Source organism: Pongo pygmaeus, chromosome 1, assembly GCF_028885625.2.
Source record: "Pongo pygmaeus isolate AG05252 chromosome 1, NHGRI_mPonPyg2-v2.0_pri, whole genome shotgun sequence".
Classification (NCBI taxonomy): domain Eukaryota; kingdom Metazoa; phylum Chordata; class Mammalia; order Primates; family Hominidae; genus Pongo; species Pongo pygmaeus.
In genome coordinates, this window is record NC_072373.2 from 218,283,889 (window position 1) to 218,355,228 (window position 71,340).

At 46.7% G+C, this 71,340-nt stretch overlaps 2 protein-coding genes, 1 non-coding gene and 2 pseudogenes across 3 annotated transcripts; 2 read left to right on the top strand and 3 right to left on the bottom strand.

Annotated features, from left to right (window-relative positions):
- Nucleotides 1–5,386: 5,386 nt before the first annotated feature.
- Nucleotides 5,387–8,231, top strand: LOC129015649 (PRAME family member 17-like; annotated as a pseudogene).
- An 18,004-nt stretch (nt 8,232–26,235) lies between these two features.
- Nucleotides 26,236–33,046, top strand: LOC129007475 (PRAME family member 5-like). The gene is made up of 4 exons (XM_054438438.1): nt 26,236–26,282; nt 29,176–29,484; nt 30,144–30,722; nt 32,482–33,046. Exons 2-4 carry the CDS (start codon nt 29,198–29,200, stop codon nt 33,044–33,046), a joined length of 1,431 nt encoding a protein of 476 aa, XP_054294413.1. The 5' UTR covers nt 26,236–26,282; nt 29,176–29,197.
- Nucleotides 33,047–43,870: 10,824 nt separating this feature from the next.
- LOC129009152 (PRAME family member 1-like) lies at nt 43,871–46,605 on the bottom strand (annotated as a pseudogene).
- Nucleotides 46,606–57,937: 11,332 nt separating this feature from the next.
- LOC129022974 (U6 spliceosomal RNA) lies at nt 57,938–58,044 on the bottom strand. Its single transcript, XR_008496618.1, has one exon. It is a non-coding gene; the product is annotated as a U6 spliceosomal RNA (small nuclear RNA).
- A 2,108-nt stretch (nt 58,045–60,152) lies between these two features.
- On the bottom strand, nt 60,153–63,945 carry LOC129016123 (PRAME family member 8-like). The gene is given in 4 exon segments (XM_054455091.1): nt 60,153–60,714; nt 61,632–62,207; nt 62,590–62,901; nt 63,883–63,945. Coding segments are annotated over 3 exon segments (1,425 nt in total). The 5' UTR covers nt 62,877–62,901; nt 63,883–63,945.
- Nucleotides 63,946–71,340: the final 7,395 nt, after the last annotated feature.

Genomic DNA, 71,340 nt, shown 5'->3' on the forward strand with positions numbered 1-71,340 from the left:
CTGAGGCAGGAGAATCACTTGAACTCGGGAGATGGAGGTTGCAGTGAGCCGAGATCACACCACTGCACTCCAGCCAGGACCACAGAGAGAGACTCTGTCTCCCAACAAAAAAAAAAAAAAAAAAAAAAATGCATAATTAGTTGAACATTTGAATTCAACCAATGTATTTAAAGAAATAAATAGAATAAAAGAACCAGAAAATGATCATCTTAATTGATGTAGGAAAAACATTTGAAAAAATTCAATGACTCATTCAGGATTTTAAAAATATTCTCAGCAAAATAAGAAAATAATTCCTTAATATGAATTGCTCAATGGGATTACAGGCACACACCACCCACCTTATCAGTCAGTCCCTTAGTAAATTCCATCAGTGTTTGTTAGGATTAGGGTGGAAGTCAAGAATTCATTCATTAATGCCCTCCACAGAGAATGAGTTGTACTAATATGTGACCTTCCTTCTTATTTTTGTTTTTGTTTTGTTTTGTTTTTGTTTGTTTGTTTGTTTTTATGAAGTATTTATTGATCATTCTTGGGTGTTTCTCGGAGAGGGGGATATGGGTGGGTCATAGGATGATAGTGCAGAGAAGGTCAGGAGATAAACACATGAACAAAGTTCTCTGGTTTTCTTAGGCAGAGGTCCCTGCGGCCTTCTGCAGTGTTTGTGTCCCTGGGTACTTGAGATTAGGGAGTGGTGACGACTCTTAAATAGCATGCTGCCTTCAAGCATCTGTTTAACAAAGCACATCTTGCACCGCCCTTAATCCATTTAACCCTGAGTTGACACAGCACATGTTTCAGAGAGCACGGGGCTGGGGGAAAGGCCATAGATCAACAGCATCCCAAGGCAGAAGAATTTCTCCTAGTCAGAACAAAATGGAGTCTCCTATGCCCACCTCTTTCTACACAGACACAGCAACAATCTGATCTCTCCTTCCTTTCCCCACACTTCCCCCCCCTTCTTTTCAACAAAACCACCATCATCCTCATGACCCGCTCCTGATGGTCGCTGTCTCTTCGGAGCTGTTGGGTACACCTCCCAGACAGGGCGGCCAGGCAGAGGCGCTCCTCACTTCCCAGATGGGGCCGCCGGGCAGAGGCGCTCCTCACTTCCCAGATGGGGCGACCGGGCAGAGGCACTCCTCACCTCCCAGACGGGGCGACTGGGCAGAGGCGCTCCTCACTTCCTCCCCGACGGGGTGGCAGCCAGGCAGAGGCCCTCCTCACCTCCCAGACGGGGCGGCCGGGCAGAGGCGCTCCTCACTTCCTCCCAGAGGGGGTGGCGGTCCTTCTTATTTTTGAGTTTGAGACAGGGAAGGGTTCAATCTGTTCCTGAGATTAGACAGAAAAAAAAAAACCTGAAAGATTTTTGGTTCAGAGATCTTTGGCTGGATCAACGTTATCAAAATGAATTCTTGACTTGCGTTCTAATCCCAACACTTTCAGTTTCATGATTAGGATATCCAAGGGATTGAATGGACACCTGAATTCACAGGCTTAACTGGGTGGAGCTTCAGAAATACAATCAGGCATCACTCTCTGACGGGAAGCTGTCGGTTGAAAACGGGAGGTGTGATGAGAAAGGTTCAAGAAAGCTTGTGAGCACCCCCAGAAGAGACCCAGAGCTGTGGTGCCTGGAGTTACTGCTTGGTTCTCCACGAGATCCGAGCACATTGCAAAGTGAGTCCAGATCTGGTAAGTCAGGGACCTCCACAAAGGGCACTCCTATGACCCACAGTCAGACAGTCCGGATGATGACATGGAGGTCAAGACAACACAGAGAATTCTCCTGCTTGTTTTTCAGATGAACAGATGTAGGCTTTGATTTTTCCTCTAATACAGTTTTATCTACACTCCAAATATATAGCTACATATATATTTTTGTTTGTTTGTTATGAGACAGAGTCTCACTCTATTGCCTGGGCTGGAGTGCAGTGGCACAATCTCGGCTCATTGCAACTTCCACCTCCTGAGTTCAAGCAATTCTCCTGCCTCAGCCTCCCGAGTAGCTGGGACTACAGGTGCCCACCATCACGCCTGGCTAATTTGTTTTGTATTTTTAGAGAGACAGGGTTTCACCATGTTGGCCAGGCTGGTCTTGAACTCCTGACCTCATGGTGCACCCGCCTCAGCCTCCCAAAGTGCTGAGATTACAGGCATGAACCACCACACCCAGCCACTCTCCAAATATTTTATTTCTGCTTTAGTTTATGCCATCTCAAAGTTCTCTTTTATTTTACTTTTTTGAGACAGACTCTTGCTCTGTCACCCAGGCTGGAGTGCAGTGGCGTGATCCTGGCTCACTGCAAACTCTGCCTCCTGGATCGAGTGATTCTCCTGCCTCAGCCCCCCTGCTATCTGGAATTACAGGCGCCCACCACTATGCCTGACTAAATTTTGTATTTTTTTTTCCCATGTTGCTTCAGGGCTTGATAAGCTTTTTTTTTTTTTTTTTGAGACGGAGCGTCACTCTGCTGCCCTGGCTGCAGAGCAATGGCACAATCTTGGCTTACTGCAACCTCCACCTCCCAGGTTCAAGTGATTCTCCTGCCTCAGCCTCCCGAGTACTGGGATTACAGGCACCCACCACCACACCTGGCTAATTTTTGTCTTTTTAGTAGAGATGGGGTTTCACCATGTTGGCCAGGCTTGTCTCGAACTCCTGACTAGGTGATCTGCCTGCCTCGGCCTCCCCAAGTGCTGGGATTACAGGTGTGAGCTACTGCACCCAGCCCTAATTTTGTATTTTTAGTAGAGGTAAGTTTTCACCATGTTGGCCAGGCTGGCCTTGAACTCCTGACCTCTCAAGGGATCAACCTGCCTTGGCCTCCCAAAGTGCTGGGATAACAGGCATGAGCTACTGGGCCCTCCCACATTTCCAAGTTCTTTTTTTTTTTTTTCTCCAAGAAGGAGTCTCACTCTGTCACCCACACTGGAGTGCAGTGACGTGATCTCAGCTCACTGCAACCTCCGCCTCCCGGCTTCAAGCAATTCTCCTGCCTCAGCCTCCCAAGCAGCTGGGATTATAAGGCGCATGCCACCATGCACAGCTAATTTTTGTATTTTTAGTAGAGATGAGATTTTGCCATGTTGGCAACACTGCTCTCAAACTCCTCACCTCACTGCAACCTCTGTCTCCCAGGCTCAACTGATCCTCCCTCCTCAGCCTTCCAAGTAGCTGAGACGCCCATGATGCCTCACACCTGTAATTCCAGCAACCTTGAAAGGCCAAGGCAGCCAGATCACATGAGGCCAACTCCATCTCTACTTAAAATGCAAACATTAGCCGGGCATGTTGGTGCACACCTGGGTGACCCAGCAAGACTTTGCCTTAAAAAGGAAAAAAAATTTATTTGTGCTTTGTTTTACGTCATTTCAAAATTCTTAACCAAAGAATTAAAAAAGAATCCAATTGCGCCAGGGACAGTGGCTCATGCCTGTAATCCCAGCACCTTGGGAGACCAAGGTGGGTGCATCACCTGAGGTCAAGAATTTGAGACCAGCCTGACCAACACAGTGAAATGCCTTCTCTACTAAAAATACAAAAATTATCTGGGCATGGTGGCACATTCCTGTAATCCAAGCTACTCAGGAGGCTGAGGCAGGTGAATTGCTTCAGCCCGGGAGGTGGAGGTTGCAGTGAGCCGAGATCACGCCATTGCACTCCAGCCTGGGCAATAGACTCCGTCTCAATAAAAAAAAAAAAAAAAGAATCCAATTAATTAATGTCTCATTCCTTGACATTTAAAGTTTGTAGATTGTGTGCCCTTAATTTACAGTTTATTTTAATTTCTTGAGACACAGTCTCACTCTGTCACCCAGCTGTACTGCAGTGGAGTGATCATTGCCTCAGTGCAACCTCTGTCTCCTGTATTCAAGGGATCATCTCACCTCAGCCTTCCCAGTAGCTGGGACTACAGACCCACACCATGAGGACTGGCTAATTGTATTTTTAGTAGAGATGGGGTTGTACTATATTGTCCAGGCTGGTCTGGAACCCCTGGACTCCATGTGATCTGCCAGCCCTTAGCCTCCCAAAGTGCTGGGATTCCAGGCAAGAGTCACCCCACCCAGGAATGCTATTGTGATTTTGAAACATAGGCTTTGTTTTTTACTAAAATTATCAAGATATTCCTTCCACCATGCTCTATTAGATTTTTTTATAATGATTGGGTCTCACTTTGTTAGCCAGGCTGGTCTGGAACACCTGGACTCAAGAAAATCCCCGGACTCAAGCAAACTCCCAACCTTGTCTCCTAAAATCTTGGGATTATAGGCATGAGCCACCACGTCTGGCCCCATACACTATTTTCAAGAGTAGAGTCTTTGTTTTGAATGTAGGATCCATTTCTTCCCCTAGACACAATCCCAAACTGTGTTGTTGTTATTATTATTATTATTATTATTATTATTATTATTATTATTATTTGAGATAGGGTCTTTCTCTGTTGCCCAGGCTGGAGTGTGGTGGCAAAATATCAGATAACTGAAACCACTGCTTCCCAGGCTCAAGCCATCCTCCCACCTCCATCTGCAGAGTAGCTGAGACTATAGGCATGTGCCACAATGCTCAGATAATTATTTAATATTCTAGTAGAGTCTAGTAGACATGGGATATCACTATGTTGCCCTGGCTGGTCTAGAACTCCTGGGCTCAAGTGATTGTTCTGCCTTGGCTTCCCAAAGTGTTGGGATTACAGCTGTAAGCCGCCATGCTTGGCTTCTCTTCACTTTTTTTTTTTTTTTTTTTTTGAGACAGAGTCTCACTCTGCCACCCAAGCTGAAGTGCAATGGCTAGATTTTGGCTCACTGCAAACTCTGTCCCTCGGGTTAAGAGACTCTCCTGCCTCAGCTTCCCAAGTAGCTGGAATTACAGGCATGGACCACCACACCTGGCTAATATTTTGTATTAGTAGAGATGGTATTTCGCCATGTTGTCTGGGCTGGTCTCGAACACCCGACCTCATGATCCGCCCACCTCGGGCTCCCAAAGTGCTGGGATTACAGACATGAGCCACCGCGCCCAGCCAAGAAGACATTTTTGTTTTCTCAAAAAAGTGCAGATCTGAGCTTCAAAGATCCTTGGTAACACTTCCCAGTGTTATCAGTTTAGTGGAGCAGTGGCTAATAATTCATGGACCCTATAGGAGCAATCTTGCATGCTCTTTAGAGGTTGGGACACACTCTTCTTGGTAGCAGAAGGGCAGAACTATGCCTCTGCAGCCACTTATTGCAGGATGGAATTGGAGTAAACTGAGGGCTCTTTCACACATGCTAGAGAAATGACTTTGGCCCTAGGAGAAGAGGGGGTTGCAGGGGATGGGCCTGAGAAACTTGCCTTTTCACTGGATTGTCCTCTAGAGTTTTTCCTTGCAGGTTTGTCAGAATGAGCCTCCAGTCCCCATCCAGGCTCCTGGAGCTGGCAGGGCAGAGCCTGCTGAGGAAGCAGTTCTTGACCATCTTCACCTTGCATGACCTGCCCAGGGAGGTCTTCCCTCTGATGTTCATGGAGGCCTTCAGCATGAGACACTGTGAGGCCCTAAAGCTGATGGTGCAGGCCTGGCCCTTCATCCACCTCCCTCTGGGATCCCTGATGAAGACACCTCATCTGGAGACCTTGCAAGCTGTGCTGAAGGGACTTGATACACTGCTGGCCCAGAAGGTTTGCCCCGGGTGAGGTGACTCAGGTGGCCTGGTGGGAAGGGTCCAGGCATCCAGGGAAGGGACAGCGGGCTCAGGAGGAGTGGTGGGGTTGGGGAGCTAGCGTGGCTCAGAGGCTTCTGCTGGTGCCCATGAGAGGCCTTGACCATTGCCCAGATCCTCTGGGAAAGGACTGCTCACCATACACGGTCCACTGAGGAAACAAGAACCTGCTTTCTCCCAGTGGATGGTAAAGGTTCTCGAAGTGAGAACCAGGCAGAACCCAAGGGGGAGCAGGATGGAGAAGAGACAGAAGGAGGAGCACTGAGGACAGGAGCAGCTGATTCATGTCCTGGATGTGGAGTGAAAGCTCAGGTCAGGGGTGGGTCCTTGCCTACATTCTGAGCTTTTCCCCTATGTTACTCACAGGAGGTGGAAACTTCAAGTGCTGGATTTGCGGGATGTTGATGAGAATTTCTGGACCATATGGTCTGGAGCCAGGGCCCTCTCCTTCTCCCCAGAGGACATGAGTAAAAGGTAGACAGTGGAGGACTGTCCAAGGATGGGAGAGCACCAGTCCTTGAAGGTGTTCATAAACCTCTGTCTAAAGAAAAGTATGCTGGATTAATGCCTGAGCTACCTCTGTGGGTGGATCCACTACAGAAGAGGTCTAGTGCACCTGTGTTGTAAAAAGGTGCAGAATTACTCAATGCCAACTTCAACTTTCAGAAATTTATTGAAAAGGGTATACCCAGACAGTATCCAGGAGTTGGAAGTTAAGAGAAAGTGCTCTATGAATAAAACAGGAAAGTTTGCCCCTTACTTGAGCCAGATGAGCAATCTTCGCAAACTCTTTTTGGCCTTCAGTTATGACGATGAGTTATACGTAAGCGGCCAACAGCAGTTCATTCCTGACTTGGACTGTACATTCCTCTGCCTGTACTACCCTCAGATGCTTTATATAAGAAAGGTCAATAATATCAATGAGCACCTGGAGCACCTGCTCAGGTAAGAAAGGATGGTGAGCTTTCTCTGCAGACCTTACCATAGACTTTTGTTCTTTTTCACAGTAAACGCTAGTGGGCATCTACTGTGTGCCAGCCACTGGTGATGTCACAGGGAATGGGATGCTAGAATGTCAATGCCTTATGCTGTTCAGTGCTCTATATCCTGAAGTGGGTATCACAAGACCTCTCAAATAAGGGCAGAGGGATGGCCTGGGGAAGATGCTACACAGAGAGACAAGTAGAGAGCTAGTTAGTCAGGGGTTCAGATCTAGGGAGGGTGCATTTGTGAATTCCTTTTTAGGAAGTGTGTTTGAAGTTAATATGATGAAACTTCCTCTTCATATAGAGGAGAATATGAAAGAAGGGAAAGTGCATCAAACCTGTGCGTTTCACAGTAGAAGCTCCATCCTCACAGCTTAGTAAACACCAATGATCCTGTCTCTAATTCCCTGTCTGTAAAAGGTTTTTTTGAACCCCAGGAAAAGTAGTTGACATGGGAAAAGCGTGCTTCTTGGACAGAGGTGAGGGAGTAGGCATGATAGTGGTTTGAAGTGATAGGTGGTTTGCAGACGCGGGCATGTCAGGAAACCTTTGTAGGCAGGTGACCCTAGCAGATGTCCCTAGACCTCGCTCAGTTGAGTTCTTTGTGCACATCTCCCAGTGGGCTTCTCTGGCCCAGAGCTGAGGTTGTCTGCTGAAAGATGAAGTAAAGCGGCTTTAAAGATTTTGTGGCCTTGAACCAATCACACAAGCAAGGGTGGAAGGACTGAGCCTAAAATGGAGCTGCCCCTGAATGATCTGAATCTTCATCAGGCAGCACCTTGCATGAGGGCCATCATCCGATGATGGGAACAAATTTGTGTTTGGGTGAAACAGGTTTCCCCATTGCAGGTTACTATAACACCTGTGTTGTAGTAAGGTGCAGAATTACTCAATGCCCACTTCAAGTTTACCATTGAGATTATTTCCCACCCCCCTCCTCTAACTGGCACCATTGACCATAACTAATTTCTTGCTCTCCCCAGGTGCCTCAAGAACCCCTTGGGGACCTTTATATTCTGTCATGCTTACCTAGCTGATCGGGACACGGAGTGTCTGTCTCAGTACCCAAGCCTCAGTCAGCTAAAGGAGCTGCATCTGATTCATATCCTAATGTGGACCACCAACCTTGAGCTCCTTGGAGCTCTGCTACAGAAAGTTGCTGCTACTCTCAAGATCCTCACGTTAAAGGACTGTCAGATCCAGGACTCCCAACTCAGGGTCCTCCTGCCTGCCCTGAGCCACTGCTCCCAGCTCACCACCTTCTAGTTTCATGGAAATGAGACCTCCAGGAATGCTCTGAAAGACCTGCTGTGTCACACAGTTGGGCTGAGCAAGTTAGGCCTGGAGTTGTATCCTGCCCCTCTGGAGAGTCTTGACAACATGGGTCATGCCAATTGGGAGATCCTCGCCCCAATTCAGACTGAGCTGATGCGTACACTCAGGGAAGTCAGGCAGCCCAAGAGGATCTTTTCTGGTCCCGTCCCCTGCCCTTCCTGTGGCTCATGGCTATCTGAGAAAGTGGACTTCCATCTTTGCTCTTAGGGAAGGCCTGGTTAGTGAGTTGGATATGCTTTCTTCTGGACCCTTGGGCACTAAAATCTAGGACACAGGTGCTTTTTTTTGTTTTTTTGATGGAGTCTCACTCTGTCCCTCAGGCTGAAGTGCAGTGCACAATCTCAGTGCACTGCAACCTCCACATCCCAGGTTCAAGTGATTCTCCTGCTTCAGCCTCACTAGTAGCTGGTGTTACTGGCGTGTGCCACCACACCCAGCTAATTTTTGTATTTTTTTCTTTTTTTTTTTTTTGAGACAGAGTCTCGCTCTGTCACCCAGGCTGGAGTGCAGTGGCATGATTTCGGCTCCCTGCAACCTCCGCCTCCCGGGTTCATGCCATTCTCCTGCCTCAGCCTCCCAAGTAGCTGGGACTACAGGTGCCCGCCACCACACTCAGCTAATTTTTGGTATTTTTAGTAGAGTCAGGGTTTCACCGAGTTAGCCAGGATGGTCTTGATCTCCTGACCCCATGATCTGCCTGCCTAGGCCTCCGAAAGTGTAATTTTTATATTTTTAGTAGAGACAGGGTTTCACGATGTTGGAGGAGGCTGGCCTTGAACTCCTGACCTCAAGTGATCTGACCACCTTGGCCTTCCACAGAGCTGGGTTTACAGGCATGAACGGCCAGGCCCGGTCAGGTGCATCTTAAAGGAAGCACACAGCCATGTATTTCAGGCACGTGCTGACTGTGAGTGGAAAAACAAAGGTGAATCAGCTGGGGATAGGACTGGGTGAAAATGCTGACTTGGCATCGATAAAGTCTTCAGGGACATGTGTCCTAGACTCAGAAATGGAACCTGAAGTTCTAGAGTGATGCAGGAGTTACGCCTGCAAGGATGGTTATTTAAAAATGTCAAAAATAAATGGAACCTGAATGGAAACTTTCTGGTGTCTTCCATGATTGGTCAATCCCTTTTAGCTATTTATACATCAGAAATCTCTAGTTACTGATGAGAGGTACTACGTTATCTGTGATTAAGGTTCAGCTGCAGCAAATGAAGGCATCAAAACTGAAATGTGATCATTTTGATTAATATTCACCCATTTTTTACTTCCCTTCAGTCATCTGTTTCTTCCTTACTTTCTTCCATGCCTGTTCACTGGGTTCATTCACAAAGGATGCACACTTGGGGCCTGGAACATTCTGTGTGGGCAGTGATGATGAGCCACTGAAATCTACCCTCTTCTCAGGGGCCCTCACTGCTCCCCAGATACTGAGACCCTGCTCACTCCTAATGGACATATCCAGAGGAATCCACTCCTGATCTTTGGCCATGCCAGGAAATGGCTTCACTGCACCAGGGGCTGCCCCCTGACCTTGAAGGGAATGGCCATAGTGTGTATTGCAGGAGCCTCATGACATCACCAACTCTTGCCTGTCCTCAAGGTGGCTGATGGGTTTCACTGAATTAAAGTGGTTGTGTCCAATTTCCCTTTTAGAAAAATGCATATTACATATTCTAAATATTTCTAGTCCACATTAATAGAAAAATATATCTTTTGGAAAGCTAATTCATAACAATGAGATATCTTCCTATAACATCTCCCTTCTCTCCTTATCAAGAAACACAAGAGACCAGGGCACTGACCTGTAAGCAGCATTCCCGCACTGCCTTGAGAATCTCTTTGGAACTTGCCCCCTGTGGGCCAGGAAGCCCTCTGATGGTTCACTGAGGTGAACCTGGGCTCACTGTGTTGACCCGGTTGATCTCAAACTCCTAGACTCAAGTGTTTCTCCTGTCTTGGCCTCCCAAAGTGCTGGAATTACATGCATGAGCCACCATGCCTAGTCTTACTATTTTTCTAATTTTAAAATTATTGTGGATATATAAATCTCGTGTATATTTACAGGGTACATCTGATGTTCTTTTTTTTTTTTTTTTTTTGTGAGATGGAGTCTCCCTCTGTCACCCAGGCTGAAGTGCAATGGCACAATCTCGGCTCACTGCAACCTCTGCCTTTTGGGTTCAAGAAATTCTCCTGCCTCGGCTTCCTCAGTAGCTGGGACTACAGGAGCCTGTCACCACACCTGGATAATTTTTGTATTTTAAGTGGAGACGGGGTTTCACCAGGTTGTTCAAGCTTGTCTTGAACACCTGACCTCAGGTAATCCACCCGCCTCAGCCTCCCAAAGTGCTGGGTTTATAGACATGAGCCACTGCACCTGGCCTGATATTCTGATACAAGCGTAAAATGTGTAATGTGCAAATCAGGGTAACGCAGGTTTTCACCATCTCAAGAATTCATCATTTCTTTGTGTTAGCAACATTCCAATTCCATTGTTTTAATTATGTAGAAATTTACTATGAACTGTTGTCAACATGAGTTGCCCTATGGTGCTACTGAACTCTAGATCTTATTCCTACCTAACTGCATTTTTGTACCCATTAACCATCCCCTTCTTTTTTTTTTTTTCTTTTTTTTTTTTGAGATGGAGTCTTGCTCTGTCACCCAGGCTGGAGTGTAGTAGTGCGATCTCAGCTCACTGCAAACTCCGCCTCCTGGGTTCACGCCATTCTCCTGCCTCAGCCTCCAAGTAGCTGAGACTACAGGTGCTTGCCACCACATCCAGCTAATTTTTTTGTCTTTTTAGTAGAGATGGGGTTTCACCGTATTAGCCAGGATGGTCTCAATCTTCTGACCTCGTGATCCACCCATCTTGGCCTCCCAAAGTGCTGGGATTACAGGTGTGAGCCACCACGCGCTTCTTATTCTTGTTTCCCATTATCCTTCCTAGCTTCTAATAACCATCATTCTACTTTCTATTTTTAAGTTTCATGTTTTTAATTCGTAAATATGTGTGGGAACATGCCATGTTTTTATTTCTGTATCTGGCTTACTTCACTTAAAATGACGCCCTCCAGTTCCATCCATGTTGTTGCAGATGACAGGATTTCATTCATGTTTATGGCTGAATGATATTCTATTGTGTATATTTACCACATTTTCTTGATCCATTTATCTGTTGATGGACACTTAGGTTGATTCCATATTTTGGCTATTGTGGATAGTGCTGTAATAAATATGAGAGTGCAGGCCGGGTGCAGTGGCTCACACCCGTAACCCCAGAACTTTGGGAGGCCAAGGCAGGTGGATCACTTGAGGTCAGGATTTAGAGACCAGCCTGACCAACATAGTGAAACTCCGTTTCTACTAAAAATACAAAATTAGCCGGACATGGTGACACACACCTGTAATCCCAGCTACTTGGGAGGCTGAGGGAGGAGAATCACTTGAACCCAGAAGGCAGAGGTTGCAGTGAGATAAGATCACACCACTGCACTCCAGCCTGTGCAACAAGAGTAAAAACTCAGTCTCACAAAAATAAAAAGAAATAAAGAAAAAGAAAAATAATATGGAAGTGCAGATATCTCTTGGATATATTTCTTTTTTCTTTTGGATATATATCCAGCAGGGGGATTTATGGTTCATATAGTAATTCTATGTTTATTTTTTGGAGGAAACTCCATACTGTTTTTCATAGTAGCTGTACTAATTTACATAACTACCAATGGTGTACCAGGGTTCTCATTTCACCATATTCTCCTTGGCATTATTTTCTGTTGGTTTTTCTATCTTTTCAGAGACAGAGTCTTGCAATGTTGCCCAGGTTGGTTTTGAACTTCTGGCCTCAAGTGATCCTCCCACCTCAGCCTCTCAAAGTGCTGGGATTACAGATGTGAGTTACTGCACCTGATCTACAGAGTAAATTAGAATCCTCGCAGGAGGCTGTGACTCTGGGTTACCTGATTTGTATCAGTTGACACACATGTATTAGGACCTGGAAGCCTAAAAATGAATGACTACAGCAGGGTGGAAAAAGCCTGAGGAAAGTATTATCATCCCCTCAAAAGCTACTTCCAGGGATGACCCAAAAGATACAGCAATCCCCACTGCCTTCCCACGAGAGATTGACTGGTCCGTTGTTCTTTATTTATTTATTTATTTACTTATTTATTTATTTATTTATTTTCTGAGACAGGATCTCCCTCTGTCACCAGCTTGACTAACATGGTGAAATCCCATCTCAACTAAAAATACAAAAGGCCAGGCACAGTGGATCACGCCTGTAATCCCAGCACTTTGGGAGGCTGAGGCAGGCAGATCTTGAGGTCAAGAGTTTGAGAGCAGCCAGGTCAACATAGTGAAACCCTATTTCTACTAAAAATGCAAAAATATGCTGGGCATGGTGGCACATGCCTGTGGTCCCAGCTACTCAGGAGGCTGAGGCAGGAGATTTGGAGAATCTCTTGAACTCAGGCGGCAGTGTTTGCAGTGAGCCAAGATTGCGCTACTGCGCTCCAGCCTGGGCGACAGAGGGAGACACTGTTTCCCCCCACAAAAAAAAGAAGTTACTGATATGGCTGAATTGGTCACCACAGGTGAACATTTTAAGAGAGTTCTAGAACATAAAATATCCAGTGCTCAAAGAAAAGAATGCAAAGGATAATAAAGTGTTTGCAGCTAAAACAGCTGAAAGGATAAGAGCAAGGGGAGCTCCCCTTACTATTAAAACTCAAATTCAGTTTGTTGTAAACAAGGAAACTCTGCTCGAGTTGCCTGCCACCTTTGAAACTGTCAGGCCATTGGAATGAAGATTGTCCACTCTTGCACCAGGTCTCTGTTGGACCAAACCCTTTTGGCTCATACACTGTTCGCATTAGAGGATATTTCTTTTTTCTTTTTTTTTTTTTTTTTTTTTTGAGACAGGGTCTTGCTCTGTCACCCAGGCAAGGAGACTTTCCATGAACTATCCACGGATGATGATCAGACCTTCCACAACCCAGAACCTGGAGCTAATGGCTTTTAGAAACAAAAACAGAGGAAAACTGTCGTTGAGCCTCATTTGAAGGGATTCTATCAGGTGAGTTACATTTAAGGATTTCCATGGGAAATCCTGTTCTAGAGGTAGATGGTGTTAGGAAATCGCTTTCCCAAGATGACAGAATAAGACACCCTGTGACATCCTTTCACTGATGAAGACTTGCTTTTGTTTTGCGTTAACACAAAAGATTCCAATTTATACTTCTATTTTCATAGGAATTTTTCCTTCTTAAATCAAACGTCCTCTAAGATCCTCTATTCAAAATGTAGCCATGTAGCCACTCTTTTTTTTTTTTTTTTTTTTTTTTTGAGATGGAGTTTCCCTCTGTGGCCTAGGCTGGAGTGCAGTGGCACCATCTTGGCTCACTGCAACCTCCATCTCCTGGGATAAAGCAGTTCTCTCACCTCAACCAGTAGCTCGGATTACAGGCATATGTCACCACACCCAGCCTCGATTTTTCTTCACTTTAAACCTGAGTGATCCACAGTTGATTTTATGGAGAGAAAAAGGCACTGAAAAAGGCACTGTGTTGTCTGATCAATGAGGTTTGGCCCCAGGAACTCATGGCATGAAAATGAAATCATGATGATCAGCTCCTCCTATTCTTTACTTCCCTCTGGGTGTGTGTTACCACCTTGCTTCTTTATGTGAGTGTTCAGAAGGTTAACACACAATACTAGGTGGACACACAGGGCCTGGATCATTCTAAGTGACCAGTGGGTGTGAGACCCTGAAGTTAAGCCCCTTCTTCTCAGGGGCCCTCACTTCAATCCAGATGCTGAGACCCTGCTCACTCTTAATGGGTGGATCCAGAACCCTCAATTTCTGACCATTACCTGTGCCAGGAAAGGACTTCACTGCAAAAGGTGTGGCCCCTGCCCTGGAAGGGAAGGCCCACACTGTGCATGAGCAGGAGCCTCAGGGCATCACCAATCCATGCCTGTCCTCATGGTGGGTAGTGGCCCTTGCTGAATTAAGCTATCTGTCACCAGTAAAGACATCATATTCCCTTTTATCTAAATATGAAACTCATAGAGGCATATAACACTTGTAAAAAATATATATATATATATATACACATATATATATTGTTTTTTTTTTTTTAGTGGAGTTTCACTCTTTTTGCCCAGGCTATAGAGTGCAATGGTGTGATCTTGGCTCACTGCAACCTCCACCTCTTGTGTTCACGTGATTCTCCTGCCTCAGCCTCCTGAGTAGCTGGGATTATAGACACGTACCACCATGCCCGGCTAATGCTATATTTTTAGTAGAGATGTGGTTTCACCATGTTGGCCAGGCTGGTCTTGAACTCCTGACCTCAGCTGATCCTCCTGCCTTGGCCTCCAAAGTGTTGAGATTATAGGCATGAGCCACCACGCTGGGACCATTCTATGGGTTTTGATAAATTGATAATGACACTTTTCCACCATTGTAGCATCATGCAGAGTAGTTTCACTTCCCTAAAAAGCCTCTCAGCTCTGCCTATTCATCCCACTGTACCCCAAACCCCTGCCAACCACTGGGCTTTCTGCTGTGCCCATGGTCTTGCCTTTTCCAGAATGTCTTACAGGATGTCATCTTTTCACATTGGCTTCCTTTAGCTTGTACCATAACATGCATTTAGGGATTCTCCATGTCACTTCAGGGCTTGATAATCTTCTATTGATTGGACGAATCACTGTTTTTATCCATTCACTATTGGAGGGCATCTTGGTTGCTTCCAAGTTTTGGCAATTATGAATAAAGCTGGCAAAAACATCTGTGGGCAGGTTTATTCATTTAGGTAAATATCAGCTAGGATGATTACTGGATAAAGCACTGTGGGTATTTCAGATTTTTTTTTCCTGGACAATCTCATCTGCTAGACAGACATTGCCTCTTAAAGGTTAGGGACTAGGCTGGGAGCAGTGGTTCATGCCTGTAATCCCAGCACATTGGGAGACCGAGGTGGGAGGATGACCTGAGGTCAGGAGAGACCAGCCTGGCCAACATGGTGAAACCCCGTTTTTTTTTTTTTCTTTTTCTTTTCTTTTTTTGTTTTTCTGAGATGGAGTCTTGCTCTGTCACCCAGGCTGGAGTGCAGTGGTGTGATGTCGGCTCACTGCAACCTCCACCTCCTGGGTTCAAGTGATTTTTCTGCCTCAGCCTCCCAAGTAGCTGAGATTACAGGCATATACCACCACGCCTGGCTAATTTTTGTATTTCTTTTTTTTTTTTTTTGAGTTTATTATTTTTAATCAATGTATTAAAATATATTTAATTTATCCACTTTAATTTCTAATATGACAAATACTAACAGATATAAGGCACATAAAGAAAAACTCTTTGGGTCCTTAATAATTGTTAAGAGTAAAAAAGGGTCCTGAAACCCAAAAGTTTAAGGACCACAGGATTAGCAGATTCCTAGTAAAGGGACAAGAGGAACCGAGGCTGCGGTTCCCAAATACATCCCCTAACAGCTACATCAGATTCCCGGGCTTGCTCCATACCCATTGAATTAGAATTGCCAGAGTTTTGTTCCAGGAAATTATATTTCTAAAAAGCTCTCCAGCTAATTCCTATATGCAACCTAATGCTTGGAGGCAGAAGCACCCACAATGAGTTGACAAGTATTTCAGTCAACTCCTTTGGTTTGCCGGAATAGCGATGTACTCAAGTAAGCTCCAGTAATAGGGGAGTCGATTGCAAAGATATACTTGGCACCACTGGCATGTCTTGTGGGATCAGTTATCCCACAAAACAGGTGTTGTAATAGATCCCCACCCAGGAAAGAAGTGGGAGATCGCAGCAGGAGTTTGTGGTTCTTCACTCTGTGTTCTGCCATCAGTATGACTGGACTTTATGACTACAGGACTCTATGCACTCCCTAGTCAGCTTCCCTCTGTCCCTCCTCCAAATAGCTGCTTCTCCATGCTTGTAGCTGCACATGGCTTTGGCTTACGATGCTTCTTCAAATTCACCTCCAAGCAATTTTCCGTTTCTGCTTTATTGCCAACTGTCAGGTTCCTCTTTCTTTTTTTTTCTTTTTATTATTATTATCATTATTATTATTATTATTATTATTTTACTTTAGGCTCTATGGTACATGTGCGCAACGTGCAGGTAAGTTACATATGTATACATGTGCCATGCTGGTTTTGTATTTCTAATAGAGATGGGGTGAGGCAGGAGAATCACTTGAACCTGGGAGGTGGAGGTTGCAGTGAGCCAAGATCGTGCCATTGCACTCCAGCCTGGGCGACAAGAGTAAAACTCCATCTCAAAAAAAAAAAAAGGGTATGGACTCTGTCTCTGTCACCATGTGGTCCTGCAGGTGAGCATGGAGCCTGATATGCGCTACCAAATGCTGTTGACCACATGGCACATAGAACAATATCAGTTCACAGCCACTAATTTATCAATTTGGGGATGTCAACATTAGCGGGCTACCAGTTATGTAAATAAGTTGGATATGAAAGACAGAGCTGTGGTGATGCTGTGGTCACTCCCTGTGTATCGTGAAGTCCAGCAATCAGAAGAAGCACATGCGGGCAACTTCATTTGTTTCTCATACATCCCCCCTTCCCTGCAATTAATACAGACAGGGCTCTCAATGTAAGACAATCCAATAATACAGACAACAAATGTCTCCTCTGAACCCTCCCTCCATCCCTACGCCCTCTCCAGATAGTTCAGTTTAGTGTGTCTCCTTCCAGACTTTTCCATGACTTCCTAACCATCCTTATGTGCACATAGAGATGTCTGGGTTTTTTTGTTTCTTGTTTTTTTTTTGTTTGTTTGTTTTTCATTTTTTTTATTGAGACAGAGTTTTGCTCTTGCTGCCCTGGCTGGAGTGCAATGGTGAGATCTCGGCTCACTGCAACCTCCACCTCCTGGGTTCAAGCTATTCTCATGCCTCAGCCTCCGGAGTAGCTGGAATTACAGACGTGCACCACCACTCGCGGCTCATTTCGTATTTGTAGTAGAGCCACTGCGCCCGGACGGACGATGTCTGGTTTTACCTTTCCTTATAGAAATAGTGTTTTACTGTGGTATTGATCATCTCACTTTTTCCCACTTAAGTGTAAATCTTGAAGATTTGTCCTCATTCTAATTAGCTGACATAGAGTAGTTTATAAAATGAATAGTGCACGGTTTAATCTTTGCCTGTTTATGTACTTTTATTTTACTATTACAGACCATGTGGTACTAAAATTCCTTGTACACACTAACGTTTCTCTTTGGCTTCTCAAAGCTTTCCCTCTATTTATCCCATCTCTTCTGGATCATCAATTTTCTTGTCTCTGACAAATCATTTTCATCAACTTATGACCAGGCCCTTCACAATCTTTCATTTTGAAAATGAAGCAAAATGAAAAGAAAGAAAAACTGTGCTTGCTGCCATAGGAGTCTCTAGCTAGCATTCATTTCTTCCCATTCCAGTAGAATTTCTCCCAAGTGTTCTGGGCTGGGCACAGTGACTCACCCCTGTAATATTAGTACTTTGTGAGGCCAATGCAGGCAGATTGCTTGAGCTCAGGAGTTGAAGACCAGTCTGGGAAACATGGTGAAATCCGGTCTTTACAAAAAATTAGCCAGGTGTGGTGGTGCACACCTGTAGTCCCAGGTACTTAGGGAGCTGAGGCTGGAAGATGGCTTCAACCCAGGAGGTCAAGGGTGCAGTGAGGCAAGATAGTGCCATGGCACTCCAGTCTGCGTGACAAAGTGAGACCCTGTCTCACAAAAAAAAAAAAAAATTCTGCACATTCCAATCATGATGTCTTAGTCTCTCATATATTCTCAGTATAATTTTCACTATATTCCAAATACACAGAAAAGTATACTGAATAATACATAAAACAGTTACTCACACCCAGCTTTATTGTTAACATTTTGCCATATTTGTTCAGATTTCCCCAGATGAATCACCTTCCAGATGAGTCTTCCTGGGTGATCCTCCCTTATTGCTGGAGTCTTGTCTCTTACTTTCTGCCCAGACGAAACCTCTTTCTTGAATTTGTTATATATTGGCTGATGCTCAGCACTTTGGGAGGCCGAGGTGGGAGGATCACTTGAAGTCAGGAGTTTGAGACACACCCGGCCAACATGGTGAAACCACATCTCTACTAAAAATACAAAAATCAAATTACATACCTGTAATCCCAGCTACTCGGGAGACTGAGACAGGAGAATCGCTTGAATCCAGGAGACGGAGGTTGCAGTGAGCCGAGATCCCGCCACTGCTTACCAACCTGGGCAATCGAGTGAGACTCTGTCTCAAAAAAATCAATAAATAAGTTCTAATCAGAGACCTCACTCCCTCAAATCTCTAGGCTCAGATAATTTCCATGTGATTTTTTTCCACACTCTCAGTTATTTTTGTTTGTTTGCTTTTGTTTTTCTTTTGAGACGGAGTCTTGCTCTGTCGCCCACGTTAGAATGCAACGGCACAATCTCTGCTCACTGCAACCTCCGCCTCCCAGACCCAAGTGATTCTCCTGCCTCAGCCTCCTGAGTAGCTGAGATTACAGGCATCCACCACCACTCCCAGTTAATTTTTGCATTTTTAGTACAGACGGGGTTTCACCATGTTGACTAGGCTTGTCTCAAATTCCTGATCTGAAGTGATCAGCCCGCCTCAGCCTCTCAAAATGTCGGTATTACAGGCGTGAGCCACTTCACCCAGCCGGTATTTTCTGTCTTATATAAGATGTTCCAGAAGGAAAGGCAAATATGGAAAGCTGTATAATTCATTTCATGAGAGAGCTGTAACCTATATTTTAAAAATGAATAAGGATATTAGAAGGAAAGTAAATTTAAAACTTATTTGGTGAAAGTTTTATTTTTTTTTTTTTGGAGACAGAGTCTCACTCTGTCACCCAGGCTGGAGTGCAGTGGCACAGTCTCGGCTCACTGCAACCTCCACCTCCCGGATTCAAGCGATTCTGATTCTCCTGCTTCATTCAGCCTCCCGAGTAGCTGGGATTACAGGCACACGCCACCACACCCAGCTAATTTTTGTATTTTTAGTAGAGGCGGAGTTTCCTCCTGTTGGCCAGGCTAGTCTCCAACTCCTGACCTCAGGTGATCCACCCGCCTCGGCCTGCCTAAGTGCTGGGATTATAGGCATGAACCACTGCGCCTGGCCAGCAAAAGTTCTTAAGAAAATATCAGCTACCTAAATGCAACGGTGCATTAGAAAGTCATATAATGGCCATTCTGGAAATGCCAGACAATCACAGAAAAATCTAACTGTAATTTACCACACTGACAAACTAAAGGAGGAAAAGCAAGGTTCCTACAAAATGCAGAAAAGAATTGCAGAAAAATTGGCTAGGCGCGGTGGCTCACACCTGTAATCCCAGCACTTTGGGAGGCCGAGGTGGGAGGATCACTTGAGGTCAGGAGTTTGAGACCAGCGTGACCAACATGGTGAAACCCCATCTCTACTAAAAATACAAAAAAAATTAGCCAGGCATTGTGGTGCCTGCCTGTAATCCCAGCTACTCGGGAGGCTGTGGCAGGCGAATTGCTTGAATCTGAGAGACTGAGGTTGCAATGAGCCAAGATCATGCCACTGCACTCCAGCCTGGGCAACAAGAGTGAGACTCTGTCTCAAAAAACAAAACAAAAAAAAAAAAACAAACAATTGCAGAAAAATCAAATTAAATTTATAATAACATATTTTGGAAAATGAAATGTTATATGTTTAAAACCTTGCATTAAACATCAGATGTAATGGATAAACATTAACTCCCTTCCTACTGAGATATGAAACAAGGTAAGACCCTCAGCAACTTAGGATTTAGAGGCACATAGGTATTTTGGTCAGTAGTAAAGACTCCAGATCCATATTGATTAATTTAAGTTCAAAACTGGCTCAGTGGCCAATGGCTGTGTGATCTTATATAACTTTCTTAACCTGTCTGTGTTTTAGCTCAATCACCCATTAAATGGAATAATCAAAATATTGACTTCACAGAGTGCTATGAGTTAATTTATTTCAGTACTTCAAGCTGTATTTGACATAGGGCAAGCAATAATATTTTTATTGTTATTATATTTGAAAAATATATTAGTTAAAAACTTAGGTAAGAAACCAAGGTCTATAGTTAAGGTGATTATAAGACTTCATACACCCTTGTTGTTCTGAAAATCTCAATTATAACAAGGCTGGGCAAGGTGGCTCATGCCCATAATCCTAGCACTTTGGAAGGCCAAGGTGGGTGGATCACCTGAGGTCAGGTGTTCGAGACCAGCCTGGCCAAGATGGCAAAACCCTATCTCTACTAAAAATACAAAAAGTAGCTGGGCATGGTGGCAGGCACCTGTAATCCCAGGTACTTGGGAGGCTAAGACAGGAGAATCACTTGAAACTGGGAGGTGAAGGTTGCAGTGAGTAGAGATAGCACCATTGTACTCCAGCAGCCTGGTGACAGAGCAAGACTCCATCTCCACAAAATTATTAATAATAATAATTATAATGGACTGTCCATTCACTCTCCAAAGTGTCCGGGACTGGAAAATTAATTGTGAGGCCCTCTTGTGTAGCATCATACACTATAGCACATATATGGATTAAAACAAATACACATACAAAATGCAAGTATATATTCTATATACTTTCCATATACTTATATTTTATGAGGTCACATGTAAATTCAAGGCTAGGTCAAAGAGTAGAATGGCTGTCTATGGAAAGGAGGGTAGAAGTGAATCATGGTAATAAAAGGAAATAGATATAGATATAGATATGAATAGATAGACATACACACATATAATTGCAAGAAAGGGGAATGTCATGGACCAATGATGCCAGTGAGCCCTGTAAATAGGCTACAGTTCTTGTGATTGTGTGTCCGTTTGCAGGATGGGTTATAGCTTCCTTTTTTAGAAAGGCTGATGCCACAGTCATAGCGAATAAATAATTATAAAATGTGTTTCCTTTCTGGGGCATCTCTGGAGAAGTCTCCAATGGTAGGAGAACTCAGTTTACTGGGCAGGTTATCACACAGATAAGATTTTACAGATCCAATGACACTACCATTAACTTCATTATCCTTGGTATTCTACAAAGGTTGAGTGAACAAATGGTATCTTGAAACTAAAATTAACTAAACTAACAAAGAATACTGGATTACTTTTTTTTTTTTTTTTTTTGAGACGGAGTCTCTGTTGCCCAGACAGGATTACAGTGGTGCTATCTCGGCTCACTGAAACCTCCACCTCCTGGGTTCAAATGATTCTCCTGCCTCAGCCTCCCAAGTATCTGGGCTTACAGGTGCCCACCACCATGCCCAGCTAATTTTTGTATTTTTAGTAGAAATGGGGTTTCACCTTGTTTGCCAGCCTGGTCAATTCCTGGCCTCAAGTGATCCACCAGCCTTGGCCTCCCAAAGTGCTGGGATTACAGGCATGAGCCACCACGCCCAGCAAGACTGGATTACTTTAATGAAAAGTTTTACCACCCCTGTGGGAAAACACAGATCCCTCAGAAGGTATTTTTTTTCACCAACTGCAATCAGAAGCACTGATGATAAAGTATTTACTGGAGAACCTATGCCTTTGATAATAGAACTTCCTGTATCCCCTGCACTTTTTAGCTCTGATCGTGTTACCAGAGGATCAGCTTGAATGGATTAACCATTGCTTAACTTGTTACAGATGATGATGCAAAGCCCAAATTGCTCAGGCATGTTTGATGGGAAAAAGGTTTAACCTCTGAACTGGCACACCTCTGAACTAACCACAGCCTGGCAGACAGTATGAATTGGCATCACCTGAAACCAGCTAGAAAGGTCATTTGAGATTGCTCCACCATCCCCAGATTGGGGAGACAGGTTTGGACCTTGTCTCCTATCTCCTTGTCAGTTAACTCTTTTTCTTTTTTTCTTTTTTTTTTTTTTTTTTTTTTGAGGCAGAGTTTCGCTCTTATTGCCCAGGCTGGAGTGCAAAGGCGCAATCTCACCTCCCTGCCCCCTCTGCCTCCCGGGTACAACTGATTCTCCTGCCCCAGCCCTCCCAGTAGCTGGGGTTATAGGCATGCGCCACCACACCCAGCTAATTTTTTATTTTTAGTAGAGATGGGGTTGCTCCATGTTGGTCAGGCTGGTCTCGAACTCCTGACCTCATGATCTGCCCACCTAGGCCTCCCAAAGTGCTGGGATTATAGACATGAGCCACCATGCCTGGCCCAGTTAACTCTTAATAAATCTTTTTTTTTTCCCCACATGGAGTCTTGGTCTGTCCCCCAGGCTGTAGTGCAGTGACACAATCTCAGTCCACTGCAACCTCCACCCCCCAGGTTCAAGCAATTCTCCTACCTTGGCCTCCCAAATAGCTGTGACTACAGGTGCCCAACACCACGCCCAGCTAATTTTTGTATTTTTAGTAGAGACGGGGTTTCACCATATTGCCCAGTCTGGTCTCGGACTCCTGACCATATGATCTACCTGCCTCAGCCTCCCAAAGTGCTGCAACTACAGGTGTGAGCCACCACACCTGGCCCAATTTTTGTATTATTAGTAGAGATGAGGTTTCACCATATTGGCCAGGCTGATCTCAAACTCCTGACCTCGCGATCCACACGACTTGGCCTCCCAATGTGCTGGGATTAGAGGCGTAAGACACCACGCCCGGCCTAAACTTTTTTCTTCTTCTCAAAATATGGTGTCACAGTATTGGCTTCTACGCATTTAGGAGAGCGAGCCCATCACTCAGTAACAGTATGACTCAATATTGCAATACCTTGATGCCGTATTTCAAAGACTATTTCCAGTAGGTGAAGGAGGCTTCCAGTGATGCTTAATTAAATGTCTTGGCACTGAGAAGAAGTTATAGGTGCAAATGGGTGGCCTACGACTACTATTGACTTCATTACTGGCACTTGATCTCTACACATAGAAAACATTAGTGGAACTGGGTCTAATCTAGGTAGTGTCCCAGACTCCCCCTAGAATCAAACTCTTGGGTTTGACACACATTGTGAAGATTGGAATGCTATAGGTATCAACATAGACATAGAATCTGAACATGAACATGTTATACCCTCTGCCACATAATCAGAGACATTACTGAAACTAAACATTGGTTTATTGGAAACTAGAGGCAAACAGAATGCCTCTATAGCGCTACAACATGAAATAAATAAGAGTTTCATTTATTGGATGCATCAATACTCAGGGCATGTTTGGAAAGGAACCTATTCATTCTTTTGTTGTTGTTGTTGTTTTGAGATGGAGTCTCACTGTGTTGCCCAGGCTAAAGTGCAGTGGCCAATCTCAGCTCACTGCAACCTCAGCCTCCTGGGTTCAAGCAATTCTCCTGCCTTAGCCTCCTGAGTAGCTGGAATTACAGGAGCACACCACCACACCCAGCTAATTTTTGTATTTTTAGTAGAGATGGGGTTTCAGCATGTTGGCCAGTATGGTCTCCATCTCCTGACCTCATGATCCACCCGCCTTGGCCTCCTAAAGTGCTGGGATTACAGGCATGAGTCACTGCGCCCGGCCTCTATTCATTCTTCAATGGAGATGGCATGTGATGATTACTTTAAAAAATTCATAGAAATACTTTTTCATCCCACCCCAATCCAAACCATTACCATGCAACCTGGTGTCAATGGAAGTTAAAGCTGTTGAGGCAGAAATAATTAATAAAGCTTTATTGGAAGCTAAATGTGAGGATCGACCTGAGACACACACCGAAAAAGTGGGTGTGTCCCAAAGTCTGTTACAAGTTGGAATGCTTTTGTGAGAAAGGTTAATAGAAGGGAATGGGACTCCTCCTATCAGTTTTTGTTTGTTTGTTTGTTTTGTTTTTGTTTTATCTACCTGGCATGGCTCAAATAGAGTTGTTTTTTAATTTGTTTTGTCCATTGGAAGGTATAATACAGAGGCTACAATCATTGGCTTTAGATGACAACATAACAGGCTAAAACATTTTCCTTGAGAGACAACCAGCAAAACTTCATGATCAGAATCAAATCAGTGTCCTTCTCACCATCTGTAGGTGAAGCCTTCAACACTACTTGAAGAGTTTGAGGCACTCATGAACTCACCATCAGATTATTTACTCAGGGACAGGATTTAAGCCAATCCTAAGACCTTCCACAGGTGATTAATTTGGAAGCCTGCCCAATGTGACCAGCAGGTTTTCACTGGCAGTATACAGTTGCAGATATGACAAAGAATAACCATAACCTTCATCTCACCCCCAGCTGGTGAGGAATGAGATCCTTTTGACCTTTTCTCTCCAGAAAACCAAGTTATTCATCTTGTGTGGCAACAAAATATATGGTCTGCTTAACAGAGAAAGAGACTCTGTAAAAAAAAAAAAAAAATAGATTTTTATTATGAAATGAGCAAAGCAATGGGAATAAATGTGAGATTATTCAGGGAGGTAAAGGAAGACAACGGTTTGAAAGGAAAAATAAGGAGGATTACATAAATTGTTTTGAAAGACTCATCTTTGGTCATAAGGATGGAAACCAAGGGAGCATCAGTGCAATGTTGGAAAGATTCCTCCTCCACCCACTCAATAACCCCCAACATGTTTACCAAGTCTTGCTTCTCTCCCAGGATCCCATTAAAACACCCAGCTCAACCCTGCCCAGCCCCCACCCTCACTTCCCTTTTTAATTTTGACATGACTTTATTACAGGACTATCAGATTCCTATGCCTGCTGCACAGTAGCTTACCAATACTCTGAGACAGCAGGGTATGCAACAGAGAGTTTAATGATCACATGGTGGCTGAATGAGAAGCTGGGAGGAGATCCTCAAATTCATCTCCCCAAGGAGTACTCAGGGTTTTCAGGGGATCGTGGATAGTAAGGGGCTGCAAAGTTGGTGTATTTTGGTGGTGGTAAGAGGTATGAAGTTATCAGGATGTCAAAACTGCATTCTTTGGTGAGTTGGTGCCTTGCAGATACCTTCAGATCAGCTGGCATCAGTAGTTTCACTGATATGCAGAACCTGAAAGAATATCTCAAATGAAAAAGTTAATGTTTTATAATGCTTAAATTGTTGTCTACAGGGCAGTTATGGAGAATTGTAATCTAATGTCTACATGATTTTGGGACACTAGGCTGCCAGCAACCATGAGGAACAGTTCAGAGAACAAGCTGACCTCATGATGAATACTGAATTCACTGCAAACTTGGGTTTTTTTTTGTTTCTCCTCCTCCCTTCTTCATTGATTAAATGTATAAAGTTTAGAGGTATGGTGTCAATTTCTTCCAGAGAATCCTTCACCTAAGCCCTGAGACCACTCATACCCTCAGTGGCACCTCTCTTCCACCAGCATGAGTGAATAAACTGCTACATTAGGTGATATAAAAACCACAAGGCCATTCGATACATGGAGTTTTTTTTCTGATTTTGTGGGACGACTCCTCTGCTTTTATAAAGCTATTTTAACTATAAAATGTTTTTGTAATTTTGATGTGGCCCAAAGATCTCCCAACAACACTACTTTCAGATTGTATTTTTTCTGTCTAATGTCCGGAACAGATCAAACACTTCCCTGCCCCAAACTCAGGAAATGCAGGTCATATATTAGTAAAATTCCATCAGTGTTCGTGGAGTTCATGAATGAATGAATTTTTTTTTTCCACAGAGCCTCCCTCAGTCTCCCAGACTGGAGTGCAATGGTGCAATCTTGGCTCACTGCAACCATTGCCTCCTGGGTTCAAGCAATTCTTCCACCTCAGCCTCCTGAGTAGCTGGATTACAGGCACCTGCCATCATCCCCAGCTAATTTTTGCATTTTTGAAGAGATGGGATTTCACCATGTTGGCCTGGCTGGTCTTGAACACCTGAACTCAGGTGATTCACCCAACTTGGCCTCCCAAATTGCTGGGATGAGCTACTTCACCAAGCCTTGAATGAATGAATTCTTGACTTCCACCCTCTCCCTGACACTGTCAATTTCATGATTCACGAATTTAGTATGGATATCTGATATGAATGGATATCTGACACAATCCATTCATCTGCAGATAGCCCAAAACCCAATCGGGATTAACTGGGTGGAGCTTCAGAAATCCAATCAGATATCACTTGTTGATTGGAAGCTAGCAGTGGATACTTGGAGGGGTGTGGGTGGGAGTTGTGATTAGAAAGGTAAATAAAAGCTTCTAAAGACCCACAGAAAAGACCCAAAGTCTTCAAGCCTGGAGTTCCTGCTTTGTTCTTCCTGTGGTCTCAGCACCCTGCAAACTGAGTCCAGATCTGGTAAGTCACTAATTTCTGTAAGGACACTCCCATGTGACATACAGTCAGCTGGTCTGGGATGGTGACAGTGCAACCTAAGATGGCATAGAGTTATATCCTGTTTTTTGTTTTTTTTTCCTCATATGAACAATTTGAAGTTTTGAATTTTTTCCTCTAAATGCAGTTTTGTCTTTATTTCAAAAATTGGATTGTGCTTTGGTTTATGTTATTTCATAATTCTTGATGGGAGCAGTGACTGATGCCTATAACCCCAACACCTTGGGAGGCCAAGGTGGGGGGATCATTTCAGCCCAGGGGTTTGAGACCAACCTGGGCAACAAGGCAAAAATGCATCTCTACCAAATATTCTTGTTTTTTAAGGGGGATGGAGACTTGATCTGTTGCCAAGGCTGTAGTGCAGTGGCATGATCTCGACTCATTGCAACCTCCACCTCCCAGGCTCAAGCAATTCTCATGCTTCAGCCTCCTGAGTAGCTGGTATTACATCCATCTGCCACCATGCCTGGCTAATTTTTGTATTTTTAGTAGAGGTGGGGTTTCACCATACTGGCCAGTTTGGTCTTGAACTTCTGACCTCAAGTGATCCACCTGCCTTGGCCTCCCTAAGTGGTGGAATTACAGCTGTGAATCAATGGTGGTCGGCTTCTACAAAAAAAATTTTTTTTAATTAGCCGGGCATGGTGGCTGAGATGGGAGAATTACTTGAGCCTGGAAGATTGAGGCTGCAGTGAGCCATGCTCACACCACTGCTGTACTCCAGCCTGGGCAACAGAATAAAACCCTGTTGAAAAAAAAAATCTTAACCAAAGAGGATCTTTGACCTTAATCTTAAATGAATCACATCCTCACTGTAACTCTTCCACCTGAATGGAGACATGGGTGTAGGGGTGTATGCCTGTAATCCCAGCTACGTGGAAGGCTGAAGCATGAGAATCACTTGAACCTGGGAAGTGGAGGTTACAGTGATCCCAGATGGTGCCACTGCACTCCAGCCTGGGCATCAGCTCCCCCTACTCCAAAAACAAGTAAATTATACCACCCAGGTGATCACTGGATACATGAAGATTTCTACTGTGTTTTCTTAGGGACTGTCATGTCTGTCTTTGTAAAACTGTTTTAACTCTGAAATATTTTGATAAATTTGATGTGGCCAAGGATCCCTCAACGAAGATACTCTCAAGTTTTTTCTTTCTGTCTAATGTCAGGAAGAGATTCAACCCTTCCCTATCTCACACTCAGGACTATGAAAGGCACATATCAGTAAAGCTCCATGTTTGTGGAGTGAATCAGTGAATGAGTCCTGGACTTTCACCCTATCCCTAAATCTTTCACTTTGATGGATGAATATCTAATTCAATCAGTTAACCTCAGGATTAACTGGGTGGGGCTTAAGAAGTCTAATCAAATGTAGTTCTCTCTCTCTCTTTTTTTTTTTTTTTGAATCTAGCCTATTTCCCAGGCTAGAGTGCAGTGGTATAATGTCAGCTCACTGCAACTTCTGCCTCCTGGGTTCAAGTGATCCTCCTGCCTCAGCCTCCCTTGTAGCTTGCACTACAGGCACACAGCACTGCACCAGACTAATTTTTGTAATTTTAGTAGAGGTAGGGTTTTACCATGTTCGCCAGGCTGGTCTTGAACTCCTGACCTCAGATGATCCACCTTCCTTGGCTTCCCAATGTGCTGGGATTACAGGTGTAAGTCACCACGCACAGCCAAAGTGGTTCATTTTCAATATGTGTAAAAGATGTGTATTGGAAACATCTGTCTTGTGAATAATGCATAACACTGTCACATAGATTTCAAAGCTTCTCACTGAAATGTTCAATAATGAGACTGGGGTGGAGGCTCATGCCTGGAATCCCAGCACTTTGGAAGGCCAAGGTGGGTGGATTGTTTCAGTCTAGGAGTTCAAGACCAGCCTGGACAACATAGTGAAACCCACTGTCTTTACAAAAAGTCAAAAAATAAAAGATTAGTTGGGCATGGTGATGCCTGCCCATGGTCCCAGCTACTCGAGAGGCTGAGGTGGAAGAATCCTTTGAGCCTGGGAGGTCAAAGCTGCACTGAGCAGAGATCACAGCACTGCACTCCAGCCTGGGTGACAGAGCAAGATGCTGTCAGAAAGAAAGAGAGAGAGAGGAAGAAAGAAAGAAAGAAGGGAGGGAGGGAGAGAGAGAAGGAAGAAAGGAAGGAAGGAAGGAAGGAAGAAAGGAAGGAAGGAAGGAAGGAAGGAAGGAAAGAAAAAGAAAGAAAGAAAGAAAAAGAAAGAAAGAAAGAAAAAAGAAAGAAAGAAAGAGAAAGAAAGAAAGGGAAGGAAAAAAGGAAGGAAAGAAAGAAAGAGAAAGAAAGAAAGGAAGGAAGGAAGAAGGGAGGGAAAAAAAGAAAGAAGGGAGGGAGAGAGGGAAAGAAGGAAAGAAGGAAGAGAGAAAGAGAAAGAAAGCTTAAATAATGAAAAGAAAACAAATAGAACCAGTTCTAGGGATGCCCCATGAGTGTTCCCAGCCAGCTTATTTGTAGGAACAGAAAATGTAGGCATGTAGGCTTGTGACTCTTCCATTCCCATTGTTTTAGAACCTTGAGTAATTAGAAATTTCCCCAAAGTTGGGAGGGATTAGCTTTCAGGTTCCTCCATATTCACTATTCACTGGATGGAGCACTGGATAGAAAGGAAGGGCTAGTGGTGGTCCTGCCTTCTCACTGCTTGGTAGATCCTTATGCTGATGCAGCAGAGGCAGAAGCCTGGCTTTGTGGCCACTGAGTACAGAGTAGAATTGGAGTAAACCGAGGGCTCTTTCCCCACTGCCAGAGCAGTGACTTTGGCCATAGGAGAAGATGAGATTGCATGGGCTTGGCCTGAGAGTGATGCCTTTTCTCTGGACTTGTCCTGTGGAACTTTTCCTTGCAGATTGGTGAAGATGAGCATCCGGGCTCCACCCAGACTTCTGGAGCTAGCAGTGCAGAATCTGCTGAGGGACCAGGTCTTGACCATCTCTACCCTGGAGGAGCTGCCCATGGAACTTTTCCCCCCACTGTTCATGGAGGCCTTCAACAGGAGACACTGTGAGGCCCTGAAGCTGATGGTGCAGGCCTGGCCCTTCCGCCGCCTCCCTCTGAGGCCTCTGATAAAGATGGCTTGTCTGGAGACCTTCCAAGCTGTGCTCGATGGGCTTGATGCACTGTTTACCCATGGGGTTCATATCAGGTGAGGTGGGCCAGGTGGGCTGGTGGGGAGGGCCCAGGTGTCCAGAGAAGGAACAGCTGGGTCATTAGAAGTGGGGAGGCCCAAGAGGGGATGACGCTGGTAAGAAAGCTCAGAAAGGCCTTGGCCATTCCCCAGCTCCTCAGGGAAAGGACTGCTCACCACCCAGGGTCCATGGAGGTAACAGGAACCTCCCCTCTAGTGGCACTGAAAGGCGCCACGAAAAGTGAGAACTGGGCCGGGCACAGTGGCTCACAGTGTAATCTCATCACTTTGGGAGGCCGAGGTCAAGAGTTTCAGACCAGCCTGTCCAACATGGTAAACCCCGACTCTACTAAAAATACAAAAATTTGCTGGGCATGGTGGTGGACTCCTGTAATCCCAGACACTTGTGAAGTTGAGGCAGGAGAATCATTTGAACCTGGGAGGTGGAGGTTGCAGTGAGCCAAGATCACATCACTGCACTCCAGCTGGGGAGACAGTGGGAAACTTCATCTCAAATAAAAAAGTGGAACCGGGCAGGATCCAAGGGGAAAACAGGGTGCAGAACAGTCAGAGAGAGGGAGAAGCAGCAGCAAAGGGAGCAGCTGCTATCCAGGATGTGGAGTTTAAGTTCAGAAGTAAGTCCTTGAATTCTCAGCCTCACCTCTATTTTCCCACAGGAGGTGGAAACTTCAAGTGCTGGATTTACAGGAAGTCAGTGAGAACTTCTGGATGGTTTGGTCTGAAGCCATGGCCCATGGGTGCTTCCCCAATGCCATGAGGAACAGAAAACCAGTGCCAGACTGTCCAAGGATGAGAGAACAGCAGCCCTTGACTGTCTTCATAGATCTTTGCCTCAAGAACATGATTCTGGATGAATACCTCACCTGCCTCCTTCTGTGGGTCAAGCAGAGGAAAGATGTACTACACCTGTGCTGTAAGAAGCTGAAAATTTTGGGAATGCCCTTCCACAACATCAGAAGCATCCTGAAAATGGTGAACCTAGACTGTATCCAGGAGGTGGAAGTGAATTGCAATTGGATACTGCCCATCCTGACACAGTTTACCCCATACCTGGGCCAAATGAGGAATCTTCAGAAGCTTTATCTCTCCCACATGGATGTCTCTCACTATGTTTACCCAAAACAGAAGGAGTTTGTTACCCAGTTCACAACTCAGTTCCTCAAGCTGCACTACCTCCAAAAGCTTTATATGAACTCTGTTTCTTTCCTCGAAGGCCACCTGGACCAGCTGCTCAGGTGAGGGAGGGTGGTGAGCTTTCTCTGTAGACCACAGCAGAGCCTATGTTACAGTAAACGCTAGTGGGCATCTACTGTGAGCCAGCCTATGAGGATGTAACAGTGAAGGGAACACTAGCATGTCCATGCATTGCCCTGTTGGCGGCCCTGTCCTGAAATGGTTATCATGCAAGCATCTCAATAGAGACAGAGGGATCAGCTAGTGGAGATGCTATAGAGAGGCTGCCATGCTAGGAAGCTAGCTACTGGGGGGTTCAGATCTAATGAGGGTGCCTTTCTGAATTCTTCCTGAGGACGTGTGTCTAAGTTAAGATGATGAAAACTAGGCCAGGGATGGTGGCTCATGCCTGTAATCCTAGCACTTTGGGAGTCTGAGGCAAGAGGATAACTTGAGCCTAGGAGTTTAAGACCAGTCTGGGTAACAGAGCAAGACCCCTGTCAGAAATGAATAAATAATAACAATAACAAACAACATAACTGTTTTTTTGAGATGGAGTTTCACTTTGATTGTCCAGGCTAGAGTGCAGTTGTGCCATCTCAGCTCACTTCAACCTCTGCCTCCCAGGTTCAAGCGATTCTCCTGCCTCAGCCTCCCGAGTACCTGGGATTACAAGCATGAGCCACCACACCTATCTACTTTTTATATTTTAAGTAAAGACAGGGTTTCACCATGTTGGCCAGGCTATTCTCCAACTCCTGACCTCAGGTGGTCCACTCGCCTCAGCCTCCCAAAGTGCTGGGATTATAGGCATGAGCCACCGCGCCCAGCCAAAAAGCTAATTTTTAAGAAGATGATGGGAAGTAGGGAAGTGAAGTGGGCACTGAAGGGGGGAATGCTCAGCAAACCTGCACATTTCAGAATATAAGCTTTGTGCCCCACAGCTTGGTGAACATGAATGATCCCATCTCTAATTCCCTGTTTTAATAGGTTGTTTTGAGCTCCAGCTAAATTAATTACCTAGGAAATGCATGATTCTGAAACAGAGGGTCAAGGAGTAGGCACAAAGAATGGTGAAAGTGATAGATTGCTTGCCAATGATACAAGCATGTCAGGGAAGCCTGCAGCCCGCTCACCCTAGCTGATGTTGCAGGATCCTGCCTGGATTTGTCCTTTATGCCTGCATCTCCACTGGGCTCCTGTGGCCCAGAGATGTGGTTTTCTGCCTGACAGATGAGGAAAGGGAGCTTTAGGGATTCTGTGAACTTGATCCATTGCTGTAAATGATGGTGAAAAGACTCAGCCTCAAATGGAATTATTTTTCTCTTTTTTTTTTTTTTGCTTTTTGTTTTGATACAAAATCTCCCTCTGTCACCCAGGCTGGAGTGCAGTGGCATGTTCTCTGCTCACTGCAACCTGCACCTCCTGGGTTCCAGTGATTCTACTGCCTCAGCCTCCCAAGTAGCTGGAGTTGCAGGCACCCACCACCACACCTGGCTAATGTTTGCATATTTAGTAGAGGTGGGTTTTGCCATGATCGCTAGGCTGGTCTCAAACTCCAGATCTCAAGTAATCCACCAGTCTCAGCCTCCCAGTGTTCTGGGATTGCAGGAGTGAGATACCGCATGGGGCCTAAAGTGGAACTGATCTCAATGGCAAAGCTCTTCGTCATGCTGAATCTGAAGTGCTGACCATCAGACCATCAGAATGATCCTGGACTTGGGCAAAATGGTCTCCTTCCATCACTTTGAAGTCATTTGCCACCGCCCTCCACTCACCCTTATGATTCCCCAGAACTAACTTCTTGCTCTCTCTCCCCAGCTGTCTAAAGACCTCATTAAAGATCCTCACAATAACTAACTGTGTGCTTTTGGAATCAGACTTGAGACATCTGTCCCAGAGCCTGAGCATCAGTCAGCTAAAGACCCTGGACCTGAGTGGCATCAGACTGGCCAATTTCAGTCTTGTGCCTCTCCAAGTTCTGCTAGAAAAAGTTGCAGCCACCCTTGAGTACCTGGACTTAGATGACTGTGGCATCATAGACTCCCAAGTCAATGCCATCCTGCCTGCCCTGAGCCGCTGCTTTGAGCTCACTGCCTTCAGCTTCTGTGGAAATCCCATCTCCATGGCCACCCTGGAGAACCTGCTGTGCCACACAATCAGACTCAACAACTTATGCACGCAGCTGTATCCTGCCCCACGGGAGAGTTATGATGCTGATGGTACTCTCTGCTGGAGCAGATTTGCCCAACTTAAGGCTGAGCTGATGAAGAGACTGAGGGACTTAAGGCACCCTAAGAGGATCTTGTTCTGTACTGACTACTGCCCTCACTGCGGCAACAGGTCATTTTATGACCTGGAGTCGTCAGATCATCGCTGCTGTTGAATACCTGCCTATTTGGATGGATTTGTCAAGCACTTTCTTCTGGACACTTGGAAACTAAAACCCAGGTCTTAGGTACATCCTAAAGGGAGCACAGAACCCATCGTTTCAGACACAGGCTCTGAAAATGGGAAAGGAAAGGTGATCAAGCAGGGGCCAGACTTAGGGGAAATGTTGACCTGGATTCATTGGGACTTTGGGGACCTGTGTCCTGTACAGTTGAAAATGGGAATCTGAATGTCCAGAATGGAATTCAGGCTTGAGAATACATGAGGGAGTTCCCCTTGCATGGATGGTTGTAAAGAAACAATCAGAAATAAAGGGAAACTGAGTGGAAACTGTCTGGTGCCCTCTATTATCAAGTAACCTGTTTTCCAGCTTAAGCCTCAGGAATCTTCAGGTATTGATGGAAAAAACAAAAGGCACTGAGTTGCCCAATCAATAAGATGCAGCCCAAGAAAATCAAGGCATTTAAATGAAATTTGGTTATTTTAATCAGTTTCCTCCCATTCTTTTATTTGAGACAGAGTTTCACTCTTGTTGCCCAGGCTGGGGTGTAGAGTGCAATGGTGCCATCTCAGCTGACTGCAACTGCCACCTCAGGTTTAAATGATTCTCCTGCCTCAGCCTCCCAAGTAGCTGGGATTACAGGCATGCGCCACCATGCCCAGCTAATTTTTGTATTTTTAGTAGAGACAGGGTTTCCTCACTATGTTGGTCAGGCTGGTCTCAAACTCCTGACTTCGGGTGATCCATGCAAGTCGGCCTACCAAAGTGCTGGGATTACAGGTGTGAGCCACTGTGTCCAGCTCTTTTTTGGTTTGTTTTTTAAAGGTCTCCTTCTGTCACCCAGGCTAGAGTGCAGTGGCACAATCATAGCTCACTGCAGCCTCAATTTCCTGGGTTCAAGCAATCCTCCCACCTCAGCCTCCTGAGTAGCTAGGACTACAGGCGTGTGAGCCACCACACCTGGATTTTTTTTTTTTAGTAGCAACAAGGTCTTGCTATCTTGCCCAGGCTGATCTGTAACTGCTGAGCTTGTGATTCTCCTGTCTTGGCCTCCCAAAGTGCAGGGAGTATAGGTGTGGGCCACCACGCTTGGCCTCCTCCAGTTCTTCACTTCTTTAGATGTCTGTTACCTCTTTGCTGGTTTCTGTGGCTGTTCAGTGGGTTAATACACACTACGTGGACACCAAGGGCCTGGAACATTAGTGGGCAGGAACAGTGAGCCAATCCACATGGAAAGCACCTTCTTCTCAGGGTCTTTCACTGCTAGCCAGATGCTGAGACCCTGCCCACTCCTTGTGATTCTCCACATGGTTCCAAAAGTCTTAGTTGGTGGATGTCAACTTCGCTGCACAAGTAGCCAATCTCTTCCCACTGCCCTGGAAGGGGATGTCCATATTGTGTATTAGCTGGCGCTTCCGGATGGCACCTACCTTTGCTTATTCCCCTGATGACTAGCAGCCCTTCTTGAATTAAACTGGTTGTAGCCGGTAAAGAAAGCCACATTCCCTTTAAGTAAAATACTAAAACTACACAGGTATGTAACACTTTTTAAATATTTCCATCTGACATTTAAAAAGTTACATCTTACTTGGGAGCTAAGTCAGATGGATGAGAGATTTTCTCATAGCACCTCCCCTCTCTCCCTATCAAGGAAGAGACTAGTGCAGCATGTTCTGGAGTCTCACATCATCAAAGGGTGGATAACGATCAAGTGCCTTTGGGTGATGAGTGACCTTCCCTGTGCTGAGGAAGCCTGCATAATGGGCACCCAAGTGAAAGATCCTGCTAAGGACTCAGGGGCTGGTGTTGCTGTCAGGGATCTTAGCCAAGAGCCTCAGGTTCCTGTAAAATAAGGATGATGATGTCCAATGGCTTATAGGACCCTGGTAGGATCCAATAAGATGGTTCATGTTTAGGGCTTGGCATGGGGCCTGGCATACAGTAAGATCAATACATCTTGTTCTTTTTTCTCTTCTCAGCAGAAGTCCCAGCATTTTTCATCTTTCAATCTCACCTCCTATTCCTGATAACAGGGAGGCAACAAGAACCCAGGGCATGCAGTGGGGCTCAGCTTCTACTCTCTGCCACAATTTCATCATGATTCCCCCAAAGAGCAGAGCCCCAGGAGCCAGCAGGGTGCAGGGTGGGCAGTTCAGGACCAGATTCATTCCTAAGAAGATCAAAATTTCCAATCCATACATCTCGGGTGCCATCTGCTGTTGGATCAAACCAGGTGGTGTAATTTAGTGTTGTGAGGATTATATTTTATGGTATTTTTAAAAATTTACTATTATGAGCCAGGCACGGTGGCTCATGCCTGGAATCCCAGCAGTTTGGGAGGCTGAGGCAGGTGGATCACCTGAGATCGGGAGTTTGAGACCAGCCTGACCAACATGAAGAAACTCCTTCTCTACTTAAAATACAAAAAATTAGCAGGCGTGGTGGCACATGTCTGTAATTGCAGCTACTCGGGAGGCTGAGGCAGGAGAATCGCTTGAACCTGGGAAGTGGAAGTTGTGGTGAGTTCAGTTACACTCCAGCCTGGGCAACAGTAGTGAAACTCTGTCTCAAAAAAATAATAATATTAAAATAAAATGAAATTTATTATCATGGCCAGACATGGTGTCTCACTCCTGTAATCCCAGCACTTTGGGAGGCTGAGGTGGGCAGATCACTTCAGGTCAGGATTTTGAGACCAGCCTCGCCAACATGGTGAAACCCCATCTCTACTAAAAATACAAAAAATTAGCCGGGCATGGTGGCATTCGCCTATAATCCCAGGTATTCAGGAGGCTGAGGCAGGACAATCACTTGAACCTGGGAGGCGGAGCTTCCAGTGAGCTGAGATTGTGCCACTGCACTCCAGCCTGGGTGACAGAGCAAGAAAAGACAATTTACTATAATGTAAATACTAGTTGAGTATAAATGTTTGTGTTGTAATTTACGTATATGAAAGATATAAAACTTTTAAATAATGCAATGTGATATTTTAAGAATGGTTAATGGCCAGGCACGGTGGGTCATGCCTGTAATCCCAACACTTTGGGAGGCTGAGGCAGGCAGATCATGAGGTCAGGAGGTCGAGACCAGCCTGGCCAACATGATGAAACCCCATCTCTTCTAAAAATACAAAAATTAGCCTGGCGTGGTGATGGGTGCCTGTAATCCCAGATAGTCAGGAGGCTGAGGCAGGAGAATCTCTTGAACCCAGGAGCAAATGCTGTTGAGCATGTGATGCATGGAAATGTTTGTCATGGGAATAGCCACTAAATTGCTCACTTGGAGATGTCAACATTAGCTGGCTACCAATAATATAAATAAATTGGATTATGGAAAAAAATGGACTTTGTGATACTGTGGCTAATCCATGTGTGTCATGAGAGTCCAGCAATTGGCCCAGCACAGTGGCTTATATCTGTAACCCCAGCACTTTGGGAGACTGAGGATCATGGATCACTTCAGGTCAGGAGTTCGAGACCAGTCTGGCCAACATGGTGAAACCTTGTCTCTATTAAAAATACAAAAATTAACTGGGCATGGTGGCACGTACCTATAGTCCTAACTACTGGGGAGGCTGAGGGAGGAGAATTGCTTGAACCCAGGAGGTGGAGGTTGCAGTGATCAAAGATCATGCCACTGCACTCCCGCCTGGATGGCAGAGCGAGACACCATATCAAAAAATAAGAAAAGAAAAGAAAAGAAAACTAAAGAAAGTCCAGCATGGTAAGAGGTACATAGAGGTACATGTGGGCGAACTTCTTTTGTTTTTCCTCCTTTTTCCCTTCTCTGGACAGAACTCTCAATGCAAAAGATTCCAAAAACACAGAGCAAAGGTTTTCTATAATCTTCCCCTTATCTGTGACTTCTCTTCACAGTGTATGTGCTAGTGTCTTCCAGACTTTTGTATGACGAGCTATACAGAACATCAGATCAAATGGGCACATCCCTAATAAGCGGTGACTTGGCAGATCTGGACTCACTTTGCAGGGTGCTGGGGCCTCTGCCAGAATCAAGCAGTAGCTCCAGGAGCCAGGGCTTTGGGTCTCTTCTGTGCATCTTCAGGAGTTTTATTGACCTTTCTGACCACAACCCCCCTTCTCGATTACCAACTTCCAATCTAAAAATGACATCCGACTAGATCCTGAACTTCCACCCTGTTAACCCTGATTGAGTTCTCAACTTTCTTCTTATTAAGTGATTAAACTAGATATGGATTTATGAAAGTGAAAGAATTAATAATAGGGTGATGGGCTAAAACTCATTTATTCACTTATTCCATAAACACTGGTAAAGTTTGACTAATATGTGACCTTCATAGTGATACAGGGAAGGATTAAATCTGTTTCAGACATTAGAAAAAAAATATATATATATATATAATATGGCATCTTTATTGGAGAACCTTTGACTACATCAAAAGTATCAAAACTTTTCAGAGTCAAAATAGCTTTAAGAAGACAGTGATGTCATCCCTAAAAAACACAATAAAAATCTCAGTGTATCCACTGGTCACATGGGTTTTATGCCACCTAATATGGTAGATCATATGCCCATTCAGGTGGAAGACAGGAACTCCTGAGGGTGTAATTTATCTCAAGGTTAAGGTCAACGCATCATTGAAAGAAATCAGGCCTACATTACAAAGTGAGGTGGGGGCTGGGCTGGACGGGACTCAGTGTTCTAATGGGACCCTGGGAGGGAACCAAGACAATATAAAACATGGCAGGTATTTTGAGGGCATCTAGACAAAAGGATTGAAAGACTTCCTTCTAGATTGAGTTTAAAAATTAAAAACAATGTAACTACAAAAGAGATAATGCAGACTCATAAAGCATCACAGTGTCTTTGAGGGCAGAGAGGGCAGATACAGTCTTGGCTCCTACTCGAAGGTGAAGCATCATTACTCACAAACATGTTGGGCTTCCCTCAGAATACCAGCTTGGGAAGATTGAATCTGAGTGTGTGAGCTGGGGCAGAGCCCAGAGAGGAGCAGTGTGGTCAGACATAAGGAGGGAGACTTTTCAATCTGGAAGCATGGATGGTGGAAGCTCTGTATCTGCAGAATTTGGGAGAGAAACGAACCCCTTGGGGGAATCCTGCACCATCCCCAGGACACCAGCAACAATCCTGCACTCTGGGGGGTCTTTCTACCATGTTCTGGTTGCCTGTGCTTTGAAGGTGCTCTTCTGCTGTCCAGGTCAGAGCAGCCTTTGGATCCCATCTGAAGGGATGGCCTGACCTCAATTCCACTCACAGAATTTCTACTGGGATTCCAAAGCTTCTCCAGGCTTTTCATTCGGGTCTCTAAAATATTTCTGAACTTCCATTTTCCTCCCCCAACCTGAGCTGTTGGAGAAGGTGAGTCCTCTGCTTCCTGGAAATGTCAGCCGATCTCTCCTGAACCCAGGAGTATGGCCACAAACAATGCTAAGAGACACTCTCCCTGGAATCAGCAGTGACTCATACATTCTCCCCAAATTCTACTGAGCTATTTGGGTGCACTCAGCAAGGTACAAAGCAGGGAGCTCCTCAGCTGCTATTCTGGACCTAAAGAGGCACCCAGGACCAATGGAGGGGAACTTTGTCTGCCTTGCACAGGAAGAGCTGACTCCTCTGGTTTTCCTAGAAGTGCCAGGCTGTTGGCAGAGCTTGGGACAGGTCCCGGTACAGGTGCCATCCCTTCCAGGATCCCCTTGCCAAGCCTTAGAGCTGATGAGGCTGCACCTGGAATGCAGTAAATCTGTTTCCAAGTCAGGGCTTTCTTTGCCTGTGGGGTTTGCCCTCTCCATGTTTCTAACAGAAGAAATCACTGTTCAAGCCTTGCTGGACTCCTCCGGTCCTCAACAGGGTCTCATTCCAGGTTGCATTTGTGAGCGTCTTTTCCAAGACCAGGGGCTGCCTCTCTTTTTTTCTCCAATAAAGATCTGAGGAGAAGCTCACTCTGAGAGCAGAGAGTAGATGCCTAGGAAGGTGCTTATAGCAGCCTGGGGTGGGGGAGGTCTGGGAACTCACTGCAGGCTGGGTGGAGCCAGGGGGACTAAGGAAAAGAACAGGGTCCAGAAAGGGAATGGTTCAGAACAGCTGATAGGGGCCAGAGTAAGTGCAGAGGAGAGAGATGGCAGCAGAGTAGGGGGCCTGCTTATCTGGCTTTCACAGAGCCACATCACTGATAAGCTATGGACTTGTGTCTGAGATCCTCAAAGGACCTGTGTCTTGATGTGCGGCTGTGAGTTTCCAAGGCCCTTTGATTTTGCCCTGGTCCACATGAGGTTCCAGTGGCTGCCCCATCTCACTCCAGGGGCAGAGAGTCATTCTAGCAGGGAGACATGGGGACAGAGAGTCAGTGGCAAACATCCACCCTGGATGCAAAGACAAAGGACATGTCAGGGAGGGAGCCTTGGCGTGAGGTCAGAGGAAGAGAGCCACGTTGGATATGGTGCAGTTCTGTCTCTGCACTTGCCACAGCCTCATAGGACCGTGAGGATTGAAATTTGCAGGAGGGAATGAGGTAGAATGGGATCTAGACTGGAGTCCCTGTCATCCAAGTGACCGCATATCTACTCCTGCCAACCAGGTGAAGGTCAAACCAGGGCCTATCGGGCTGCCTGGCACTTTCCTGTGGATCTGGAAGGAGCACAGTGGTCCTCAGTCAAAAAAATCTTGCATTGTCCAGGGCTGAGGATTTTTAGGTGTCCCTAAAAATCCTGGAGGGGGAGACTCGGGAAAAACCACAGAGAAGATTTTGGCACATTTGACACTCTTAACGTCCAGTGCCTCCCCTTCCTATTAGTTGGGCGTGGTGGCAGGAGAATCACTTGAACTGGGGAGGTGGAGGTTGCAGTGAGATGAGCTAGTGCCATCACACTCCAGCCTGGGTAGGCAACAAGAGCGAAACTCTGTCTCAAAAAAAAAAAAACAAAAAAAAAAAGACCAAAAAACATGAAACAAACAGACAAAAAACCTTCGACTGAGTGCCTGCAATGTGCCAGCTACTATTCTGGATGCTACTGAGGATAAACAAGAAGCAAGACAGCTGTGAAGTGAGCTCCACAGAATACACCTGGCTTGGCACTGCACTGCAGATCAGAAAAAAATGACTGTGCAGCATAAAACGTGAAGAGCCATCTTTTTTGCTTTTCTTTTCTTTCTTCTTCTTTTGAAAGACAGAGCCTCGCTCTGTTTCTAAGGATGGTGTTCAGTGGTGCAATCTCAGCTCAGTGCAGCCTTGACCTCTCAGGCTGAAGCGATCCTCCCATTTCAGCCTTCCACTTAGCTGGAAATACAGGTGTGTTACATGGAATATCTTTTTCTACCCCTTCACTTTCAGACTACATGTATCCTTAGAGGTGAAGTGAGTTTCTGGAAAACAGCATATAGTAGGGTCTTGTTCTTTGACTCATTCAATGACTCAGCCTTTCACTTGCAGAACTGAGATAAATTGTATTCATTGTTATTATTGATAAAGGCTTAGTACTCCCATTTCATTCCATGTTTTCTGGTTGGTTAGAGATTTCTCTCTTCCATCCTTCTTTTCTTATTTTCTTTCTTTGTGTTTAAGTAATTTTCTCTTATGAAATACTTGGGATGTGACTTTTCTGGCTAGAAACCTCTATGGCTGGGGGCAACTTTGCTGGAGTTTTGATGGGGTTCACTGGGATTGTTCTACCCACTCAGCCTGGTAGACTATGCTTGGCTCATGCTTCTGGCCTGGATCACATGCCTATTAAGGGCAGGTCAGGTTTGGAGCAGTGAGGGGTATGTGAGTGAGCAGGGGGTCTGGCCACTTTGGACAGTCACTGGCTCCTGCAGCAGTGGGGCAGGCAGCTCCAGGTGCCAGCACAGGTGCCAGATTTTTGCAAGGCTGCAAATGAACCAGACACAGCACAAGCAGCTTCCATGTTTGTGCCTGGAGTACACAATGGTGTCTGAAAGCTTGGAAATGCCAGGAACTACAGGACCCCGAAAAGGGAGTCACAGACCTGGCTCAGGAAGCTCCCACAACTGGGCTCCTGGAAGAGCTCCAGTAGTAGCTCTTCTCTTTTTCTCTTCACCTACAACTTGGTGAGCAAGGGGCATGGTTCAGCTTTGTTTGTGTTACTGCTCTTTTAGCCCTACCATTAGGTGGGTCCCAAGTTCTTGTCCTGTGACCAGGAAGAATGAAATATGCAGACAAGTGGAGGGTGAGCAAGATAAAGAGGAGACTTACTGAGCAATAGAACAACTCAGAGACCCACAGTGAGTAGCTTCTTTCTGCAGCCAGGGTGTCCTGATGAGTGTTCAGCCCTGAGCAGAGAGGAGGTCCTGTGGTGGTGGCCCCTCTGTCCTGGCAGGTTGTTCCATCATCACCACAGTTCTCAGTAGGGAGGAGGCCCTGAAGTGGCTGCTGCTCTCTCCAGTTAAGTTATCTCATCATCTCCACAGCTCTCAGTAGAGAAAAGGCCCCAGAGTGGATTGCTTGTCTCTGCAGGAAAATCATCCCAATAGTGGGTAGTTTCTCTCTGCCACTTCTCATCCTGATGATCTCCCTGAGTCTGGGGCTTTTAGGGCATCATGGGGAAGGAAGTATGTGCTGCTTGGGTCATAGATAGCCATTGGCAAGCACAGAAAAGGCACCACATGTTCACACTGTGGTCCATAGCACTGGTGGCCCAGCCCACAGGCTTCAGCCCTCCTTGATCACAAGGTAGAGCCTCACCAGGTACCCTCGTCTTCCCATCCAGAAGTCTGTCTGCCTTCCACCACCACCCATGGCGCCAAGGTCACTTGCACCAAGGAGCATCCAAAGGCCAGCACTGATCTGTCCTCAGGCCCCTCTCAGCCTCCCTCCCATGCTCATCAGGGCCCAAAGCCCAGAGTGTTCAAGACAGCAGGGGGACGGTGCATCAGCACTAACCCTAGCAAGCACACAGTCACCTGGGTTGTGATGGCATACAGGAATGACCCCAACCCTGCTGCAAAATTAGAGCACATGCCAGGGGGGACCACACAGTGGGAGCAGACACCCCCATGCTGCAGGGGAAGGGGAGACCTCCTGGGCCCTTGAGAGCACTGGGGGACCTTAGTTGGAACTGCGACATAAGCAGCTTCATTTGTGCCTTTGGAGCACAGTGCAGGAGCTACTGTCCTGCCAACTCGGGAGGCCAGGACTCCCTCTTGTCCCAGGCTCCCATCAGCTCCAAAGTGTACATAGCCTCAGCTATGCCCTCTCTCTGTGTTTCCCCACAGAGGTGACAGGTGAGATGCAAGTTCACAGCAGCTCTGGCCAACCCTGCAAAAACAAACCCAATGCTTCTGGGTCTGGTTTACTGAGCCCCAACTGCACTCTAGTTAAGAATATTGCAGGCTAACAGCAGGCAGTGAGGAGTGAGGATGAGGCTTTGTAGAGGCTCCAGACCTGGGAGCGGGTCCCATTTAGCCATGAGAGGGTGTGGGTGGCACAACTGGCTGCCTCAGCAACATGGGGCACAGGCCTGGCTCACAACTCTGCCAAGGTGGGGTGCCTCCAGGAGTGGACCATGGTCCCCAGACCCAGCAATGAAGAATGTCAGGCTCTGTGGTCACCCCTGTGGGGAGCAGATCTTGGAAATGCAGCCTCAGGAGGATTAGCACAGAACCTCCCTTCGACACCCAGGAACTTGGCACTGTTAGGGTGGGCACAGTGGCCCCATAGCTGGCCAGGTCATTGAACTAGGTGCCATTTCTGCTTCCCAATAAAGGCCCCTGTAGCTTGACTCCTGCTCCGCCTACCACCTCAAGCCCGTCTTCTCCTCAGGGCCCCTCTCTGCCCGTCCCTTTGTGCCCGAATGAGCTGCTCCTTGCAGGCGAAAATGTAAGGAAAAAACAGATGACTGAAGAGAAGTAAAGAATGGGTGGAGATCATTGGCACACCCATAATCCCAGCACATTGGGAGGCCAAGGTCAGCAGATCACTGGAAGCCAGGAGCTCAAGACCAGCCTGTTCAACATGGAAAAACCCCATCTCTACTAAAAATACAAAAAGTAGCAGGCTTGGTGGCACTTGCATGCAATTCCAGCTACTAGAGTGGCTGAGGCATGAGAATCACTTGAGCCCTGAAGGACAGGATTGCAGTGAGCCCAGATGGGACCACTGCACTGCAGCCTGGGTGACAAAGCAATATATATATATTTTTTAAAAAAACAAAGAACAAGAATGGGTGGGAATTAGATGTTTTGCAGCTGAACCTCAATCACAGACAACAGAGTACTTCGATATTTTTCCATCAGTAACTCAGTAACTAGAGATTTCTGATGTATAAATTGCAAAAACAAGTCAATCAAATACAGAGGACACCAGAAAGTTTTCATTGAGGTTCTTTATTTCTGATATTCCTTGGTAACCATCCCTTCAGGGATAACATTCTCATCACTGTAGAACTTTAGCTTCTCTTCTGACTCTGTAGGACATGGGTCCTGTAAGCTCTCATTGACTCCACCTCAACATTTTCCTCCAGCCTTGCCCTCTGCTGTTATGTTTTTTTCCGTCGTACTGAACACCTGCCTGAAGCAAAGAGTTCTGTGCTTCCTTTAAGTTGCATGTGGCCTGGTCACAATCACTCATGCAAGTAATCCTAGAACTTTAGGAGGCCAGGGCAGGAGAAACCCATGTGTCCAGCAGTTTGAGACCAGCTGGGGCAACACAGCGAAACCCTGTCTCAAATGTTCTTTAATAAAATTTTAGAATTATTTAAAAAGGAAATAAGAAAAAACAAAAATAACTTGCACCTACATACTAGATTTTAGTGTCCAAGTGCCTGGAAGAGAACTTTCGATGTATCTACCCCGCTGGACACGCCTTCCCTAGCAGCAAAGATGGAGCTCCAGTTCCTCAGATGGTGATGAGCCACAGGAAGGGCAGGGGGTGGGACAAATGAAGATCCTCTTGGGCTGCCTGACTTCCCTCAGTGTGCACATCAGCTCAGCCCGAAGTGGGGTGAAGATCTCCCAATTGACACGAACCAAGGAATTCAAACTCTCCTCAGGGGCAGGATCCATCTCCAGGCTTAACTTGCTCAGCCCACTGGTGTGGCACAGCAGGTCCTTCAGGGCGTCCATAGACATGCAATTTCTGCCAAAGTAGAAGGTGGTGAGCTGGGAGCAGTGACTCAGATGGCACTGAGTTGGGAGTAGTGGATCTGACAGCCCTCCAACATGAGGGTCTTAAGAGTGACAGCAACTTTCTCTAGCAGAGCTCTGAGGAGTTCAAGACTGATGCGGAACAGCAGCACATAGCTGAGATTCAGATGATTTAGGTAGCCGAGGCTTGGGTACTGGGAGAGACACTTCACGTCCTCTTCCAATAGTAGCCACAAGTTAATTCCAAGTTCTCCAAGGGCATCTGGAGGCACCTGTGGAGATCAAGAAGTTGGTTCTGTGCAATGGTACCAGTTAGATGAAGGTGGTGGGGAATGACTTAAAGGGAAATGTCTGCTTCACCCAAACACCAGTTTATTCCCATCATCTGATGATGGTCGGCATGCAAGTTGCTGTGTGATGAGGACCCTGATCATTCAGGGGCAGTCCCAGTTTAGCCTCAGCCCTTTCACCGTTGCTTGTGTGATTGGTTCAAGGCCACAAAATCACATCACTAAAGCCTCTTTTCTTCATCTTTTAGCAGAAAAGTTCATCTCTGGGCCACAGGTACCTAGTGGGAGATGTGCACAAAGAACTCAACTCAGCAAGGTCTAGGGTCATCAGCTAGGGCTACCTGCTGGCAGGGGCTCCCTGACATGCCTGCATCTGCAAACCACCTATCATTTTTTCCACTCTCACGCCTACTCCCTCACCCTCCATTCAAGAAGCACATGTTTCCCATGTCAATTACCTTTCCTGGGGTTCAAAACAACCTTTTACAGACAGGGAATTAGAGACAGGATCATTCTTGATCACTAAGCTGGTGAGGACAGAGTTTCTACTGTGAAATGCACAGTTTTGATACACTTTCCCTCCTTTCATACCCTCCTCTATTACCTCTTTTATATCATATCAACTTGAAACACACTTTGTAACAAGAAATTCACACGTGCACCCCCAGTAGAGCTGAAACCCCCACTAACTAGCTTGTACTTGTTGTGGCTCTCTAGCCTCTACCCCAGGTGACCCCACTGCCCTCATTGCAGAGATCCCGTGATAGCCACTCCAGAACATGGAGCACTGAATGGGACAATGTGTTGACATTCTGGTGTCCCCTTCACTGTGACATTGCCACTGGCTGGCACACAGTACACGCCTTGTAGTGTTTGCTGTAACAAAACAAGGCTGTGCTGTGGTCTACAGAGAAAGTGTACGATCCTTTCTCACCTGATCCGCTGTTACAGGTGCCCACTGAAGAAGGTGATCAATTTTACTTTAAGCAACCGGAGGTGTTCCAGCCTGAGGAACACAGAGCTGAATTTGGTGACTAACCATTCCTCGAGGTCATTGTCCGACGTGTAATGATGGCATCTGGAGAAAACGAGTTTGCAAAGATTCTTCATCTCCTTCAGGTAACAATGAAGCTTTCTTAACAGACGTAGCCAGGACATGTTGTGAATTTCCAGCTCCTGAATACCATTCAGGTGGATTATTTTCAATGATCTTCTGAGATATTTAATGAGTGTTAGATAATTCACCAACTTACTACAGCACAGGTGTACTAAACCCCTCCTTTGGTAAACCCACTGAAAGAGGTATCTCAGGCATTCATCTTGGGGTATTCCCTTGAGGCAGACGTCTATGAACACCTTTAAGGGCTGGTGCTCTCCTGTCCTTGGACAGTCCTCTGGGTCTGCCTCTTACTCATGGTCTCTGGGGAGCAGGACAGGGCCCAGGCTCCAGGCCATCCAGCCCAGAAATTCTCATCAACATCCAGTAAGTCCAGCACTTGAAGTTTCCACCTCCTGTAGGTAAAGTAAGGGAGAGGCTCAGAATTTAGAAGGACCCATCCCTGACCTTTGCTTTCATTCTCATTGCTCCCTGTTCTCTTTATGACTTTTCTTGGTCCCTTTTCTCTTTTGATTCAGACTGCTCCCCACTTCTAGTCCCTTTACTGTCCACTGGGAAAAAGCAGGTTTCTGTTCCCACGGTGGACCCTGTACGGTGAGCAGTCCTTTCTCTGAGAATCTGGACAATGGCCAAAGCCTCCCTGAGCTTCCTTGCCAACACCATCGGAAGACTCTGGGCCACCCTTGGGCTACTTCTCTACCTGACCCTGCTGTTCTTTCCCTGGACACCTGAGCTCTATCTACCAGCCCTCCTGGGTCACCACACCTGAGGGGAACCTTCTGTGTAAGCAGCAGATGAAGCCCTTCCAGCAATGCTTTTAAGGTCTCCAGATGAAGCGTCTTCATCAGCAATCCCAGAGGGAGGCGGGTGAAGGGCCAGGCCTGCACCATCACCATCAGAGTCTGGAAATGTCTCCTGCTGAAGGCCCCCAGGAAGAGTGGGTGATAGAGCACCCTGGGCAGCTCCTCCATGGCAGAGATGGCCAAGGCCTGGTTTCTCAGCAGGCTCTGCCCCGCCAGCTCCAGGAGTCTCGGTGGAGCCTGGATGCTCATCCTAATGGATCTGCAAGGAAAAAACTCTAGAAGACAAATCCAGGGAAAACATATCACTCTCAGGGCAAATACAATCACCTCATCTTCTCCTAGGACCAATATCATTGCTCTGGTAGAGGTAGAAAAATTACCAGTTTACCCCAATTCCACTCTGCACTTGGTGGCCACAGACCTATACTTCTGCTGCTACTGGTACCAGGAAGAATGTCTTCCAAACACCAAGGAGGGAGGGGTCAAGGAGACCACTGGCCCATTAATTTTCATCCATTGCTCCACTGAATCCCAGAACCACCAGAAACTGTCACTGAAAATCCTGAAAGCTAATGCTACCTCTTTGAGGAAAAATTCCTTGTCACTTACCACCCTGAAGCAATGAGAATGAGAGTGTCCTGTGGTCCCACACAGCCTACATTCTCTGTTCACACCATGAACATACTGGGGGAACACCAAAGGGACTCACTAAAATCGATGCCATTATTTTTAATTTTGAAGAATTTCAACCAGAAATGGACCAGGTGTTGTGACTCATGTCTGTAATCTCAACACTGTTGGAGGGCAAGGTAGGCAGATCACTTAAGGTCAGGAGTTTGAGAACAGCCTGGCTTACATAATGAAACCCTGTCTCTATTAAATATAAGACAATTCAGAATCATTTGACTCCAGAAGGCAGAGGTTGCAGTGAGCTGAGATCACACTACTGCACTCCAGCCTGGGTGACAGAGTTAGACTCTGACTCAAAAATAAACAAATTAATAAATTAACTAATTAATTTAAGTATTAGCCAGATGTGGTGGTGCATGACTGTAATCCTAGCTACTCTGGAGACAGAGGAAGGAGAATCACTTGAACCCCAGATCACCTGAGGTCAGGAGTTTGAGATCAGCATGGCCAACATGGCGAAACCCTGTGTCTACTAAAAATACAAAAATTAGCTGGGCATGGTGGCGAGTGCATGTAACCCAAGCTACTCTAGAGGCTGAGGCAGGAGAATCGCATGAACCCGGAGGCAGAGGTTGCAGTGAGCTGAGATCGTGCCATGGCACTCCACCCTGGGCAACAAGAGGGAAACTCCATCTCAAAAAAAAAAAAAAAAAATTTACCAGAAACTGTAAAAGTGATATGATGCTATTCTAGAGCATTCTACCTCTAAGATGAAAGTTCCAATACACATCACTTCAAGATATTCACAATTACCCACTTTTGGGCGGATTCTAGGGGCAAAGATAAATCCCATGATCTGAGCAAAACTGCACTCTTGAGATTGGTGTGTGGGATACCTTTAAGTATTTTATGGAAATGAAAGCACACTTGGAGAATCACAATAACACCAAGTCTATGAACTGTAATTGAAGGGCACAAAAACAAATAACTTCAAGTGTCAAGAAATAAAATTCATCCAACTGTAAATTTTTAATATTTTTTTGAAAACTGCTTCGATAAGAATTTTAAAAGGACGAAAACCAAGCACAAATCACAATTCGATGGATGGAGACAAAACTACATTTAGAGGAAAAATGAAAACCCAAATCTGTTCATCTGATGAAACAAACAGGAAAATATTCTGTGCCACCTTGGGATGCATGTCGCCATCCCTGACTGGCTGGCTGCAGATCAGATGGGCATGAGCCTAAGAAGGTGGTGCCTTACCAGATCTGGACTGAGTTTGAAGGGTGCTGGGACGTCTCAGAGAACCAAGCAGTAGCTCCAGGCACCCGGGCTGTGTGTCTCTTCTGTGTACCCTCAGGAGATTTTACGGACCTTTCTAACCCCACCCTTCCATTCTCAATCACCAGCTTCCAATCAGAAAGTGACACCTGATGGGATCCTGAAGTTCCACCCAGTTAATTCTGATTGAGTTTTCATCTTTCTTCTAATTGATTGAATTGGATACACATTTATGAATGTGAAAGAATCAAGAAGAGAGTAAAAGTCCAAAACTCATTCATTCATTTATTTCCCAAACACTGATGAAGTTTGGCTAATAGATCACTTTCATAATGATACAGGGAAGGGATTAATCTGTTCCTGATATGAGACAAAAAAACACAAAACCTGAAGGTGTCCTTATTGCAGGAGGTTTGGCCACATCAAAATTATCAGAACATTTCAGAGTTAAAACAGCTTGAAGAAGATCTTGATGTTATTCCTAAGAAAACAGAATAAAAAGCTGTGCATATTGAATGGTCGCCTGGGTTTTATGCTATCTGACATAGCAGATCATATGCATATTCATGTAGAAGAAAGGAACCACTGAGGGTGTGATGGATCTCAAGACTAAGTCATGGCTTCACTGAAGGAAATCAGGACAAAGTGACCAAGTGAGGTGGGGCCTGAGAAGAATAGGACTAGCTGTTCTAATGGGACCCTGGAAAGGAACCAAGACAATATAAAACATGGCGGTTATCTTCTGGGCATCTAGATGTCAGGAGTGAAAGTCTTTTGTCTAGATTGAGTTTATTGATTGATTGATTGATTTTGAGACAGGGCCTCGATATGTCACCCAGGCTGGAGTGCAGTGGCACTATTTCGGCTCACTGCAGCCTTAACCTTCCGGGTTCAAGCGATTCTCCCAACTCTTCCTCCCAAGTGCCTGGAATTAGAGGTGCACTCCACCATGCCCCACTAATTTTTGTATTTTTAGTCGAGATGGGGCTTCATCATGTTGGCCCAGCTGGTCTCAAACTCTTTTTTTTATTATTATTATACTTTAAGTTCTAGGGTACATGTGCACAATATGCAGGTTTGTTACATATGTATACATGTGCCATGTTGGTGTGCTGCACCCATTAACTCCTCATTTACATTAGGTATTTCTCCTAATGTTATCCCTCCCCCAACTCACCCCACAACAGGCCCCAGTGTGTGATGTTCCCCACCCTGTGTCCAGGTGTTTTCATTGTTCAATTCCCACCTATGAGTGAGAACATGCAGTGTTTGGTTTTCTGTCCTTGCAATGGTTTGCTCAGAATGATGGTTTCCAGCTTCATCCATGTCCCTACAAAGGTCATGAACTCATCCTTTTTTATGGCTGCATAGTATTCCATGGTGTATATGTGCCACATTTTCTTAATCCAGTCTATCATTGATGGGCATTTGGGTTGGACTGTAAACTAGTTCAACCATTGTGGAAGACAGTGTGGTGATTCCTCAAGGATCTAGAACTAGAAATACCATTTGACCCAGTGATCCCATTACTGGGTATATACCCAAAGGATTACAAATCATGCTGCTATAAAGACACATGCACATGTACGTTTATTGTGGCACTATTCACAATAGCAAAGACTTTGAACTCTTGACCTCAAGTGATCCGCCCACCTTGGACTCCCAAAGTGCTGGGATTACAGGTGTGAGCCACTTCACCCAGCCTAGATTGACTTCAGAAATTAAAAGGGGAATCAGCTCTCCCTCTCCCTCTCCCTCTCCCTCTCCCTCTCCCTCTCCCTCTCCCTCTCCCTCTCCCTCTCCCTCTCCCTCTCCCTCTCCCTCTCCCTCTCCCTCTCCCTCTCCCTCTCCCCTCTTTTTTTCGGTCTCCCTCTCCTTCTTTTTTCGGTCTCCCTCTGTTGCCGAAGCTGGACTGTACTGCCGGGATCTCGGCTTGCTGCAACCTCCCTGCCTCGGGCTCCTGTGACTCTCCTGCCTTGGCCTGCCGAGTGCCTGGGATTGCAGGCGCGCGCCGCCACGCCTGAATGGTTTTTGTATTTTTGGTGGAGACGGGGTTTCGCCGTGTTGACCGGGCTGGTCTCCAGCTCCTGGCCTCGAGTGATCTGCCTGCCGCGGCCTCCCGAGGTGCTGGGACTGCAGACGGAGTCTCGCTAACTCAATGCTCAATGGTGCTCAGGCTGGAGTGCAGTGGTGTGATCTCGGCTCTCTGCAACCTCCACCTACCAGCCTCCTGCCTTGGCCTCTTAAAGTGCTAGGATTACAGCCTCTGCCCCACCGCCACCCCGTCTAGGAAGTGAGGAGCGTCTCTGCCTGGCCGCCCATCGTCTGGGATGTGAGGAGCCCCTCTGCCCGGCCGCCCTATCTGGGAAGTGAGGAGCGCCTCTGCCCGGCCGCCCATCATCTGGGATGTGAGGAGCGCCTCTGCCCGGCTGCCACCCCGTCTGGGAGGAAGTGAGGAGCGCCTCTGCCCGGCTGCCCCGTCTGGGAGATGAGGAGCACCTCTGCCCGGCCGCCCCGTATGGGAGGAAGTGAGGAACGCCTCTGCCCTGTTGCCCTATCTGGGAAGTGAGGAGCGCCTCTGCCTGGCCGCCACCCCGTCTGGGAAGTGAGGAGCGCCTCTGCCCGGCTGCCACCCCATATGGGAAGTGAGGAGCGCCTCTGCCCAGCCGCCCCTTCTGGGAGGTGAGGAGCGCCTCTGCCCAGCCGCCCCGTCTGGGAGGTGAGGAGTGCCTCTGCCCGGCCGCCCCGTCTGGGAGGTGAGGAGCGCCTCTGCCTGGCCGCCACCCCGTCTGGGAGGAAGTGAGGAGCACCTCTGCCCAGCTGCCCCATCTGGGAAGTGAGGAGCGCCTCTGCCCGGCTGCCACCCCCTATGGGAAGTGAGGAGCGCCTCTGCCCGGCCGCCCACTCTGGGAAGTGAGGAGCGCCTCTGCCCGGCCGCCCACTCTGGGAAGTGAGGAGCGCCTCTGCCCGGCCGCCCACTCTGGGAGGTGAGGAGTGCCTCTGCCCGGCCGCCCCGTCTGGGAGGTGAGGAGCGCCTCTGCCTGGCCGCCACCCCGTCTGGGAGGAAGTGAGGAGCGCCTCTGCCTGGCCGCCACCCCGTCTGGGAGGAAGTGAGGAGCACCTCTGCCCGGCCGCCCACTCTGGGAGGTGAGGAGCGCCTCTGCCTGGCCACTCCGTCTGGGAAGGGAGGAGCGCCTCTGCCCGGCCACCCCGTCTGGGAGGTGAGGAGCGCCTCTGCCCGGCTGCCACCCCGTCTGGGAGGAAGTGAGGAGCACCTCTGCCCGGCTGCCACATCTGGGAAGTGAGGAGCGCCTCTGCCCGGCCGCCACCCCATATGGGAAGTGAGGAGCGCCTCTGCCTGACCACTCCGTCTGGGAGGTGAGGAGCGCCTCTGCCCGGCCGCCCCGTCTGGGAGGTGAGGAGTGCCTCTGCCCGGCCGTCACCCCGTCTGGGAAGAAGTGAGGAGCACCTCTGCCCGGCTGCCCCGTCTGGGAGATGAGGAGCACCTCTGCCCGGCCGCCCCGTCTGGGAGATGAGGAGCACCTCTGCCCGGCCGCCCCGTCTGGGAGGTGAGGAGTGCCTCTGCCCGGCTGCCACCCCGTCTGGGAGGAAGTGAGGAGCACCTCTGCCCGGCCGCCCCCTCTGGGAAGTGAGGAGCGCCTCTGCCTGGCCGCCACCCCGTCTGGGAGGAAGTGAGGAGCGCCTCTGCCTGGCTGCCCCATCTGGGAAGGGAGGAGCACCTCTGCCCGGCCGCCACACCGTCTGGGAAGTGAGGAGCGCCTCTGCCTGGCTGCCCCATCTGGGAAGGGAGGAGCACCTCTGCCCAGCCGCCACACCGTCTGGGAAGTGAGGAGCGCCTCTGCCTGGTCGCCCCGTCTAGGAGGTGAGGAGCGCCTCTGCCCGGCCGCCCAGTCTGGGAAGTGAGGAGCGCCTCTGCCCGGCCGCCCTGTCTGGGAGGTGAGGAGCGCCTCTGCCTGGCCGCCACCCCATCTGGGAGGAAGTGAGGAGCGTCTCTGCCCGGCCGCCCCGTCTGGGAAGTGAGGAGTGCCTCTGCCCGGCCGCCCCCTCTGGGAAGTGAGGAGCGCCTCTGCTCGGCCGCCCCGTCGGGGAAGTGAGGAGCGCCTCTGCCCGGCCGCCCCGTCTGGGAGGTGAGGAGCGCCTCTGCCCGGCTGCCACCTGGTCTGGGAGGAACTGAGGAGCGCCTCTGCCCGGGCGGCCCCCTCTGGGAAGCGAGGAGCGCCTCTGCCCGGGCGGCCCCGTCGGGGAAGTGAGGAGCGCCTCTGCCCGGCCGCCCCGTCTGGGAGGAGAGGAGCGCCTCTGCCCGGGCGGCCCCGTCTGGGAAGCGAGGGGCGCCTCTGCCCAGCCGCCCTGTCTGGGAGGTGAGGAGCGCCTCTGCCCGGCTGCCCTGTCTGGGAGGTGTACCCAACAGCTCCGAAGAGACAGCGACCATCGGGAGCGGGCCATGAGGACGATGGCGGTTTTGTTGAAGAGAAGGGGAGGAAGTATGGGGAAAGGAAGGAGAGATCAGACTGTTGCTGTGTCTGTGTAGAAAGGGGTGGGCATAGGAGACTCCATTTTGTTCTGACTAGGAGAAATTCTTCTGCCTTGGGATGCTGTTGATCTATGGCCTTTTCCCCAGCCCCCTGCTCTCTGAAACATGTGCTGTGTCAACTCAGGGTTAAATGGATTAAGGGCGGTGTAAGATGTGCTTTGTTAAACAGATGCTTGAAGGCAGCATGCTCTTTAAGAGTCATCACCACTCCCTAATCTCAAGTACTCAGGGGCACAAACACTGCAGAAGGCCGCTGGGTCCTCTGCCTAGGAAAACCAGAGACCTTTGTTCATGTGTTTATCTCCTGACCTTCTCTCCACTATTATCCTATGACCCTGCCATATCCCCCTCTCCGAGAAACACCCAAGAATGATCAATAAATACTTCAGAAATTAAAAAAAAAAAAAAAAAAAAAAAAGAAAAAAAAAAAAGGGGAATCAACCAAAGAGAGAGTGCAGACTCTTAAACCATAACATTGCTTTTGAAAACACAGGGGCAGGTGTAGTCTTGGCCCTACTAGAAGGTAAAGTGTGTTTACTCACAAAAATGATGGGCTCCTCTCAGAAAACCAGATTGGGAAGACAGAATCTGAGAATGTAAGCTAGGGCAGAGGCCAGAGAGAAGCAGTGTGGCCAGACCTGGGAAGGGAGACTTTCCTAAGCTGGAAGACATGGAGGTAGAAACTGTGGGCTCTACAGGATGTGAGAGAGAAATGAACGAGGGTCCATATGTCCCTGTCATGGTTCTATCAACTGGAAACCTTTCCTTTACACTCAGGGATCTTCCCACAGTGGAACATTTCCCAGCAATCATCAGCCCCTGTCATTTTCCAGGACCCTTCATCCAAATCTTAATCTCACCCACTCCCTTCCTACTCTAATTTGATAATTCATGTTTCCTCTGAAGGGAAAAGAAAGAGAGATGCGACTGTTACTGCATCTATGTAGAAAAGGAAGACATAAGAAACTCCATTTTGATCTGTATCCTGAACAATTGTTTTGCCTTGAGACGCTGTTAATCTGTAACTTTAGCCCCAACACTGTGCTCACAGAAACATGTGTTGTAGGGAATCAAGGTTGAAGGAATCTGGGGCTGTGCAGGATGTGCCTTGTTGGCAATATGTTTACAGGCAGTATGCTGGGTAAAAGTCATTGCCATTCTCCATTCTTGATTAACCAGGGGCACAGTGCCCTGTGGAAAGCCGCAGGGACCTCTGCCCAAGAAAGCCTGGGTATTGTCCAAGGTTTCCCCCCACTGAAACAGCCTGAGATATGGCTTCATGGGAAGGGAAAGGCCTGAGCGTCCCCAAGCCCAACACCCATAAGGAGGAAGGCCTCTTGCGATTGAGATAAGAGGAAGGCCTCCCTCTCCTGCATGACCCTGGAAACGGAATGTCTGGGTACAAAACGCGATCATACATTTGTTCTGTTCTGAGATAGGAGAAAACCACCCTGTGGCTGGAGGCGAGATATGCTGGCAGCAATGCTGCTCTGTTACTCTTTGCTGCACTGAGATGTTTGGGTGGAGAGAAGCATAAATCTGGCCTATGTGAACATCCGGGCACAGTACCTTCCCTTGAACTTATTTGTGACACAGATTCCTTTGCTCACATGTTTTCCTGCTGACCTTCTCCCCACTATCACCCTGTTCTCCTGCCGCATTCCCCTTGCCGAGATAGTGAAAATAGTAATCAATAAATACTGAGGGAACTCAGAGACCGGTGCCGGTGCAGGTACTCCGTATGCTGAGCGCCTGTCCCCTGGGCCCACCGTTCTTTCTCTATACTTTGACTCCTGTATAGAATTAGAACTGCGCAGTTCTAATTCAAGATATGGCCAAGAAACATATTTGGGGTAAAAATCTTTTTATTTCCTTTCTTATCTGTCATGTGATGCTATGCCAGAATCAGGCTGGAAAACAAGCAGGTTTATTTATCTATTTATTTATTTATTTATTTATGTATTTTGAGACAGAGTTTTGCTCTTGTTACCTCGGTTGCAGTGCAATGGTGTGATCTCAGCTCACCACAACCCCCATCTCCTGCGTTCAAGCGATTCCCCTGCTTCAGCCTCCTGAGTAGCTGGGATTACAGACATGCACCGCCATGCCCAGGTAATTTTATATTTTTAGTAGAGATGGTGTTTCTCCATGTTGGTCAGGCTGGTCTCCAACTCCCGACCTCAAGTGATCTGCCCGCCTCGGCCTCCCAAAGTGCTCGTATTACAGGCGTGAACCACTGCACTCGGCCTCAAGCCACTTTATATAGGGTTAAATAAACCACCTTTGAGGGGAATTTGTGGTTTGTAGGAGGTGACTCCCCACGCCCTTTAGATAGGAATTGAGGACCTTCATGTCCCAACTTCACCTTTGGATGTAGAGAACCTAACTATAATGCATTTAAATGTAAAGCCTCAACCACAAGGTGAACCTGGGACGTATGTGACATGTATATTTGCTTACCATATATGAATGCATCCCCCACCCTGTGAATTTTCATAGCTGCTCCAATAACCTACTGAATATGCACACTTGGCAGCCAACAGGTTCAGCATAGATTCCTGGGTCACCTTCCCTCCCTCAAGCGCTTGCCTCAGGTCCTGCCTGGAGGCCCATTTCCCAGCGAGCAGGTTGTAAACTTTTAGAAGAAATTACGCTCCCTTTTTCTAAATCTGTAGACCCCACGATTTTTAGTGGACCTCATTGATGTTACAAGTGGGATTCAAAGGGGACCTCCGATCTCTTCCTGATGCCTCTGGAACCAACGAATCCTGCACTGGCAAGAGCCCCGAGAGCTCTTCTCGATTGAGCCATGGGAAGGCCTCGGGTAAGTCTTCCTGAATTCAGATGTCCAGCTCTTAGGTGGAAAATCTCAGAGACTTTAATTCTTCCCAGCTGGTTCTCTCCGAACAGTTTCTGGAGGGGACCTTCTCCATCAGTTCCAGGTTTTGGGACCTACGGTGCCTTCCCTTCCCAGTTCCCTCTCAGTCCCTGTCCTGGCTCCCTATTTGGGATCTTGGAGGGAATCTCTTTGTTGGTCCTGGGTTTGAGGAGACTCTTCCAGTTCCCTCCATCTGGACTCGATAGAAGATTCCTCTGAGGACCCCTGCCTAGCAGGGAGACATTCAGATCAGTCTCCATGGGTCCATCAGGTTTGGTGAAGATGCTCGCCCTCTAGTGGCGCTTACAGGGACTCCTGTGGTAGGTAAGTGCAGTTATGAGGGACCTTAGCTCCAAGGGGACAGACTCCGGCCAGTGGCCATCAGGAACCCTGGTGACTCTTTGTTTAAAGACTGTGTCTTGTATTATGTGGGGGGAAATCTGTAAAAAACAGATGAAGTTCATCCATGTGATGACGGCACTGCCGTGACACACAGGTAGTGACCACGGCATCAGGAGGGTGACTTCATCCATATTCAACATGTTTATATTATTGGTGGCAGCTCATGTTGACTGCCCGACATTTGCATTGTAGTGGCTATAAACTGATTCCTAAGCACTATGTGATCAATAAGCATTTACAGCCACCTGCCAGGCTCCATGCTCTGCTGTGGGACCACAGGGTGAGAGAGACACAGTCCCTCCCCTTGAAGAAGCAATCTCTGTCTACCACATGAGATTGTCAAGGAAAAAAATCATTATCAAACACAACCTAGGCACATGGTCCAGCAGCCACGCTCCTTGGCATTTACTCAAATGAGAAAACCTAAAACCTGGATGTTTTTAACCACTACATTCATAATAGACAAAACTTAATAGGGACCAACATGTTCTTCAGCAGATAAATGGATGTATATACTGTAGCACATCCTGACAATGTAGATTATTATGTCCTAAAAGACATTAAAAAAAACTTAAATGCACATAACCAAGTGAAAGAAGCCAACATGAAAAGGCCACATGACATTCTGGAAAAGGCAAATCTATGGACACAGTAGAAAGCCCAGGGGTTGCCAGGAGTCAGGGTAGAGTGGGATGGATAGAAAGAGAACAGATGATTTTTCAGGGCACTGAAGCTACTCTGTGTGATGCTATAAGGGTGAATACATGTCATCATCAATTCATCAGAGCTCATAGAATATACAGCACCAACTGTGAACCCTTAATGTTAATTATGAACTTTGGGTGATAAGGATGGTTCATGTGGTTCATGCGGTTCATGCATTGGAACAAATGGACCACGCTGGGGCAAGATGTTGATCCTTCAGGAGTCCGCGCTAGTGTGGGGTCATGGAGTATGTGGGAATGGTCTACTTTCTGTTCAACTTCACTGCAACCTTATAACTGCTCTAAGAAAATAAATCATATTTCCCTAAAAATATTGCACTTCCTTCCAGCTCCAAAATTGTATAAATTTAAATATTTTTAAATAAGAGCATTTCTTATTCATTGATCTTCAAAATCAGTTTTGAAGGTGTCATTTTATTTGAGACTCAAAACCACATGAAGCATTTTTTAAATATACTTTAAGTTCTGGGACACATGTACAGAACGTGCAGGTTTGTTACATAGGGATACATGTGCCATGGTGGATTGCTGCACCTATCAAGCCGTCATCTACACTAGGTATTTATCCTAATGCTATCCCTCCCCAACCATCCCCACCCCCCAACAGGCCCCGGTGTATGATGTTCCCCTCCCTGTGTCCATGTGTTCTCATTGTTCAACTCCCACTTATGACTGAAAACATGTGATATTTGGTTTTCTGTTCCTGTGTTAGTTTGCTGAGAATGATTATTTCCAGCTTCATCCATGTCCCTGAAAAGGACCTGAACTCATCGTTTTTTATGGCTGCATAGTATTGAATGATGAATATGTGCCATATTTTCTTTATCTAGTCTATCACTGAAAAGCTTTTGGTTTGGTTCCAAGTCTTTGCTATTATGAACAGTGCCACAGTAAACATATGTGTGCCAGTGTCTTTATAGTAGAATGATTTATAATCTTTTGGTATATACCCTGTAATGGGATTGCTGGGTCAAATGATATTTCTAGTTCTAGATCCTTGAGGAATCGCCTCACTGTCTTCCACAATGCTTGAACTAATTTACATTCCCACCAACAGTGTCAAAGCGTGCCTAATTCCTGAACATTCTCTCCAGCATCTGTTGTTTCCTGAAAAATATGGAATGTGTCAAGAATTTGCATGTCATCCTTGCACAGGGGCCATGCTAATCTTCTCTGTATCATTCCAATTTTAGTATATGTGCTGCCCAGACCAACACAAACATTTTTTTTTCTTTCTTTTTTTTTTTGAGATGGAGTCTCACTCTGTGCCCCAGGCTGGGGTGCAGTGGCACGCTCTTGGCTCATTACAAACTCTGCCTCCTGGGTTCACGCCATTCTCCTACCTCATCCTCCTGAGTAGCTGGGACTACAGGTGCCCGCCACCATGCCCGGCTAATTTATTATATTTTTAGTAGAGACGGGGTTTTATTGCGTTAGCCATGATGGTCTCAATCTCCTGACCTCGTGATCCATCCATTTTGGCCTCCCAAAGTGCTGGGATTGCAGGTGTGAGCCACTGCGCCCGGCCCACAAACATTTTTAAAATATTGCACTACATACTTTAAAATACCAAATTCCCATTATAAGTTAAAATTTCAATATATATATATATTCAATATGTATAAATGTATTGTATATAAATCACAATATTTATTCTCTATAAATATTTACATAACAGCAGATTTTTGGAGATACCACTCAATATCATCCTGTTTGCATCAATAAATTACACCAGATGGTCTGACCAACCAGCAGATGGCACATGAGTCTCATGGGTTGGAAATTTTTATCTCATGATCACTAGAGATGAACTCAGTCCTGCCCCACCCATTGCACCCTCTGCTGGCTGCTGAGGCTCTGCTGTTTGGGGGCATCATGATTAAGTGGTGGTGGCATGTAGAAGTTGAGTCCCATTGCCTGCCCTGGGTTTCTGCTGCCTCCCCGTTATCAGGAATAGAAGGTGAGATTGAAGGGTGAAGAATGCTGGGACTTCTATTAGGAGGAGAAAAAAATAACAAGATGCATGTATTGAGCTCTTACTGTATGCCAGGCCCCATTTCAAGTCCTGACCATGCACGAACTCATTGGTTCCTACAAGAGTCTCATAGGGTGGTGGCATCATCATCTTCATTTTACAGGGAAACTGAACCTCTTGGCTGTTTTGTGCCCAACACCACCAGCCCCTGAGTCCTCAGCAGGGTTCTACACTTAGGTGCCCTTTGTGTAGGGTCCTTCAGCACAGGTGTGGTCATTAATTACCCACAAGCACTTGATCATTATCCACCCTCTGAGGATGTGTGATTCCTACTATGATGCACTAGACTTCCTTCACAGGGAGAAAAAGGAGGAGTTAAGAAAAGGTCTTTCATTGATGTTATAGGTATTATATGCCTACATAATGTAAGCATTTTGCTAAAAGGGAATTTGGATGTCTTTATTGGCCAAAACTACTTTAATTCAGCAAGGGCTGCTACCCACCATGACAGGCATGGGTTGGTGATGCCCTGAGGCTCCTGCTCATACAGTGTGGAGCTCCCCTTCCAGGGCAGGGGCCATGCCTTGGGCAGTGAACTCCTTTCTCAGCACATGTAACGGTCAGGAACTGACAGATCTGAATCCACCCATTGAGAGTGAACAGGGTCTCGGCATCAGGACAGAATGAAGGCACCTGAAGGGGCTTAACTTCAGTGGCTGACACTCACTTTCCACTTAGAATGCTTCAGGCCCTGTGTGCATCTCTCATGTGTATTAACCCACTAAATAGGCACAGAGAATAGCAAGAAGGTAACAGATGCCCAGAGAGAAGAAAAGAGGGGGGAATTGATCCAAATGATCAAATTCCATTTTGATGGCTTGATTTCCAGGAGCTGAACCTCATCAGTCACAGACAAATCAGTGCCTTATTACCTCGATCAGTAACTGGACTTTTCTAGGTTTAAATTGTTTAATTGTTAAGCCATGTTAAGCAATTATGGAGGACACCAGATAGTTTCCACTCAGTTTCCCTTTATTTATGACCGTTACTTTACAACCATCTGTGCAGGGGTAACCCTCTCATGTGTCTCTCCTACCTGATTCTCACTCTAGCAATTCAGATTCCCATTTCCGATTCTCTGGGACAAACGTCTCTAAAGAGCCCATCCACTCAAAGTCAACTTTTCCCCCAGTCCTGCCCCTCCTGCATCCTCGTTCCTTTCCCATTCACACTGAGGAGGCATCTGAAATGATGGGTCTGTGCTCCCTTTAACATACACTCATGGCCTAGATTTCAGCTCCCAAATGACCAGAAGAAAGCCTTAAATATATCCACCCTGACAGCAGGCATTCAACAGAGGCAGTGACTGGGCTCCAAGTCATAGGAGGCCCTGATGCCACAGCGAGGGCAGGGGACGGTGCTGAACACAATGATCTTGGGCTGCCTTAAGTCCCTCAGTGTCTTCATCAGCTCATCCCCAAGTTGAGAAAATCTCCCCCAGCAGAGAGCACCGTGGGTGTCATAACTCTCCAGAGGGGCAGGATACAGCTCCAGGCTTAGCTTGCTCAGCCAGACGGTGTGGCGCAGCAGGTTCTCCAGGGCGGCCATGGAGATGAGGTTCCCACAGAAGCTGAAGGTGCTGAGCTGGCAGCAGTGGCTCAGGGCAGGCAGGATGGCGCTGAGTTGGGAATCCACGATCCCACAGTCCTCTAAGTCCAGGGTCTGCAGGGTGGCCACAACTTGCTGCAGCAGACCTGCGAGGGGCGAGGGGCTGAAATGGGTCAGTGTGATGCCCCTCAGGTCCAGCTCCTTTAACTGACAGATGTTCGGGCACCAAGAGAGATGCTTCAAGTCCAACTCTGACAGCAGGCAGTCGGTCATAACGACCATCTCCAAGGGGGCCTGGAGACACCTGGGAGAGAACAAGAAGGAGTTACAGGAGAGTAGTGCGGATGACTTCAGGGCGAGAGATGATGCTCTCCATAACCCAAGGCTGCTCTGCTCATCTGAGGATAGTCAACACCTGGGGTGTGGGAATGGAGACTCTTCTCCTTCAGTACAGTCCCAATCAAGGTTCAGTCCTTCACCATCACCGAGGTGACTGGATCAAGTCCATGAACTCTAAGTCTCCCTTTCCTCATCTGTCAGGTAGAAAACCACATCTCTGGGCCACAGAAGCCTAATGGAGACACAGGCATAAATGACAAACCCAGGCAGGATCTTGCAACATCAGCTGGGGTGGCCAGGTTGCAGGGGGCCCTGACACACCTGTACCATCAGCGAACCATCTATCACATTTACCATTCTTCACTCCTGCTCCCTCACCCTATATTCTATCATCATGTATTTCCCATACATTAATTACCTGACCTGGAGCTCAAAACAGGGTGCTGACAGGGAGACACAGGATTCTGCCTGTTCACTAGGCAGGTGAGGATAGACCTCATATTTTAAAATATAGGAGTGTGATGGGCATTCCCTTCCTTAGTGCCCTCTTCACCTCCCTATTTCCCATCATCTTAACTTAGACACACATCCTTGGGAGGAATTCACAAATGCACTCTCACCAGATCTAAACCCTGCAGTAGCTAGCTTCCTAGCTTGGCACCTTCTCTATAGCATCTAGCCCAGGAGATCCCTCTGATTTTATTGGGATGGTTGTGTGATACCCACATCAGGACAGAGCCACCAACAGGACAATGCATGGATATTCTATTGTCCCCTCACTGTTACTTCCTCACAGGCTCACAGTGCATACCCACTGGTGTTTACTGTAACAAAGAAAGGCTCTGCTGTGGTCTGAAGGGAAAGCTCACCATCCTTCCTCACCTGAGCAGATGGTCCAGGTGGCCTTCGAGGAAAGAGACAGAGTGCACAGACAGATTCTGGAAATAGTCCAGCTTGAGGAACTGAGAGGTGAATCGGGCAATGAACTGCCCCTTGTTGTCTGGGGGAACGCAGGCAGATGCACTGATGTTGAAGAGAACAAGTTTGTGGAGATTCCTCATCTGGCCCAGGTAAGGGGCAAACTTCACAAGAATGGACAGCTCCCAGGGGCAGCACACTTCCACTTCCTGGATACAGTCTAGCTCCACCATGTTCAGGACTTCTATGATACTGTGGATGGGCATTCCAAAAACCTGCAGCTCCTTGCAACACACGTGCAGTAAGCCTTTTCTCTGCTTGCCCCACTCTAAGAGGTCGATGAGGCATTCATCCAGCGTCTTGTTCTTGAGGCAAAGGTCTACGAACACCATCAATGGCTGCTGCCCGCCTGTCCCTGGACAGTTATCTGCTGTTTGCTTCTGACTCGGAGCCTCCAGGAAGGATGCAGCAGTTCCAGACAATATGTCGCAGAAGTTCTCATCCACATTCCTCAAGTCCAGCACTTGAAGTTTTGACTGCCTGTGGGTAAAGGAGAAGAAAGGCTTCAAATTAAGGCAAGGACCTGAGCTTTTATTTACATCCCAGACATCACCTGTTCTCCTCCCTGCCACTTTTCCCTCTCTGATTTTGTCCAACCCCTTTTCCCTCTGGATTTTTCCTCATCCCCATTGCCTGTAGCTTTCAGAGCTACTAGAGGAGAAGTTCCTATTGCCTCAGTGGACCCTGCATGGTGAGCAGTCCTTTCCCAGAGGAGCTGGGCAATGGCCAAGGCCTTCCTGAGCTTCCTCACTGGCACCATCAGAAGCCTCTGGGCCTCCATTTTGCCCCTCCTCCTCCTGAAACAGCTGTCCCTACCCTGGACAAAAGGGCCCTCCCCACCTGGACACCTGGGTCACCTCACCTGGGGTGAACCTCCTGGGTCAGCAGCACATCAACCCCCTCCAGCACAGATTTTAACGACTCCAGATGAGGTGACTTCATCAGGGACCCTAGAGGGAGGCAGGTGAAAGGCCAGGCCTGCACCATCGTTTTCAGGGTTTCACAGCGTCTCCTGCTGAAGGCCTCCATGAACAGTGTGGGGAAGAGCTCCCTGGGCAGCTCCTCCATGGCGGAGGTGGCCAAGGCCTAGTCCCTCAGCAGCCTCTGCCTTGCCAGCTCCAGGAGTCTGGGTGGGGCCCTGATGCTCATCTTGATGAATCTGCAAGGGAAAACTCTAGAGGACAAATCCAGAGAAAAGGCATCACTCTCAGGTCAAATACGATCACCTCATCTTCTCCTATTGCTAATCTCATTGCTCTGGTGGAGGTGGAAAAGCCCTCCATTCCCCCAATTCCATTCTGCACTTGGTGGCCACAAATCTGTATTTGTGCCCCTGCGACTACCACAAAGAATGTCTTCCAAACACGAAGGAGGGGACAAGGTAGCCAGTGGCCCATTAATTTCTATGCATTGCTCCACTGAAACTCAGGATTACTGAGATCTGTCACTCAGGATCCTGAAAGCTAAGTTCCACCTTATGGAGGGAAATTTTTTTGTTACTTACTACCCAAAAACAATGAGAATGACTGTCCTGTGGCCCCACACAGCCTGCATTCTCAGTTTACACAATTAGCATGCTTGGGGAAGACTAAAGTGACTCCCTAAAATCAATGCCACTTGTTTTTATTTTGAAAAATTATAAGAGAAACTATAAAAGCAGTGTGGCAGTATTCTAGAGCATTTGGAAGGTAGGGATGGAAACACTAAGTCTCAGATGAAGGATCCAATACACATCCCTTCCACATACTCACAATCACCCACTTAGGGACAGAGTCTAAGGGAAGAGATAAATCCCATGTTCAGAACAAGACTCTTGAGAAAATCACAATATCATCAAGTGTGTGAACTATAGCTGAAGGGCACAGAAACCAATAACTTCACATGTCAAGACACAAAAATTCATCCAACTGTAAATTTTTAATATCTTTTTTAAAAAACTGCTTCAATAAGAATTTTGAAATGAGAAAAATGAAGCACAAATCAAAATTTGAGGGATGAAGTCAAAACTATATTTAGAGGAAAAATCAAAACCTACATCTGTTTAATTGAAAAAACAGACAGGAAATTCTCTGTGCCACTTTGGACTGCGTGTCACCATCCCTGACTGGCTAGCTGCAGATCAGATGGGCATGTTCCTAAGAAGGTGGTGACTTACCAGATCTGGACTCAGTTTGCAGGGTGCTGGGATCTCTCAGAGAACCAAGCAGTAGCTCCAGGCACCAGGGCTTTGGGTCTCTCCTTTGCAAACTCAGGAGTTTTTATTGATGTTTCTAACCACAGCCTCCCCTTCTCAGTCACCAGCTTCCAATCAGAAAGTGATACCTGATTAGATCCTGAAGTTCCACCTAGTTAATCCTGATTGAGTTTCACACTTTCTTCTGATTCATTGATTACATTAGATGTGCATTTATGAAAATGAAAGAATAAATAATAGGGTGAAAGTCCAAAACTCATTAATTCATTTATTCCCCAAACACTGATGAAGTTTGACTAATATGTGACCTTCATAGTGACATGGAAGGTTTAATCTGTTCCTGACATTAGAAAGAAAAAAGAAAACCTAATGATATCTTTATGGGAAAATCTATGGCCACATCAAAATTATCAAAATGTTTCATTAAGACAGTTAAAACAGCCTTAAAAAGACAGTGATGTCAACCCTAAGAAAACGGATTAAAAAGCTCCTTTATCCAATGGTCACCCGGGTTTTATGTTTTATAACAGGGCAGGTCATATGTGGGTTCAGGTTGAAGAGGGCAACCACTGAGGGTGTTATTGATCACAAGACTAAGGTCGAGGCTTCGCTGAAGGAAATCAGGACAGAGTGACAAAGTGAGGTGGGGGCTGGGCAGGATGTGACTGGGTGTTCTAATAGAACCCTGGGAAGGAACCAAGACAACATAAAACATGGTGGTTATTTTGTGGGCATCTCCACAGAAGGATTGAAAGATTCTGTCTAGATTGAGTTTAAAAATTAAAAAGGGAATAATTACAGAAGAGACAGTGCAGACTCTTCAAACACAACATTGTCTTTGAGGGCAGAGGAGGCAGATACAGTCTTGGCCTCTACTACAAGGGAAAGTGTGTTTACTCCCAAAAATGATGGGTTCACCTCAGAAAATCAGCCTGGGAAGATGGAATCTGAGAATGTGAGCTGGAGCAGATGCCAGAGGAAAGAAGGAAGGAAGGAAGGAAGAGACAGAAGGAAAAAGAAAGAAAGAAAGAAAGAAAGAAAGAAAGAAAGAAAGAAAGAAAGAAAGAAAGAAAGAAAGAAGAAAGAAAGAAAGGAGAAAGAAAGAAAGAAAGAAAGAAAGAAAGAAAGAAAGAAAGAAAGAAAGAAAGAAAGAAAGAAAGAAAGAAAGAAAGAAAAGAAAGAAAGAAAGAAAGAGAAAGAAAGAAGGGAAGGAGGGAAGGGAAGGGAAGGGAAGGGAAGGGAGAGAAACTCAGCCTCCCTGTCTTTAAGAACAGTGCACACATATGGTTGTATTGTGTGCAAATGTACAATACATTTCCCCCACAAAACCTGGAAGCTCTATTTCATGTTAAAAGATCTGCTAAGTTCAGGGATGGCTCCCATCCTAAGAAGGATCACGCAGTCATTCTTCTGATATTTTAGGGTACAAAGTAGCAGGAACATCCCCCCACCTCCAGAAAGTCCTCCAGGCCTTTCTCTCCCATTCCATATGAAACCCAAACAGCTCGGAGATGCCACTGACTTCCAAAACTGGAGTACTTTGAAGGATGTTCTCTATCATGGAATATTTCTGTAAATGTTCTTTCTCCACACTTCTGACCTCACTATCAATGCCCTGCTATGTGTGCAATCGAGTTAAACTGAAACGTGCTCAGTGCAGCTTCTACTTCACCTGCCCTCACTTTGTGAGCCTGAGGCTGAGGGTGAGCTCAGCACCAAAGGTGATCGTGAGTGCATCTGTTGATTGAGCATCCACAAGGCACAGCAGGGACTCATACCATTCATCCAAGATCTCAGCTCTCCCTCACGAGGAATCTAAGGCATGATGCTATATTCCCCATTTTTAAAGTGGTGACCTTGAGACTTGGCTAGGGAGAGGAACCTGTCTGTGTTCAGGCAGCAAATGATTGGCAGAGCCCTCAGGTGAGAGACTCAGAGGATCCCCTAAGGAGTTCAATAATCTAAATGTTGAAAAGAACTGATTGACAGACTTTCCCTTCCTGCACAATTCAGAAGGTCCAGCACCACCCCCAGGACCCCCGTGAGAATCCCGCACTTGGGGGCATTTCTACCATGTCCTGTCACCTGTTCTTCTCAAGGTGCTCATCTGCTGTCAAACTCAGAGCAGCCTTCAGAGCCCCTCTGAGAAGATGACCTGACCCCTTCTCCACTCACAGAATCACCAACAGAATACCAAAGCTCCCCCAGGCCCTTGCTCAGGGTCTCTAGAATATTTCTGAGCTTCTGTTTCAGGCTGCCTCCTCCAGCCTGAGCTGTCAAGGCAAGCATCTCTTTATGCATCCTGGATACATCAGCCCAAATCTCCTGAACAACAGAACATGGCCACAATGCTGGGAGATCCTCACCCCAGAGCAGTCATTAAGGAATTCTCCCAAAATTCTATCGAGCTATTTTGGTGAACATGAGAAGCCATAAAGCAGGGAGTTCCTCAGCTATTGCTCTGGCCCTAAAGAGACCCCTGGGACTGCTGGAGGGTGACCCTGGCTGGCATGCAGAAGGAGATCTGACTCCTCTGGTCTTCCTATGGGTGCCAGGCTGAGAATGGGTCCTGGGAAAGGTCCCTGTATCCCTTCCCAGGCTCCCCTGGCTCAGCCTTAGAGCTGACAAGGCTGCACCTGGAATGCAGTAAGTCTGTTTCTGTCCAAGTCAGGTCTCTTCTTAGCCTGAGCTGTTCCCCCTCTGTGCATTTCTAAGAGTCAAAATCTCTGTCCTGGCCCTGTTGCCCTTCTCTAGTCCTCAACCGGGTCTGATTCCAGGTCAGATTCATGAACATCATGTGCTAAAGTAGGGGCTTCCTCTCTTTCTTCCTCCAATCAAGTCTGAGGACAAGGTCACCCTGAAAGCAGACACTTGATGCTGAGGGAGGTGCTCAGAGCCTGGGGTGGGAGGAGTTCTGCACCCTCACTCCAGGCTGGACACAGCCAGAGGGACTGAAAGTAGGAATGGGGCCAAGAAGGGGAGTGACAAGAGGAGCTGATGGGGCTGAAATAAAGGGGAAGGAGGGAGGTGGCAGCAGGGCAGGAGGCCAGGTGCTCTGGCTCTCATAGAGCTGTGTCTCTGAAAAGCAGGGACTTGTATCTGAGACCATGGGGGCACTGGGGCTTGGACTTGGGTCTGTGAGTTCCCAAGACACTTTATGTGCCCTGGTCTGCATGAGGTTTTAGTGGCTGCCCCATCCTGCCCCAGGGGCACAGAGTCAGGAGAGTGGGGAGTCCTAGGAGAGGAAGAGCAGGTGGCAAGTGTCCATCCTGGATGAAAAGACAAGCAGCAGGTCAGAGGGAAGAAGTTGTGGCTTGAAGCCAAGGAAAGGATTCTCCTTGGAAATCGTGCAGCTCCATCTTTTCACTGGTCAGAGCCTTATGGGATGGTGAGGCCTGGGCTTTTCAGGAGGGAATGAAAGAGAATGGGGTCTGGCTCAGAGTCATTGACATCCAAGTTATTCCAAACCTCCTCTGACAAGCAAAGGGAAAATCATGGAGGATGGAAGTCAAACCAAGGCTTATCTGGCTGCCCAGAGCTTTCCAGTGGATCCAGAAAGGGCACAATGATCCTCAATCAGAAAAATCCTCCAATGTCCAGCACTGAGACCCAACAAGAGTGCCTGGAGGGGACTCTCTGTGACACGTCTGAAGAGAAGATTCTGGCACATGTGACTCCTCCCACATCCTCTGCCTCCCCCTGACTCCTCTCCCCTTGATTCATTCAAAGACCTTCACTGAGCACCTGGGATTGCTTCCTGCAATTCTGGGTGCTATCAGGGAAGACAAATAAAATGCAAGGAAGCTGGAAAATGAACTCAGCAGAGGACACCAGGCTCAGCACTGCAGTCCCAGTCAGAAAAATGACTGTGCAGGCTGCACGGTGCAGAGAGATCATAATAACCCATGGGGATAATCACAGATGTCCCAAATCCTTTAATCACTTTCTGTTGGAATACGAAGAGGTCTCTCACTGCTGAATATAAATATACAGGTAAGTGAAAAACATTAGTAAAACGAACATTTACTAAGTGCAGTGTGACTCAAAACACTGAGAAGCCAAGGGTTTTATTTCTTTGAAACAACTTGCCAAGGCAGTTTGAACAGTGATCATCTTCCTCTTGGGCTCAGCACCGCAGCGGCAGCTGGTGTCTTCTCCACCTGGGAAAGTTGTCCTGCTTTTTTTTAAGCTGGGATAGGCCAGTGAGTCGGGAAGTTTGTTCATCTTGGGCTTGGGGTACAGGAGGAGTTGGTGGGGTGCCTGTGGCCACTCCACTGCCCTCTGGGATTAGGAGGAGACAGTGGGGTCAGGACCCACACCCTGGCCTGTGCTTCAGGTGATCCCTCTCCGTCCTGTGGATGTGGGGTTGGGAGCAGGTTTGGGGTCCTCGCCCATCCCCATTGGCTCTTCTTGGGAAGATAAATTTATGGGGCACCTGCAGGTGGCCACAGTGGGAAGGAGTCTCAGAACTTACATGGATCCATGCAAATGAGGCTTCCTTCAGGCAGACACAGGAACTCTGAACCTCCCTGATGCTGCAGGAGCCTGGGTTTCGGGACCCTCATGGAGACAAATGCATGGAGCATCCCAGCAAGTTTCCCTGTCTCCCAGCTCCTCCCTGGGCTTCTGCATCTGGGAGTCAGGGCCAGCTCAAGAGAAGCCCTGCAGGGAGTGGGAAGGACATAGGATTCTCAGGGTCTCAAGTTCAGCTTTTAACATTATCCTCAAAGGCGGAGCTTTTCCCAGAAGCCTCGTATCCACAGATCCCATGCCTTCTTGCTGGACTCACGGGAAAGTTGCCCTGCTAGAGACATGGGATATTTTACTTTTCTCTGCAATGGAGCCATGCTGGAGAGCTGTGACTTCCTAGCTGACCACACACACATAAACATGTAAACACCATGAGGTCATTGTAGGGATGCCCACTGGGCCTGCGTTTCTCCCATAGCACCCAGTTCATAAAAGCCTCCCTTCCACTCACCTGGGGCCTGGAGTCATTGGCCTCCTCCTGTCTCATTGATCCAGCATTTGGCCTTGACTGGCCAGTGACTCAGACCCCAGCAAGAAGGACAAAATGACTAGATCATGTGCCTTAGAGGAAACACAGAGAGAATGAGAAGACCAGTGTCTGAAGTGGCAGGTTGTGAATTGGCTCAGGGAGATTAGACTGGAGAGGAGCAGCCAGGGGCAAGCGTGGCTCAGGGGTCATTGGCAGTTTGGGATTAGGGTTGTGAGGCCACTTGAAGCCTATTTTCCACATCCCCATGGTGGCTGAGAGGACTGTGTTCCCTGGGGGAGGTAACCAGAGGGCAGGGACACGCATCAGAAGATTCTTGCACTGTCCAGACAGGAGGTCCTGGTGTCCACTTGAGTGGCCATGGACAGCATGGGGACATCCTAGAGGCAGAGTCAGCAAGACTTGCTCTTACTTCTTCCTGTGGTGGATGTGAAGCTTGTGTCCTGGCAGAGGGAGTGGTGGCACAGGAGAGGACTCTGCCTTAGGGCTGAGTTATCCCCTGTGTCCTCAACTGTTTTCCTGATTATGCCTGTTGTCTTTGAATGTCAACAAAAGTAGGCAACATTTATGGAGGGTTTATTAGGCCCCTTGCTTTGGGCTCAGCATTTTTACCTGAAGATTGAGATTATCCTTCTACACATTTGATGGAGAGAGACACAGATTCAAAGAGAGAGGGAGAATTTTTCAAGGCCACACAGCCTGTAAGTGGTGGGACTGGAATGACGGAATGTCTGTTTGTCAACATCTTTGGCAGTGACATGATACTGTCCCAGTCCCTGCAATGTGCTGCTCATTTTCATCCTTTCAAATAAAACTCCACAGTCAGAGGCTTGGGCAAGAGCTGGGGTCCAGAGCATCAGGTTTAATGTTTACCATGTTTATATTTACTGCCAAATCTGTTATTCCAAAGAAATTTTACTAGTGAAATAGAAATACATTGTCTGCCAGCATTACCCTGTGATACGGTTTGGATCGAACCATTGCTCTCCAGCCTGGCAACAGAGCGAGACTCCGTCTCCAAAAAAAATAATTAACTATAACAACATGTCCATTCACTCTCCAAAGTGTCCGGGACTAGACAATTAATTCTCAGGCCCTCTTCTGTAGCACCATACACTATAGCATATACATGGATTAAAATAAATACACATACAAAATGCAAGTATATATTCTTTTTTTATTAGTAGTATACTTTAAGTTTTAGGGTACATGTGCACAACGTGCATGTTTGTTATATGTGTATACATGTGCCATGTTGGAGTGCTGCACCCATTAACTCGTCATTTAGCATTAGATATATCTCCTATTGCTATCCTTCCCCCCTCCCCCCATCCCAAACAGTACCCGGTGTGTGATGTTCCCCTTCCTGTGTCCATGTCTTTTTATTGTTCAATTCCCACCTATGGGTGAGAACATGCGGTGTTTGGTTTTTTGTCCTTGCGGTAGTTTGCTGAGATGATGGTTTCCAGCTTCATCCATGTCCCTACAAAGGACATGAACTTATCATTTTTTATGGCTGCATAGTATTCCATAATGTATATGTGCCACATTTTCTTAATCCAGTCTATCATTGTTGGACATTTAGGTTGGTTCCAAGTTGCTGCTATTGTGAATAGTGCTGCAATAAACATACGTGTGCATCTGTCTTTATAGCAGCACGACTTATAATCCTTTGGGTATATACCCAGTAATGGGATGGCTAGGTCAAATGGTATTTCTAGCTCTAGATCCCTGAGGAATCGCCACACCAGCTTCCACAATAGTTGAACTAGTTTACACTCCCACCAACAGTGTAAAAGTGTTGCTATTTCTCCACATCCTCTCCAGCACCTGTTGTTTCCTGACTTTTTAATGATTGCCATTCTAACTGGTGTGAGATGGTATCTCATTGTGGTTTTGGTTTGCATTTCTCTGATGGCCAGGGGTGATGAGCATTTTTTCATGTGTCTTTTGGCTGCATAAATGTCTTCTTTTGAGAAGTGTCTGTTCATATCCTTCACCCACTTTTGACGGGTTGTTTGTTTTTTTCTTGTAAATTTGTTTGAGTTCATTGTAGATTCTGGATATTAGCCCTTTGTCAGATGAGTAGGTTGCAAAAGTTTTCTCCCATTCTGTAGGTTGCCTGTTTACTCTGATGGTAGTTTCTTTTGCTGTGCAGAAGCTCTTTAGTTTAATTAGATCCCATTTGTCAATTTTGGCTTTTGTTGCCATGGCTTTTGGTGTTTTAGACATGAAGTCCTTGTCCATGCCTATGTCCTGAATGGTATTGCCTAGGTTTTCTTCTAGGGTTTTTATGGTTTTAGGTCTAACATGTAAGTCTTTAATCCATCTTGAATTAATTTTTCTATAACATGTAAGGAAGGGATCCAGTTTCAGCTTTCTACATATGGCTAGCCAATTTT

Coding starts and splice junctions, on each gene's coding strand:
- LOC129007475 (XM_054438438.1), top strand. CDS start 29,198: ATGAGCATCCGGGCTCCACCCAGACTTCTGGAGCTAGCAGTGCAGAAT. Junction 29,485..30,143: donor ACCCATGGGGTTCATATCAG/GTGAGGTGGGCC, acceptor ATTTTCCCACAG/GAGGTGGAAACTTCAAGTGC. Junction 30,723..32,481: donor CACCTGGACCAGCTGCTCAG/GTGAGGGAGGGT, acceptor CTCTCTCCCCAG/CTGTCTAAAGACCTCATTAA.